We start from the raw sequence: 72,089 nt of genomic DNA on the forward strand, positions 1-72,089 counted from the left end.
TACATTTCAAAAAACACAATAACCAGATGTTACTATAAAATTTTTAATTGACTTATTTGTTTTTAATCACGGAAAAGTTGATACGTAAATCTGAATTTAGTTATTCACAATGTTTACACGTATGTTTTTTACAATTATTGGGAAAAGTGTATTTAGTAATTTAAAGTTCAAATATTCCAATGTTTTATCTTAGTAGTTTGTGTTTTTTCTTATAATTTTTAACGGAATATTACACGCAAAAGAATTTGAAAACTATTTAAACACAAACTATCTATTAACTTCGAAGCAAATACTTAAACTTCTTTAAATATATATTCAAACAGTTGGTTAACTTATTAGATAAAAACACTAAAAATTTTAAAGTTTATTGCTAATTAAAAGTTTAACCTAAAATTGCGCTGAAACTATAAGCTGTTAAAAAGAAACCTTAAAAAAAAAGCAACTGACCGATATAAACTTTTCTTTTAATAACTTTCTTTCTAATTTCTTTTATCAACGAACAAAAACTTTAAATATATCTAGCACGGTTTTAATAGAAACAACTTTATCTTTAAAGTTAACTATGTGTTGAAATACAAATTAAGTTTGACCGCGATTAAAGCTATTAGTAACAATAAAAAATTCTTGCATTTAAACGATTTACATCTTTAACAAAAAACAGACTTGAGCTACAAACATTATTATAAAAAATGTTTTATTAGCCGTTTCGTATTTTACTATGCTGGATACCAGGGACGTCTCGTGGGGTGGAGAATCGAAACAGATGCACAACTAGAAAAAAAAAATATATTTATTTTAGAAAAAAGTGTTTTTTTTTAATTTTTTACAAGTGATTTGTTGTAATTGTAGTAGTTATATCTTACTAAGTTAGTTTAAAAGTATCTGACTAAAAAAGTTTTTAAACGTATAGATTTTCCGCGTTCCTTTACAAAGTAACATGTGTCGCAATTGCTGAATAAGAAGTACATCCTACCAATTGTTGCTTGTTAATCGAACGAAAAAATACAAATATTAAAAACTGTTACAGAATTAAAGTAATCATTACCGGAATTAGATTCAAGCTACAAATATTAATGGTAATTTAAGCTGTTTTTTTATAATTTTTACTGTTTATGCTGTAAAAAGTATTGAATTCGATGTTTTTTAATTCTGTTTTTTTGGCATTAAAAGGAAAACAACTCTTTATTACTATATCTAGTTTTTCTTTTCATTATAAAAACAATGATATCAATGAAAAATTAAAACAACTACAACTCTATTTTACTATTAGATTTTAAATACTAGTTAAAAAAATCAACTTAAAAACTATGATTTCTTTATCAATGCTAAATTTTTAAATAACTAAGATAATAAACTTGTTAATCAATTTAATTTTGATCTTTTGAAAGTTATAAAGCTACACAAAGTTAAACACGAAAGTTTGAATGAAGTAAATCAATGGTTTTGTACGCTCTTTTTATTTAAATTTATTAAAAAATTTTTTGCAAATCATTACTAATGAACAGAATTTTTACAATTAGTTGAAATAATAAGTTTGAATTAAACAGCTTCAAATGTATTTACTATTCTCGTTTAGATAAATTAAATCTTAGTTAAATTTTTCAATTTATACGTACACATATATTATTTAAAGTGGGAGCCGATCATTTCTAACCCGCTATCATTTCTAACCCGATCATTTCTAACCCGATCACTTCTAACCCGAATACTTCCAACCCGATCATTTCTAACCCGGTCACTTCTAACCCGATCACTTCTAACTCGATCACTTCTAACCCGATCATTTCTAACCCGATCATTTCTAACCCGATTATTTCTAACCCGATCACTTCTAACCCGATCATTTCTAACCCGATCGTTTCTAACCCGATCACTTCTAACCCGATCATTTCTAACCCGATCACTTCTTACCCTATCATATCTAACCCGATCATATCTAACCCGATCACTTCTAACCCGATCATTTCAAATAAGATCATTTCTAACCCGATTATTTCTAACCCGATTTAACCCAATCATTTCTAACCCGATCATTTCTAACCTGATCATTTCTAACCTGATCATTTCTAACCCGATCACTTCTAACCCGATCACTTCTAACCCGATCACTTCTAACCCATTCTACTTGTTTCTTTTATTTATTAATTTTAATCTAGATTTCTTCAAAAGCTAACTAGTCGTAATAAAATTATTAAAGATTTTTTTTTAGTTTCTTTAAAACATTATGATTTTAGTATGTTACGTAAAAAACATTGTTAGTATAAACTTTAACTTAAGTTTTAATTAAACATAAGTTTAATTTATTTTTATAACCTTATTTTTTGATATTTCATTCTACACATAATTTCAAACTTATTAATTTTTTTATGTATTTTTGTTCTTTCAATCTACTTTAAGAGACGTTTATCGTTAATCATATAAAATTAACTAATTCGTTAACTTTACGATATCTAGAACTATTCTGTGTAGGATTTTAAAGTAAGCAGTTATAATTATATTTAAGTTGGATCTTATAATAATTCACGTGACTATAATAATTTTAACATACGCAAATTTTTAAAAGTAAACCTTTACGATTGTAATATTCAGATACAAAAACCGTTATATTACGGTCTAAAAACTACACTGTAAGTCTGTTATAAATGTTATAATATTGCTGACTAATGTATTAGCGCTTTATAGTAGGTTATTTTAAAGTTTCATTTTAGAAACTTTTACAAATTGTTATACAACTTGCATAGGCCTACTAACATAACGCAATTCAAACAAACACTAGTAGAAATTAAATAATTTTGTTATATTAAGTGAAAAAGCCTGATTTTTAGGTATAACCTAGATATTAAAACAGTTATGTCGTATAAAAAATTGCAAAAGTATATTACGTCGATTGACCGTCTTGATTTCACTTAATTAGGAATTCCTACTTAGTCATAGAGCAAAAAAAGTCACTAACAATTAAACAGACATGTTTATTTGTATAACTAGTCCGATGTTAATCGAATCTAGCCCAGGTTATCTTCTTTTAAACCTTCACTTATATGTATATAATATACAAAATGTTTTTACGACTAAAGTTAGTACTTTAGTAGACAAAAATTTCATTAAAACTTATTTTATTATGAACAATTGAAATAACGTAAGTATAAACTTAATAAGTACTGAAAAACATTTTGAAATAGAGTAATAAATTATAGATAAACTAAGTATAACTAGGAGCAGAAGTTTATAAAAACTACATCAAATTTTTTGTTTCCTTTAGTCAACTATTTTTCAAACGATTATTACACGCAACATATTTACTTTTTATTCATTACAGTAAAGCCAGCTTAAAGTCTATTTACTTTATTCACGGTGTTTCTTTGCACCACGAAATTTCTTAAAACGATTTTTGCACCTCTAATTTTCTACAAACCTATATTAGAGTTTCACAATACAAACAAATTTTATTATTTTATTATAAATTTTAAAAATATTTAAATTAATCAAGTAACTTATACTCATATTTCATATTTTATTTTCGCTGAATAATTTTAAGTTCTTGTGTTTTTAGAAACCTGTAATACAATAACTTTTAAAAGATATCATTCAATTTTTTAAAGAAGTTTCTATTGTTAATCGTGGAAAACAGTTTTTGCAATTTTAAATTTTGAAAATTATTAAATTTTCATGATTAATATAAATTTGTTTTTCTCTATATACATCATATTTTGAGAAAAAATAACGCAAAATAATAAGTTTTCGATACTTAACTTTTATAGTTAAGTTTATTGTGTAATATATCTTATTTAGTTTTTGAATATATTTTACCATTGGCTAAAAGAAAAAAAAAATTTAAGTTCTAGTAAATGACGGGTTCTAAATATTAAAAAAACGTCTACCTCTACTTTTGACTTTTTAAACAGTATAAACTTTCGTTTTAAAAACTTAGAATTTAATAATGAGAATTTTAAATGAAACCACCATACTAATTACGATTACTAAATTTTGTTAACTGTATTATTTCGAGTTTCATATATACTGATATTAATATTCTTAAAAAGTTGTAAATTATATAAATTAGCCTTAAATTTGAATGCAATTTGCCAATCTGGTCTTCATACTTATAAAATGTATATTAACCATATAGAATCTTTTCAAAGAAAAAGTACAGAGTAGGCTTTAACGGCTGCGAAACTCATTAAATTTCTTACGTTGACGACTATCAAAACTTAATACTTAATCTTTATAATACAGAAGACTTATAATTGTAATAATGCTTTTTAAAACTAATTAACTACAGTTAATTAATAGTCCATTTTTAACTTTGTTTAAATAATTAATTATCAGAAAATAAACCATTGATTTCTAAACCTAACGAGAATAAACCATTATAAACGATTGATATAATATGTAGAGTTTGGGTAACTCCAAAGTTTAATTTTATTAGCAGCGCCTTTCCTTTGTAAATAATATAAGGTTTTTCAGTATTTTCGGTATATATTTTTTCTAATATCCTGTATTCCTAATGTTCTTTGGACTTTAAATTCAGTGGTTAGTCAATGCATTTAATTTTTTTTTTTTACAATTGTCTGTACCTTAATTCCAATTATGTTTATTTTAACTGTATCGATTATGCTTTGGCAAAGCGACAAAAACAATTGATAAAAAAACAATAATATACCAAACGGTTGCACAAATGTACAGAACTTAACTCTAAAAGTCAGGATGTGTATATCCGGTTGATTTTTAAACAAGAATAGATTTTATTCATGAAATTATGTAGTTTGTTTGAATTCTGACATTCTAGTATGTTCTAAAAGAATTTTATATAAGTAACCATGAACCTTCTTTTAATAAAGAAGCGCGCAACTTAGACTATTATACTGATTGCTGCACTAAAATCATTAAAATAATTCACTAAATCGTCTCAATATGTGTTGCTGAAAATTTAAAAGAATGTTTTTTGTTTTGTTGAAAAGAAATCGGAAATTAATTCTGAATTCAAAAATTGTGCAACTGTGTTTAGTTTTATTTAAACTCACTGATCGATGAAAGAATTGATGTTAAACTTGCTTGTTATGGAGTCAAAACCAAATTTGTTAACATTCTCCTTCAAATCATAAATAAGTCAATTAGTATTATACTAAAGTGTTAAATTCTTTTGCTGTTAATCTATAAATATTAGACAAAACTATAGTTTTTGATTTTAAGGTATATAAATTTGCGTCTCTTTGTTAGGTTTCATTCAGTTTAAATGGCTCAGATTTTGATGCCTGGGTCTAGCGTAGGATAACAAACTTTCAATAGCAATGAATATCAAAAATCAAATTTTAACAAAAGCTATTTGAACATTAAGTTTTATTTTAAACAAAACTAACTAAATTTCATAAAAAAACAACTTTGTTGAAATTAATTTGTTTTAAAAGCAAATCCTTATTTTTAAACAATAATAAACAAATATATTAATACAGATCAGGTTAATAATTGTCGGGTTAGATATGACCAGGTTAGAAATGATCGGGTTAAATCGGGTTAGAAATGATCGGGTTAGAAATGATCGGGTTAGAAGTGATCGAGTTAGAAGTGATCGTGTTAGAAATGATCGGGTTAGAAAAGATCGGGTTAGAAATAATCGGGTGAGAAGTGATCTGGTTAGAAGTAATCGAGTTAGAAGTGATCGGGTTAGAAATGATCGGGTTAGAAGTGATCGGGTTAGAAATGATCGGGTTAGAAATGATCGGGTTAGAAGTGATCGAATTAGAAGTGATCGGGTTAGAAGTGATCGGGTAAGAAATGATCGGGTTAGAAGTGATCGGGTTAGAAGTGATCGGGTTAGAAATGATAGCGAGTTAGAAATGATAGTAAACCATTTAAAGTACTCCTGTGTGTTTTTTTGTTATAGTAAAATTAAACAGGTAAAACAAATATTAATTAAGCCGGTACTTATGTTATACTTATAATTGATTTTAAAGTATAGAAAACTTCTTAGTAAAAATAATTTTATTAATAAGATAAAAGGATGTTATTTTTTAGTCAGATTAACTGTTAAATTAAAAACTTTAAGTTATTGGTAGTAAAGACCAAAAAGTTGGATAAGTAGTTTATTTCAAGTACTTAGTAACTGTAAAATGCATTTTGAAAACTGTTAAAAACATACTAAACGAGTTAAAACATAATCTAAAGATCAAAATTTAATTTGATTAAGTAAAACACAAAATACTTCCGTTAGCTACCCAAACTCAATCAGTTTTAAGTTTTTAAAGTTCTAAGTCATCTGGTTTTTTAATTTTGCCTAATTTCAAATTATGTTAGTTTTCAAATATATTTAATATCTCAATTATTTCATTAATTGATCATTTTCAACCTTGATAAGTAAAAAATAAAACAACATTATTAAAAGTAAACAAAAAACACTGTTCAAGCTATTTAGCATTACTTTTAAAGGTTACAAAGTTTTTTTTTTTAATTGTTAGCAAATTTATAAAACAAAAAACGTTACTTTAAATTTAAATACACTGTGCACATGTTAAAAGTTGTTCAGCATCATAAAAATGGAGCTTGTTAACTTTCATATTGACAGTATTTAAATTCAAACTAAAAATATTTTAGATAGTTTATATAAAATAAACTGATAGTTGCATTATTTCAACATAGTATGTAAAACTATTAAAAACTTATAAAAACTTTATTGTACTACGTACGTCAATTTAGGAGGCATAATACATGAAACTTTTTGTTCGAAAAGTAAATACAGTGTATATGAAATTTATTTTATTTTCACACAATTTTTAAATTCAAGCAAATATAACACTACATTTTAGAATATTTGTTACTTTAGTTCAGTATATTATACATGTTATTACAAAACTATCTATAGCAGGGCTCGGCAAACTGCAGCCCCAAAATGTAAATCTGCGGTCCTCGAGCATGTATTTTTTTAATGGAATGAAGCCAGCAAAAAAAAGCTATGGCCTGCGAGAACGTAAATGTGGCCCTCGAGCATGTAAATTTAGCCCGCTAAAAAACTATATTTTAAATAGATTTTTTCAAAAAAAAAAAGCAGTATGTTTATTAGTTTCTAAAGTTTAACATTTGAAAACCATTTATTATCTTCACTGCTTACGCTTAAATATGTGAAAAAAGATAGGTAGTAGTTTTATCAGTTTTTCTTTAAATTTTAGACTTTGCATTTATTTTCAAACAAAACCATCTTGGAGGTTATACAAAAGGTTATGTACTTGGATTGGAGTGTTTCTTAGATTCAGTAAATTAAAAATGCAATAAGTAATTGCTTTTATTATAAACAAATTTATGTGTACAAACACTGTGCAAACATTACAGTGTTGTACTATTAACTCTTTTTAGATTAGGTTTTTGGTTTGACATGTGAATATAAAATGTTTCTTTTCACTATTTTATCATATAATTTTATCACTGTTTTGAAATTTGCAAAGAATCATTTAAAAGAAGTCAAAAACTGTTTTATTAAAACTAAAAAAGTTTGTTTAACTTGTAAACTATTTCGTTTAAACGGCAAAGTTTTTCAATCTTGACTTTTTTTATATTTTTAGCTTTTAAAAACACTGACTTGTTTGATGCAACTGATTGTAACTTTTTTTTTCAAAAAATTTCAACCAAGAAAACTTTAAATAGATTATTAAAGTATTTAAGGGTTTTAAAAGAAAAACTTGCACTATTTAAAATGAAAATGTTTTCATATGTTTTGTTTATGTTTTAGTTAACTTAACAATACAACTTGAACTTTAATTATGTGATGTGCAACGTATTGAATATACAAAGATTATTTTTAATAAGTAAAAAGAAAATAATAACTAAATAAATACAAGTTGATTATATAAAAAGTAAACAAAGTGATACAAATATGCTTATTGAGCTTATTTTGTCAAGATGTTAGTGAGAGTTGCTTGTAAATGACTACGTGAAATGGCTATCTACAAAATTCAAAAGACTGGAAGAAAGAGATAAACTTACAACATTTTATGAAAACGAACAAAAAGATATTGTTTCGGTTATAAATTTAAATAATTTAGGTTGTTGTTTGTTTTAAACAAAGATAATTTTAACGTTCACAGCTAGTATAATTTAGTGATAGATCAACTTAAAAAATATTTATCGTATTAAACAGCCTGAAATTTAAAATACCATCATGTGTTAATCTTTTTTTATAGTTTACTTAATAAATCATTAATTTTTTCCAGTTACTTAATTTAAAAAAATTAATATGTTGACTATAAATATTCATTTAGCTTTTAGATATTAACAAGTTCGACATCCATTAGTAGATAATGACCATTTTCTCTATAGCTCATAGCTAGTTTGAAAATAGTGCTCTCTAGTGCAAGTAAGTGGCTTAAACAAAAAAAAAAAGCAAATAAGCTAAGATAAAAATTAAAAAAAAATTAGTTTATTAAGCACAAAATTCCTCATCAATACATAATTAATGGTTCACTGAGAGTATTACTTGCAAGTGTTAAATTTTTGATTTACAAAATATAAGAACATAAAAGTTTAACAATTTTTTTATTGTATCTGTAACTTATGAATTCTATCTATTTTAAAATAACGAACAAACGCTCAGTATAAGTTATTATAGTATTGAGAATAAACTAAAACCAAAAATAAAATGATGTAAATAAAAAGTTCGACAAAATTAAACGGTTACTAGCTAAACAATATCATAGTCATCAAGGTATGTAAAGGAAATAATTAACTTAATCTTCTGACTTTGTCAATGAATTATCAGGCCTCCTTACTCATTTAATCCTTAAGCTAAATATATATTTAAGGAAAGTATTAGAAATTACTTCTCTTATTTTTACGATGGAGAGTTTCCCGTTTTTTAGAAGCATTATTATTGCAAATGTTCACATTTAGAAGATTATTTAGCTAATGTTCACAAAAAGGTCGTCTTAGAAGTTATAAAAACAGACCTGCTGAACTTAAACAAGCTTAACTTATAGCAGCTACACTTTAAAAATGAAATATAAATTATTTGAAATGACAACTTTACAAGAAGTTTTCATCTGAAATAGATGAGCATAACACTGATGATAACGTTTATTAAAAAATCAACAACAATTTTTTTTAGCTAACTGTTATATTGTTTTATCATAAACGAAAAGCAGGTTTCTTTCTTCATGATCGAAATCCAATCAGACGAAAATGGATTTTGACGTCATATATAGTAGAAAAATGCGGGTGAAAAGTTTGACTTAAACTTAATATTGCGGCTAAGCTACTTTGAACCAGCGACAAATAAAAGTTGTTGAAATGTTTTAGTGTGAATAAGTTCACTACGCTTAATGTTTAATTTAAGTTTTACTTATTGTATTTAGTGATAAGTAATTTTTTTTTATGCAAAATATCTTTGTTTCAAAACCATAAACGTATCATTTAAAAAAAATATAAACGGTTTTTATTAGCAGTTTTTTGTGTTTTTTACAAAATATTCCATAAACATATTTGAAAAATTTTGAACTGATGACTGTTATATATAAAACATTTTGTTTCCTAATTATATAACTGCTATTTTATTTTTAATTATACTTTTTTTTTTCTTGAAAAAAAATTTAAACTATAGACTTTACAAAATGCTTCATTTACAAGTTTCTATCATTCTACTAGATATGTATATTTGTTTAAAGTCATTTTTTATATAAATTCAAAATTAGGTAAAAACTATTTGTTTTAAAGTACTTTGTTATAACGCAACATTATGTTGAAGCGAAAAACATTTTTTTTGTGAAAGCCTTTACAGCTTAGTGGAATACAAGAAGTCACTGTTAAGGTGTTTAAAAAGTTTATGTTTCTTTGAGTTTAATTTTAAAACAATTGGTTTATGTGTGACAAACTATTCGGTTATCTCAACACAAATTTATATGTGTATATGTTTTTCACTTTTTTAATTTTAAGTTAACTTATAAGCACATTTGACATGGAGTTTTTTTTTTCAGTATTTTTTTAAATAACTTATCCGAGCTTGCTTTTGGTAGCTGTTTTACTTTTTCTGATATTTTTAAAATACTTTTAATTAACTCTTTTATTTACTTAAGGCCTGTTTTAGTATGATCTTTTATAAATATATTGTTCTGCTTCTTGTTTTATACTTGCAAATTAAAAGAACTCAATTAACTTTTGTTTTAAAGTTATACTTAAGACTAGCATTTTTATAAAAAATAGCATATTATAAATTCAAACTTCTCAACTATTTGAAAAAATTATCACCTTTAATTTTTTTTTTTTTACTTTGTTACTGCTAACTATTTAATGTAGTCAACTAAAAAGAATAAGCTAGTATTAACTATTAAACAGAATGTTGTTTATGTAAGTTATAAATCCTAACAAACCTTTATATTTGTATTTTTCAATGAAAAAAAATATACTAAAAATTTACATTTACTGTTAACTGTTATATTTAGCGAAAAAAAAAAAATTTCAATTATGTTTAACGCAATTAAATTTTAATTCAAATGTATTATGTATATTCAAAATTAATTTTAATTTTATACCAAGCAATACGTGTTTTTAAAACTTATGTTAAGGGATTGATACTAGTAACATGTGTAATGTGTTTTATCAACACGCCATTTCAAATATTATAAAATATTTTTTTTCTATTTATGCTGAGAATATTATACTTCTTTATAAGAATTGCAAGATACCTAAAAACTAACTACAAGCAATCGATTTTATAATACCTCAGAAGTACTAGCTTGTGTATATCTTACAATAAGGTAGTCACGCTAGAGTAAGCACAATGAATAAATAATAAGAGAACATTCTCGCTTAGAAAAACACATGAAGTAAATTTTGAAATAATACTTTTGCTTAAGAAACTGTTCAAATTGAGTTGATTTTGTACACTATATATAAGATTTCTATCATTAAAAAATAAATATTCTTAAGTGTAAAGTTTTGTTATTTATGTTCATCTTGCAAATGTTTAAAAACAATTGTTAATTGCTTGTAGTTAAACAAGATCAGAACAAAAAGTAAAAAGTTTATTAAAATGGGATAGTTATCTTATACCTCTTATGATGTTAGTAAAATAACTAAAGTTCCATGATTATTTTTTCAATAAACAAAAAGTATAAGCTATTTTAAAGTTCAGGTTTAGTTTTAGTCTGAGAGATAAACTACTGTAACTATACTAACATAGTTAACAAAAATAAAATGCTTGAACATTTATATATTATTATAAAGCTAAGATATAAGCTTTGTAAACATTACATATTATAAATACAAAAAAAAATAACAAATTATTAAAACCTCTTACCCAATAAAGTCATTGATAACTAGCTAAACAATTACTTATAACTTCACACGAATTGCCGTTTTTTTTTTGGCTTGTTCCTACTCAAATTGCTCTCTTGCTCCTTTTAGTGGTTGAGAAGATCAAATAATTTCATGGTTAGTAATTGAAATTTAGGAGAAAGTTTTTAAAATTTTGCATTCTAAAAATCGGCTAAATATTTAAAACTATAAGCGTGTTTATAAAAACAAATTTTTCTGTTTAAACGTATAGACTTCACGTACACAAGGTTTGAATGACAACTTTATACTACCGTAATGTTGTTTTGATTAAATGATCACACCATTAGCTGTATGTAATCTTATTTTATTTATTTTAGATTTTTCGCCAGCCAATGAAAAACAAGTTAAATTAGTTTGTGAAACTTGACTATAACGTTTTCTCTCTTTCTGTTTTCTACGACCTAAATAGCAAGGAAATTTGTTATCTTTTTAATTGTAAGACTAAACGCACGAACTGAAACATTTGTAAATCATAATTAATTCAAAAACTAACGTTTGTTTTAAATTTCATTGCATCTAGAAATGGTTGTCATAGAAATAACACCATGGCACAAGTGATAGCATTTTGATGTATAAAAATTTTTATAGACAAAAAATCTTTAATAATATTTTTTTTTTGTTTATAGTTTTATTTTTATTAAGTTGGATATTTAAAGTTTGTAAAGTGTAAAAAAGACTATCAAATAGAATTTTTTAGGTATATGTATTTTTTAATTGATTAGATAAGAAACTTTTTCCTAGTATACGCACATCAACTTTTCAAAAACTCAAAAACATTGTACACTCTTTTATACCTTATAAAAAACAACTCAAGTTTATACTGAAAGCTTTTAGTTGATGACCAATTTTTAATTTTAACACAAACATATGCACATGCTGTGCCCTTAACTAAAGTATGTCTTGAAATTTGAGTACCATTTGGTGTGTATATTCAGAAAACTTGAAACACTAATAATTGACAGTAATAAAAAATTGTTTTGATGTTGTTTTTTGTTGCGGCGTCGGCAAATACTTGCTTGGGAAATTCAGCTTCATGATTTGTCCACACTTTGTAGTTTTTAGTGTTGACAATTTCAACCTTGCCAAATAACATGTCACCAAGGGACTTTCTTTCCTCTTGATTAGAAGTTTTTTGTTATACTTATATTTATTTTGGGTTTTTAGTGATACTTTAAAGAAGAATTAGAATTACAGGTGATGAAAACTTGCTTGCTTGACCTTCATAAAACATAAATTGTTGTAGAGTAGACTGATTGTTAATCGACTTGTTTTAAATGTTAATTTATAAAACCGTAACATTGTGACGTAAATATTATATGTTTTCTTCATTGATAAGTAACAACTAAATATTTTTTATCAGTAGTTTCTTGATATTCGTGTTAGTAGTTTTAAATTATGATTTGTTATTTTATTTTGTATTTTACTTTACTTTATCTAATTTAGTCTTAATAATTATAATAGTTTATTGAACAAAAAAAAAGACGCTCAAAATATTTGGTCTTAGGACCAGGTGCATAGAGAACCTTTCGGTTATCGAGTCGCACACCAAGGAAACTTTGAAAGTTTGGTGAGGATTTTATGATAACAAATATTATTTAGTTTTATAACAGTTGAAAATTAACATTATGTCTTGTATCTATTATTAAACATTAATCTACAATAGTGCATGTAAGCACTAACCAACAATTGAAATTCAGCGCCATACATAAAATCACAACAACTTCAACTGCATGTATATTACATAAGATGTAAGATGACTAATTATTGCTTTAGAAAAGAGCAGTCTCGTATTAAACTTAAAAAGTTCTTTTACAAATGTTTTAAATTTGCGTTTAATATGAAAGTTAAAATGTAAAATAAAAAACAACAAGGTGGTTATGGGAATGTGTAAAGCTGCAGTAAAAAATTATCAAGAAGATCTATTGGGCCTAGTAAACAACAAATCACGGTTTATCTGTTATTTGAATACAGGTTTCCAATTAAACTTGGAAAAACACGTAAAGTTTTTCTTTAAGGAATCATTAATACCATAAAAACCTGAAAGTTTAAAAAAATTGACTTTTTTAGTTTTTTTTGTTAAAAAAGAAATTGGAAACTTTGTGAACATAATTTACTATTACTACTTTATAATTAAGGTTTAGAGTTTTAAAAGGGTTATTAAAAGAAAACTGTTTTTTAAGTATCAAAAAGTATTTTCACAGTTTTATTACCAATAAATATTCTAGAAGTTATTAGAATTTTTTTTCTTTTATTTGAGCTGTATATAAGCTAAGTATTAAAAGATCCATAATTACAAACAAATGTAATTAGTGGTATTTGATATTAATAGTATTTGGTGATTATTATGAACTTGATTAGTTTATAACTTAATAGTTTTTTTATATAAATCATAAATTAGCAAATAGTTTACAATCAAGGTATTTAATGTTTATGTTTAAATAGTTGACAAAATTTTACTTAGAACTTAACTTCAAATTTTTTGTGGTAAAATCAATTTTGTTATTTTATATAAGACTATAAATGATCTTTATCTATAAGTTTTTATAAATATCTTCAATGTTTTTTGATATTTTATAGTATTTTAAGTAAAAAATTGTCTGTTATATAGTTCATAAACATTGTTGTGTAGTTTAAATTATTTCATCTAAGACTATTTTAAAGAAACGTTTGGTTTTGTTTTAAGTGCTTAATAGAAAAAATTAAACATTTATACACAGTACTTATTTGTACAAATAATGCATAAAAATTCAAATAAAAGGAAAAGTGTTTTGAAGCAAAAAAATGGCAAGTTAAACCTGTTGGGAACAAAAAGCTTCTTTTTCAACAAGTTGTACAAAGGTTTTTTTCAAAATGTGAAGAATCTGAACTACCTGAGTTCTTAAGATTTTGCAGAAAAGACTCTTTACGAAAACTCGATCATAAAATAGAAATTAACAACTTAGATAAACAAGGTTAACAATTTGTTTTTTAAGTATTTTGATCTGTTTCATCTGTTAGCTTGTCTAGAAAGTCTACGCACTTTTTGTGCATAGAATAATGAAACATTAGAAAATAGACAATTGAAATTCTTAAGTACATTTAAAAGTTTTAGTATAAATAATTGCATTTAAAAACTATTAGGTAGATTTGTTTTACCTTCTGTCATTATAATTTAGTAAGTTTGTTTGAATTGACTACTTATATGTAATATATAGTAATATGATATACATATTTCTAGTAAGGATTTGACTTAATTTTAAGAATTGATTGGGTTAATATGATAATGAAATTTGAAATAGTCGTTTTCTTTTCTTAACTATTCTATCATTTATTTAAAGCTCAGCAAATGCAGTAAAAAAAAGTAATGATATATTTTTTTATACTTTTTGGAAAATATTTAATTTACTGTTGTTTTCAACATAATTTTTTATGGCTAGTGTTTTTTTAATTAAGTTGGTAATGTGTTTACAACTTAAATAATATTAAAAGAACACTGACTAGTGTATAAGTTTAAGTATGTCTAAATGTAACAGTTGTTATAATTTAATTCAGATCAGTTGTTATGTAATTTTACGCTTATTTAGAACAGTAATTTTTTTTACTGTAAATTTTCTTGAGGTTATTTTAATATTTTTTGTAAAATTAGTTTAAAACAGTTTTTAAAAATATTCAGCTTAAATTTTTATGCTGAATAAAATTGTTCTTTTCATATTCTTGGATAAGAGTTAGAAGTTTTTTATTGCTTTAATTATCGTGAAAATTATCTTAAAATCATTGTTACAAGTTCTAGTATTTTAAGAATACTTCTGATAAAAACAACAAATATTATGAATCACAAATTTTTATCTTCTTATATTTTTTATAGGTAATGGACAGAGTTCAAAACTTACAATGATATCAGCTCTCAAAACAAGCACAATTTTTCTATGTGAAGACATTAGAAACATACTAAACCTTTCTGATGAAGGAACAATAAACTGTGAAAACGTTTGTACGTATTACCAGCTCGCAAAAACTTTCATCTTGCCGACACTTGCAGATAAAAGTCTAAGGTATATTGAGCGCTGTTTCACAAAGGTTTCCAAAACTAAGAACTTTTTCGAACTAGGTTTTTTGATTGTAAAACACATCCTTTCCAGTTCTGAATTGGATATTACATCGGAATTGCAAATAATGAATGCTGCTGATGCCTGGCTTAAACATGATTATTATGATAGAAGCAAAAATTCAAAAGATCTGCTTTTAAAGGTTCGTTTGCATCTGCTGTCTGAACCCGTTTTGAAAGATCTTTGTTCTAAATATCATGTGGTCACGCGTAAATCCTCTGCTTTTCAAAAAAGTCAAGAATGTGTATCCCTCGTCAAAGACATTTTACAAACTAAGAAAAACTTTAATCAGCACAAACAATTTTCGAGCAGTATGACTAGATATTGCAGTCAAAAAAAGTTTGATATAATGGTTTTTGGAAATAATGTTAGACTTTATTTAGACATACCATACGCACTACGTCATAATATGATTCAGGTTGATGGAGAGAATCTCGAACATATTGATAGTTTTTCCTGGATTTTTGTAACATGCGTATTTGGGCAGTTACTTTAAACTGTGAAATTTATTTGTTAGCAGCCAACACTTGCGGTTCTTCAATGACAGTTCACAAGTATTGTCCTGCGAAAAACCGGTGGTCTAAATTAAGCGTTATTAATAATTTCAACCGTAACTTCATAGAACCGTGTTTGTTTATGGACAAAATCCTAATAACAGGTGGTGGCGATAATACAGCTACATCTTCTTGCAATGCGTTTAACACCATTAACCGTGAAATAAGAAGTATTCAAAGAATGAAGCAGGCAAGAATGATGCATGCTTGTACAGTATTTGAAGGAAAAGTTGTTGCTTCTGGCGGAGGTCCAAATCGTTATGATCTTGATGAGTTCGATACTGTCGAGAAATACGATCATGCGGCTAACACATGGTCAAACATGCCTAAAATGGTTTGTGGCAGAAAGTGTCACAGTATTGTTGCAGTGAAAAACAAGCTGTTTGTTTTTGGGGGTTTGTCAAACACCGCAGAAGTATTTGATAGTTCAAGCAACCAGTTCTCTACTATCAAATCATCAGCATTACCGATTGGTGATTACGATGTACAAGATACGGTTGCAATTGGAAGAAAAATTATCATATTTAGGTTCTGGACAACCAAACTGCTCATCTTAGATTAAGACAAATATAAATGGTCTGAAGAGTTATTTAAATTTACAAAGGAAAGAAAAAAATTAAATTGGTATTTGTGTGTTAAAGTACCTAAACTTTAGTAGTATAATTGAGTGCTGTGCTACTTATATGTAGTATTTCTAATGTTTTTGGTAAGTAAAATTTATTAGTAAAAAAATATTCTTTTGTCTTAGAAAAATTAAACTTTGATTTTTTTCGGTTGTTATATACATTTTTGTTTTATTCTCTAGTAATTACAAGTTAGTGCCTATTTATAAAGAATTAATATTTTATAAATTTTTGGTTACAGTTTCCCATTTGCTTACAGATATACTATAAATTGTTATTAAACAACTAAAAAATAAAAGAATTTATTTTCAAATTTTCTCTTTTATTAAGTTGTATGCGTTTTATTTCCATTTGTTTGCTAAAAATATTAGGTCAAAAATAAATTTCAAGATAAAAAAATTTTTGCTGTGTACTATAGATAAAAACTCAGTTTTATCAGGTATTAATATCAGTTATTTATATTTTTTATTTGTTTTTTAACTATATTAAATGTAGTAATAAATACTACATTTACAACAAGTAACTTGAAGCAAAGTATTTATTTTTATTGAAATTTCTATATAGTTATTTGTCTTAACTAAAAAAAAAAGCTCAATTTACTGAAATGTAAAGAGCTGGTTGTAAATAAAATATTTCCACATCTTTATTTTTTAAAATTTTTAAACACTTAATAGTTTAAGTTATTTTATCTTTTAGTTTGAGCATAGCTCAAATTCGAAGCCTCTGATACACTCTACCAGACTTAATTAATTTACTTTTAAAGTTTTTATTTTTTTAGTAAGTCAACAAAAAAGGTTTGGATTACACCTTAGTGCATTAAGTAATAAGCTTTAGGTACATTGTATATATTGTTTGATTGCAAGAGCTAAAAGTGTAACATATTATAATAATACTTAAAAAGAAAATGCACAATAACTTAAAACAAATATAATTGTTTGTATAAAGTGTATTTATTGAATTGCACAAAATTAAAAAAAAAACTTAACGTCAAAACACGTCATGTTATGATGTTCGAAATATATAGAAATGTTTCTGTTAATTTAGACAAATTTTTGACAAAAATGTATCCAAATGTTTTAACTATTATAGCCAAAAGAATAATTTTAAGTAAACAGCGATCAAAAATGCAGTAATTTATAAAACTAGCACAAAGTTCAGTGGTGATAAAGATGACACGAAAAGTTGGCTTTTAATAAAATGTCATGAAATAAAGTGGAAAAATACCACTTTTCAAATATACAAAAATACCACTCTTTATTCTGTCAAAAAAGTTAATATAAACATTTATTTTAAGTAAAATTTGATGTGTTATATAACTTCGTAGTATTATAATATACTATCTAGTATATTTCTTAAATTCTCACAAACTTTTAAAAAAATTACACCAACAATTTTTTTAGTACAAATCAACAAATATTCAGCTCAGCTCTCCAAGAAATGTATACAATTTTTTTTAATTCATCCGTGGGCAGAGTTTTAATTTAAAATATGAAACAATTTGTAATAAATAACAAGATTGCTCTGTATCTAGTGGTTCTAAAACAATAATTTCAAACAAGTTTTAACATGGGTGGAAAAATTCAGAACCGCTAGTTTAAGAAATATTTTATTACATGGCAAATCTTATTGAGAAAACCACTTCGGAAATTCACAAATGGTAGGTTTATGAGTGAAAATAACACAATTTTTATTTGTAACAGCATTTTTCAAATATAGCTTTTGATGCTTAACGCTTAATACTTTAAAACCGCTAGAACTAAAAAGTCTTCCATCACAGCAACCCTGGTTGTTCAAGTTTCAACTTTCCCGTACGTTCCATCTGGGGGCCTGTAAAGCTTGGGAAAGGTCATCAGCTGCACGGAGGCGAAAGCGAACTTGCGCTGACCCACGTTCTTCTGTGTGTTCTCTATGCGAGTTCCGTTGCTGTGTGCAATATAATGATAAAACGAGGAACGAAATCATAACTTTATATGTCATATTAAAGTTTTAAGTATTTTGAATTGAAGATAAACTATTAAATGAAAATTAAATAAAAGTTAGTCTAAAATCAAAGTAAAATTGAGTGAATAAATACAAAATTTTTTCAAACAAACGGGCAGTTCTTATAATGTAGTACAGTTAAGGGCATAGGGGGGGTCCAACATTTTTTTTACTAAAAATAACATTGGATCTTATATAAAAGCTTTAAGTACAAACTACAAACCAGTTTTTATAGAATTAAAAAATATTATTTAACTTTTGAGATATTGTGCTTTTTATATAAAGTTTCCGATACAAACGTATGGACCACAAGTTTTTCGGGGTCAAGTTTCTTGAAAATTTTAAAAATCACTAAAAATCTATGTTCTCCTTCATTTTTTAAGATAGAGACCTCAAATTTTTAAGAAACGTTCCTTTACAGTTTCAAAGATTTTGAATGTTTGAATTTAAAAAAAAAAATTAAAAATAAAAATTTTAGATAAATAAAACAGAAAAAATAGGTGGTTTTTCTTTATATAAATTTTGTTTATCAAAATTTTAAAAATTCCTACATTCAATCTTTTTAAAATTTAACAATACACTTTCTGTGATAATTTGAAGAAGATTGCTAAAAGAATGAAGGAAGAGATAGATTTTTAGTGAAATGGTCTTTTTGCGCGTTTTTAGTTTGCGCCTTCCATTAGAACCTATTGAGGTCACCGAATTTGACTGCTTATATCTCAAAAATTACTTCAAATTTTTTCAAGCGGTTGAAAATATTTGATAGCTCAGATAAAATTCTCTATAAAATAAGACCAACTTGTAAAAATCAAGGTGGACTCCCCCCATGCCCTTAACTTGATTACTTTGTCATCTGTGTAGAATATATTAGTTTAAACAAAAAACAATGAGCAAAACTTTAAAATTTTAGCAAAACTAGATAAATTTTTAATAATTTACCAAAAAAACATCAAAATATTTGTAAAAACTTTTTTTTATCCTCTATGCACGAGTGCCGTTACATAAATATGTTACGATATAAAATTATATAAAAAGATGCAACAATGAATTTGTTTCTTTATAACAACAAGTTTTTACGCGTACTGTTGCGATTAAATCAAAACGATAAAGAAATTACACAAATTATTTACAACAAGTGTGTGATTGTAAGAAATATTCAACTTGTTTAATTAGAAAAACAACTAAAAAATTATATAACAGTATAAATAACTATACTAGTACTAACTAATTAAAATATTTACAAAAAAAGTAGGTTTATTTTTTATCAGACAAAAATTGCAGAACACTGTTGAAACTTGTAGTTTCTTAAAACAAGACTTAAGTATTTGTCAACTATGTTTTTGGGCGCTGTAAATATTAAAAAAAAAATTAAAAGTATAATAAGTAAAATTAAGGTAACAGTTGGTAGCTGTTATTGTTTTCTGTTCTTTTTTTTTTGTAAAAATCTCCAGTACTATTAAACAGAAGACAACTCACAGATTTTACAAATTAACAAAAAAAACAAATAATTCATACCATTAACAAAGTTTATTTATTGAAATAAAAGATTCTAAATAATCATATAAAACTGGTTCATTAGATAGTTTTTTTTATCATACTAAATTAAAAATGATAAGTTTAAACTTACTAACAATATTTCTAAACTTTCGCATAGCAGTTGATAAACTATTCAGTATTCTAAATATCAAATAACACAAACCTTCGCATAGCAGACAGTAATGATATGAACTTCTTCTCGCAGATATCGTACTGATTGTATATTATGGATGATTGTTCCAACGTGACCGACATTGCTGTTCGGTCTTTAGCGCTCTTGCACGAAGTGACTCGAACACCGTTCAATCTTCGGCATACCTGTGAAGAAAATAAATTAATATTGTAAGTTTATTGTCATACGCTGGATCAAGGCATCAATACCTGAACCGTTTAAATCGAAATACACACGAAATGAGACGATAAAGAAAATAAATAAAAACGTCTATTTTATAAAAGATTTTTAAAATTTATGGATGAACATAAACACCAAATTATTTTTATTAACAAAGAAATTTTATAATAAAGACTATATGTAGCTGAAATTTGTTAAAGTTTTATTTATTAATAGCCTAGTTAACCTATCAACTGATATTCAACACACTGTTTAATCATTGGCATTTGAAGAAAACATCAGAGTGAGTTTGTGTAAAGGGAAGTTGAGAGTTGAAAAATTAACAAAGTGAAAAGTAGAAATGAACATTTTGGAAATTAAAGTTACAAAAGCGAATTGTTAGTAAGTTGGTTTTGTTTTTAATAAAGAAGCAGACATACACACTTGAATTCCACTACTAATAAACCAAATAAATCAAAGTTTTTACAAGAATATTAAGGTTTAAAACTAAGCAAATCTGTGGAATACAATGGAAGTAATATGAGTAACTTATATGTACTGTTTCAATTTATTATTATTAGTACTTATTATATCAATATAATATTACAAGAGTAAATTTAGTAACAGTAAGTTAAGAGTGGAATTTAAGTGAAAACAAAAGTGATACAAGTTTCATATCACTACCATATTTTTATTTCAACAACTGAATTATCAATTTATTGCAAAACTGAATTACAGTATTTCCATGTGTAAAAAATTTAAAAGAATCAAAAGATAGTTTAGAAAAACCTACAAACTTATTGCATATTGGTTAACTTTAAAACGTTTCAGATGAAAATCCGTCTTCAGTAAACTAATAAAAAACTAATAGAACTGAAACACTATTGATGCAGAAGAAAAATCACAAATAAAAATTGACTGTGTTCTCGACTGATTTAAGAGCCTTATATAAATCTTGCAATGTGTAAACAAAACACAAACAAAACTTTTATGGTTCACAGTTTATGTAAAACTTTGAAATATAAACCAACCTCGGAAGCGATGTGAAGTATCTCAACTGGCTTGTTTTTATTTAAATTTATTGCTTGCCTTATATCTTCCAGTAATTCGTTTGTAGACTGTAAATAAACAAGTGAAACTATTTTTAATAGGCTAAGCACGATTTAAAAAAAAATATTTAAACGAATGGAAAGTAAAAAATAAGATGCTCTTTTAGTAAGATTACTTTTATATTATAACTTAAGAACTTAAGCCTACTAACTAGCATAGTGAACACATATACTTAATACAAACAATGGTCTTTAATTGCTTATTAACTTTATGATTTTTTTTTTTACAATAAACTTTAACTTAAAAATTCTTGAACTAATTTAACAGTTTATCAGCTCAAAATTTTAACTTATTTTATCATTAAATACAAAAGAAAACATTAGCAGCAAACACCAAGTAATAAAAAATACTTTTTTTGTTGCTTAATTTTTCTACTTTGTTAACGCTTTATCGCGTAATCAACTTTACATGACGTTTCATCTTTTAATTACCAATTTAACGCTTCTAATCTCTATGTGACGTCACAAACCTTGTTGACGTCGGTGGCCTGGAAGGTGTTTATTTTGGTGGGCTGCACGCTCTGCGCCAGCGTGGACTTGACCCTGGGCAGAATGCTGCTGAGTCCCTGCTTGCTCGGGTTCGTTGCGGGGGAAATCCCCAAACTGACAGTTGATTTCGGCGGGTGGCTGTGGTGTTTGAAACTGTGGCGCGACGTTTGAGAAACCTGCGAGAAAATAAACAATTATATTTATTTTGTCTTATTGTAACTTTTTATGAAAAGTATTTAAAAACTGTGACACGTGTGAGAAATTACACTAGTTTACAGAATTTTACTATTTAGTTTCAATTTTTATCATTCAAAATTTTGTATATTTAAGAAAGTTAAAGGGAAAATATATTAAGTAAACTTTATGGCATGTATAACTAAGTGGTTTAAACGTTAATATTTTTAATTTAGAGATACCGTTGTCTTACTTATGTAGGCTAAATGCGTTATTACGCAAAATGTTATGTAACTAACTTTGACTTTAAGTATAAGTTTAAATTCCAAATGTTAGAGTAATTCAGTACGATGAGAATGATGTACTAATTAATATTTTTCAAAAATTTTGAGCTCATACTAATTGAAACACTTTAAAGTAGCTTTGAAATTTAGTTTTGTAAGATTCCAATAAAAGTAAAACAAACAATCATGTAAAGATTTATAACGGATCTTTGAAATGCTAATGAAACAAAGTTTTTTTTTAATGGAAGTTTTGTCAAAAGCAATTTAAATCAAGTTATCCAACTCAACCAACTTGTTCGTAGTATCTGCTCAACTTTCCCAACGCCTCCTTGTTCAAATACTCCTGCAAAACGGAACCGCCGAACTTTTCCGCCAACGTTTGTTCCTGGTTGATGCCCACGTTGAAAAACATCGGCACCACCTGTGAGCGTTTGTAAAACTAAATAGAGGTAAAAGTGAATGATGGTAAAAAGAGGGTTGTGACTCGTTTTTTCAAATTTTTTCAAGGTTTTCCAAATTTCTTCCAGGTTTTTAAAGGTACACGTTTTTGGGTCTATTTTTAGTTTTAAGTTAAAATTTATATAAGAAACTGTGTAAAATAGTATGACATTGAAAAGATACTGTTAAGATACTTTAAATGTGTTTTTTAATAAAAAAGAAATGATGATGACAAAAACCTTATCTATATGATAGATTTTTTGTGTCAAATCGAAGTATTACTACTGAAAATGTTTCCTGGTTATTTTTGCCTAAATTGTCGAATTCCAGGTTTTTCCAGGTAAAGTGGCAACCCTGTAAAAACATATACGCAAAATTTTTAAAGTTAAAACATTTTTTTTGTATGATGAAAAAGTGTTTACTCTTAATGTAGGATATATCAGTGCAAGTTGAAAGGAAAAAAAAAGTAAATTAAATACGCAAAACTTGTGAGTTTATAAATTAAAAAAAGGCATGTTTCCGTTAAATTTAAATCATTTGTGTTCATACATATCATTATTCTATAATTGATGTATGAAAGTTAAGCCAACTAGTACTGCCTGAAATTTAAATGTATGCTTCTATGAGTTCAAAAAACATTTATCACAAAAATTTAAAAAATTTATTATACTAAAACAATACACTCATTTAACTACAACATCTAGATTAAATTTTAAAAAAATGTGTGAATTCTTTTAAAAAAATATGTTTAAACTTAAAGTTTTTTCAAGAATAATTAAGCAAGCTTATTTAGATGAAGTATGTACAGGCTATTTAATTTGATTGAATTTTTTATTACTTTAAATCCATGTAACTAGTATATAAAAAAACTAAACAACTTCAAAAAAAAAAAAAGATAAAATTACAAATAAAATTGTACTAATTCAAACTTTTCAAGCTCATTTAAATCGCAAGAATAAACTTTTAAAGTAATCTAGTGGTAATCAACTTAAAATAACAAATAAATTTTGTTAAAGCAAACCTTTATAAATCCGCCATTTTTCAAGTTTACTGGCAGTGAATTGAAATGATCTTCATTCAAGTATATTCTGTTTAAATGATCAAGCATTAAAACTCTGCATATTTAAAAAAATGCCTTATTTTAATAAATTCAAGATATGCATTACAATCTGTTTTATTTTTTAAATTTAAGCTTTACTTTATATTATAAACAACTTATGCTTGTTAATGTATATGTTTAAAACTGAAAAAGCTATAATTTTTCTATATGAATAAATAATCATTAACTATTAAAGTTAATCAAGATTAAAAATTAAGCAGAATTGTAAAAATTAAATTTACATACAATGTGGCAATAACTGTTATATTTTTTTTTTTCATTGATATAATACAGATTTGTTAATTTTCAATTGTGTAACTCATATTACAATGAGGTTAAAAATATACAATTTTGGATCTCTTTTAATTTGGATCAGGCTTAATTAACAAAAAATTATAAGTTAAGTAGAAATTAACAACTGATCAAAACTCACATAACAACAGGTGATAATGAATTTCCAGTTATTTCTGGCTTCTGATAAGTTTTCATTGTTTTCTTTTTCAACTGAAATTTTACTCTGTGCAAATCCATTACTCCTATAACGTAATCCTGGGTAAATTAATTTAAAATTGTTATGTTTTATCTAAAAAGTCTAAAAAGTGGTTCTTTGATTTCTAAATTTAACTATAACTGAGTTTATGGTATAAAATAAATTTATAATTCATTATACGACTTAGATAAAAACTTTGATAAGAAAACAAAAAATATAAACAACTTCTACATATTAAGTTATGTGCCTTTTAAGAGTTAAACTTATATTTAAAACTTTCCAACTTAGTGTATAAAAACTATAACTCTTTTTTTTTTGAAGCTTAAAACTGACTAACAAGTATTAAGAAAAAAATTCGTTTAAATAATGAAAATTATTAGTTTTCAGACAGTTTTACAATTCAAGAAAAAAAAAACACCTGTATCATTCCGTTCTCATTGCCGTAAGTGCTCAGCAGTGATTCCACTTGCAAGAGAATGCCGCAGCTTGCAAATTGCAGCATTGCAGACATGTCCTGATTGCAGACGTGCTGCAATATCTTGCAGTTGATTCCGCAGACGCACATTGACAACTGCAAAGATTTAATTTAAATCAAAATTTTTGCTGTAAAAGTCAAGTTAGCTGGGTTTGAAATATTTTATTCACAATGACATTTACTAGCTCATTTTTATTAAACAACTAAGTTTCATTATTTTTTTTTATTAAAAGAGTTGATACTATAATTTAGTTAGTTTTACAGTATAAACCTGTTATAGAGTTTAGTAATTTTTTTTTGGTTGACGGATCATAGTCTTATTTTATTTTGTACGAGAATAATAGAAATAGATGTGTGTAAGTATTTTGAATAAAATAATATATAAAGTTGCAACTAAAAATCATTAACAGTAGTAACTACAAATATTACAACTACAACAATACTAATAGTAACAACAGTACAACTAACTGCTTGTGAGAAGCAAGCTCTCCTCCTGTAGAACGCGTCGGTGTAGTAATTCAGGTATGAGTTGGTGAGAAATTGTGAATGGAACAGCGCCATCTCGCCCTGGTGCGTGAGTTGGTCGGCGCTGTCGTTTATTTGCTGCACCAGTTTCGCGCACACCTCCAGTTTCGTTGACTCTGTAAAGATTTAAAAAATTGATTTAATAAAATATGTTTAATCTGTTCTTTTAAATTAATTCTGGTGTATGACTTAATGACTGATAGGTCTATTCATACACCCCAGTCCTTAGACCAAATTTTTTTGAGAATTTTCTTTTTTTTCCGTTTTTGTTTAATAAACTTACTTTTGTTTCTGTGTTTAAAAAACTTATATATCTTTTAAAACAGTTTTTTCTCTGTTTAGCTTAAACATTGCACACAATAAAGTGCTTATAGAAATAAAAATGCAACTATATATTTATATTTAATTATAAAATAATTATGAAATACCTTCTTAATTTTTTAAAGATCAAAAAAATGTTGCAATTTATTTTAGTGTATATTAATTTTTACATATTTTTTCAATTCATCTCCGTCATGCATCAAAAAGTAAATGTGCAAATTGTTAATAAAATATATTATTCATAAAAAAGATTACAATAAAAACAAACTAAAATTTAAACTTATAAGACACACTTTTATTTAGACAGTTCAAAAAAGTATACACACACTCTACTTTGAAAACATTCAAATTTACCTGAACCGTTGTCTTGAGAATCGATAACTTTAACCAGTGATGCCAATGCAGCTTTTATTTTCAATTTTAAGTCTTCCTGTAAGTAAATAAATTAAATTTTACTTCCGATAAACAACTTAAAATTGATAAAAGATTAAAAGCATAATATGAATTCATATTTCTTTTTCCGGTTCATATATTGATTAAAATGTTCAAAAGATTTAACAGAAAACATAAGTATTAAACTAAATACTCATATTGATATTAGGCAAATTTCAAACACGATTAAATACGAAAGTTATACTTAAAACCTAAAAACAATAACCAAACACTCACATTAATATTAGGAACATCATAGGGATTATTGAGATTTACAGACATTATACCATGTGCTCTCTGTATTCGATCCCCATCAAATATCGACAATAAACTTCCTATCTGTTAATAAAACTGTTAGTTTATTTTAAAATAAAAACTTGGTACTTAAAATTCATTTTTTAAATTTACTAGTTTAAAATAATAAATGTAGCCAAACACACAAAGGGTTAAAAATAAGTTTAATTATTTTCGAAGTCTAATTTTTATAAAACTTTTAAACTGCAAACAACTGAATATATTACAAGTAGTTTCAAACTGCTCTTGGTGTACATTACTTAACCTGAAATAAATCTAAAATCGCTTAATTGTAATTAAAGAAAAATTAAAAACCTTTATTTTATTAACATAACAAACAAATAATCAATTATATATATATATATGAATATATATTGTTTTAATCTTTAAAGTATGTAAATACCGATTTGCTGAGACGGTCCAGTGAAGAAACGTCGATTCGCGAGCTGAAATTTTTGCCAATCTCTTCAGCAACGTGATTGGACAACACTTTGAGATTGCTGCATTTTGATTGGATGCTAGATAACAGTTCGAGCGTTTCTATTCGCTCGTTCACTTCACCGTACTGCAGGCATCGGGCTAATTGGTCGAACTTGATCGGTGACCGCCGCGAACTGAAAAGAAAAAAGTATTTAATGCGCAAAAATAAATTAAAAATTCAATATATATATTTATATTATGATACAAAATTACGCTTTAAACAAACTGCTAATGAGGTCATTCATAATAATTTAATAATAACATAATAATAATTCAAATATTTTGTCCTGAACATGACTTTAAACTGTATCCTGGTGTATGACTCGATAACCGAAAGGTTTTTCTTACACCAGGTCCTTGGACCAAATGATTGAGCGCTTTTTTTCGTTAAATAAACAATAGTCGTTTATTTGCACAAAAATAAAATAAAACTTCTAATTGATACTTCATCTTTCATAAAATTGCTCGAATGTACATATTTATTAATAAAATAAATAAAAAACTTTATTGTCTAGTTGCTTGACTTTTCTAATCTGATTTTGCTACAATAATTTACAGACAAAATTTAATACATATTATATTTGAATTACATTTTCAATTATACAATACACTTAAAATATATTTGAAATATAATCTCACAAACAGTTTACAAACGAAACAAACGTTTTAGTGTCGGGACTGTGATTGTAATGGGAGAGTATGTCGAACAACCCGCCTTGCTTGAAACCGGTGCTGTGAGATGACGTTGCTCCGACCGTTACACACAACAACTCGTTTGTTAGCATTTCTGATGATCTGAAAAGTAATTTATACTCAAATTTTTGGTACAAATTAAAACGTTTTTGTTTTTCACATCATTAATTACATACTAAATTGATACACAACAGTTTGTTTCAATCAAAATCTATCTCAACAATTTGTAACACATCAGAAGATCTGAAACGTGTAATTTAATTTGAAAACATTTTATATATTTTTATACTTAACAAAATAAACAGTTTTTATGAGATTACATATTTTTACTGCAATATCTGTAGAAGGTAATCTGAGAAGATTTAAATGTATCAGTTTTGCAACCAGATATAGAATATTTAATGTGTGATGAAACGACTATTGAAATATATTTACAATTGAAAGACAGTGAGAAGCAATTTTATGACATAAAGTATTTTTTTCAGCTACGGTATATTTGAAATCAATTTTTTAATTTTTGTGCGAATAATTATCTAATTATTCAATGTACAGGAAAACATAAGTGAAAATATAAACAACACTCGACTGTTAGTCAATCTAAAATGAACTAGTGAACTATAATTTGTAAAAGTTTAACTGAAATTAAAAAGGTTAAAAATAAAAGCTAGGCTTTAATATTGTACAAAACCAAAACCTCAAAACAACATGTCATAAAATACAAATTATCTAGCCAACTATGTTAAGTTAATCTTGAAATTTAACAGTGTTTGTAGAAAAAAAATTATAGACAATTACTAACTTGATTTTGGTATAACAAAGCAAATCTGACCCTAATAATTTTCAATAATTCAAACTATTGTAAGAAAAACTGATGAAAAAACATATTAATATCAAATATAACAAATAGGTTAAAATTTCAATCAAAACTAAGTAAACAAACATATATAACAAACAAACTTAAAATAACTAAACAAAAGTTTAAGCAAACAAATTTTAACTAAACATAAAATATTTATTTACTTTGATGCCTTTCACAACTATCAAATTGAATTTCAAGATTAACATAAATAAAATTTAAACAACTTTTATTGTTTTGACTTTCAAGTTTAATTAAAATAAATAAAGGTAAGCGAAGTACACTCTACAATTTTATCAGCTAAATTTTAATAAATGAGTTTATTAAACTAAAAGTTACAAAAATAAACACATCGTAACTATTTTCAAATATATACTACTACACATCTGTACAAATATAACTTTGCAAAGTTATACAATCAGTTTAAATAACCTAACACTTCATTTACAGTCATCTTGAACTACATAAAAATAAAACAAACCTGTCAATTTCATTATTTTCTGGGCATATTTTCATGTATTGTACGTGCAAGTTGGTGGGTATAAACTCGAGATCAGTTGAAGTTTTATCTGCGCTTCGTTTGATACAAGCTGACGACTCTGCGATAGCATATATATAATAATATCATATTATAATATATATAATAATAATTTTAAGTTTGCAATACTTTAAGATTTGTAATACTTCAATAAGTATTCGTCACTACGAAAACTAGAAAATCGCAAATAAAAACGAATAATCTAAAATTTGGCATATTCCTCGGGCAACTTCAATTTGAAATAAACACAAAAAAAGCAGATTGTTTTGATTTTAATTGTTAGTTAAGTTATGTTTTAGTTTAAATATTAAAGCTCAGATATATATTGAGTATGATAAAAATATTCTTTAAATTACAATTTATTTTGAGGTCTCAACTTGCATTAATAAAAGAAAATGAGTAAAATATACATTCAATGTTAAAATTTAATGACGTTTATTTACACTGAACATGGTAAAATAAAGAATATTTACTCTGATAATTCTAATTGGTTTGTGACTTAGTTTTAATAAATGACAATAGATAAAAATAGTTTTTTTTTATTCTTAAATTAACCATTGTTAACTGTTGTATATCTGTATATTTATAAAAAGTTAAGCGTTTTAACTGTTTTTTAATTTTGAATTTTTTAATACGCTTCATAAGTACATTCGTTCAATAATTATACTCATGTTAAAAACTTTCAATAAATTAACATTAAAACATGTTGATAGATAACTAAAGATTTTTTTATAAAATGCATGCACATAAAAAGAGAAAAATTTGCATTGTTATATTAAAAGTTGTTATATTTGAAAGAAAACAGTTTTATAATTGTAAAAGTTTTCTGCTACAAGCAAATAAACCGAATTATCGATCAATCTAATTGCGTTTTGGTAAAGAGTTAAGTGGTTTTTAACTCATTATTGATCAAATTAGTGTCTACCGAAGACAGAAATAACTGTTAGTATTTAGATTTAGTTTCAAGTATATTCTGCCTATAGAAAAAAAACAAAAAATTTTAGACACATATTAGAAAACTTAATAATTAAGTATTCACAACATTTTCTAAAATTAAAATATGTAGACAATTTATTAAGTTTTTATTGAAGTAAGATATAGTTTTGAGGTATAAAATAAATTGGTAGAATCATTCAAAAACTGTTTGTAAATATATTAAAAATATTAATCCTATAATATAACTACCAAAAAACTAAATCCTATTTTAAAATAAAAAACACTTGAATAATTTTAAGTACTTGAAGTTCGTCAATTTTTTTTCTACATGATTATAAAAAGAAAATAAAAACACTTAATTTAATATTAAACTCACTAAAACTACATACTGCACTTTTAAAGAATATATTAACACTTAAAAGCAAGAAACCAGAAACAACTCAATACATTTCATTATTAACTACTTAATAAACATTAAAGGACGCACAAAATATAATCTTAATACTTATTAGTATTAAAAACTTATTAAAACTAAAAAATTACTGTTAAAACTAATATAAAAACTCATAAAAGTAAAAAGGCAGAAAAACGCAAGTTGTCACCAAAAAGAGTTCAACGCGTCTGATTATTCATTAAAAACAAAATAATCAAACATATCAAAAAAAAAAATCAAACTCACTTGAAATGAACTGTATTTTCATTTTGTCCAGCCTGCTCTCATACATGTCGTTGTGCTTGTTGCAAGTTTTGATGATGTCTGCCCTCTGTTTTTCCAGTGCATTTCTCAAGTTGCCCATGTTTTCAAGCATCTTTATCGCGTGCAAGTTTTCACTTTTGCACATTTCTCTGTGAGCAACAAATTAGATTTGTAACTTTTTTGGTATATTAATACATTTTAAATTGATGCTATGCTGGTTAAGATTCAAAGGCATTGGGGGGTCCACCTTGATTTTTACAAGTTGATCTTATTTTATAGAGTTTTATCTGAGCTATCAGACATTTTTAACCGCTTGAAAATATTCAAAGTATTTTTTCAGATATGAGTGATAAAAGTCGGTGACCTCAATAGGTTCCTAATGGAAGGCTCAAACTAAAAGGGTGTAAAAAGACCATTTCACTAAAAATCTATCTCCTCCTTCATTTTTAAGCAATCTTCTTCAAACTTTCACAGAAAGTCTATTATTAAATTTTAAAAAGATTGAATGCAGGAATTTTTTAATTTTGAAAATAATTTTTTCATAAAAAAGACATAAGGGTTCTAAAATTCCTCAAAAATGTTACAAATGTAGTCACATAAACATGTACAAATAATTCTGGTCTAAACAATATAGTGTGATTAAACAGGTTGTCTACAAATTCTATAAGTATAACAAGACAAGTAAACAAAAATTAACAAGTATTGTATTCGAACATCAATACTAATGCATAATAATGTAATTCTAACATATATTCGTAAATATTAACTAAAATAATTATTAGTTGTTTAAATAGTACAAAACAAATAAACGAAAAACTTACAAGTATTGTATTGGAATATCGAAGCTCATGGGTGTTTCAAACATGTATTCGTAAATATTAATTCCTTCACCTTGATTGTTCTTCAAATGATAACATTTCTTGCAAGGTTTGATCAACACTGGAAAAAAAAAATCACATAGTTATTATTTAACAATTTTTTTATTTCAAACAACCTATTTACAAAACTATGATTCGCCCTTTTTGGGCTTGCAGTTGTAATTCAGTTTTTATCAAAATAAAAACGAGGATTTAAACAGTTTTAAAGCTTCTATATATCATATTTGCAACTTTGAGTAGGTATTTTATCATTATTTTAAATTAAACAGTTGGTTTAAATAAAAAGAAGTAAGAAATTAAAATAGTTTCTTACGTGCAATACAAAAAGAAATAAAATATAGTACTTAATTATCTTTTAGATAAAGTACATTATCAACTGAGCAATTACAATTAGTTTCATACTTTAACAAAGGTATGTGCGATAATATTAACTAAAGTACGTAAGATAAATATTAACGAAAGTATTATTCACTAAAATAATCAATTAAAACAAACAAACCACCACTGCAAGGAAAAATATTTTCGCAGCTGTTTTGATTTTCTGCACCATTTTCCATTTCAGGAGACAAATCGATAAGATTCTGAAAAAAAAAAGTCAGATTTAATAAATAAAAGTTACAGCTGTCTGCAATTCACAAGTTCACTGGTAGTTTTTATCGAAGTTTTACCAAACGACTAAATTTTTTAGTATACATGGTTGTTAAAAGTCATTGAAAAAATGTATTTAGCAATGAAATAAATTATAAACTATCAGTTTTGCAATGACAATGAATATCATATTGAGACAACAATTAGTTTTTTATTTTCTAGCAAAGTACTATACGTTTGTTCACAAAAATATATAATTGAAGCAACAGAAAATGTGAATTTTTGAACAAAAAAAAATTTATATATATTCCACACCTTTAACAAGTGCATGAAAACAAAACATACTTGACAAAACTGAAGTTAAAAATCTTTGAATTAATCCATAAGTTATGACACTTAAAATGTATTGCAAACAGAAGACAAAATTATGAATAGCTTAAAATTTTTCAACAACAAATAGTATTAATAGGGTTTTTAAAAACATCTTGTTAAATAACGAAAAAAAAACTGTAGTAGTGAAAAAGTCGATCATTTTAAAACAAAATGAGATAAATTTATTTTGTGTTGTGAAAAAAGTTTAAATTGAAAATTATTAACTTAAAAAAGTTATAAAAAAAGCAATAAACTTTATACAAAGCCTTTAAAAATCAGCTTAAAAAAAAAACTGAATGATTAAGGAAAATATAAATTGGCAATTGAAACTTTATTGATTAAAACTTTCAACTACTTAAAATTTAATTGAAAAATTAAATAAATTCTAAGAATTTTGTTGCACAACTTAAAAAGTAACTTTGAAAAAAAAATCAAATTTTACAATGTAAATTTATCTAGCAATATATACTAATTTATTAAATTTTATTTCAAAAAAAAATCATTCTTAATATATAACAAAAAAAATTGTAATAATAAGATAATTAAGATCAATTCTAAAAAAACTGCTAGCCATTTTTAAGTTTTCTATACAGACAGAGTACGAAATAACACACAACTGAATAAAATATAAACCATATTTAAGTTAAACAAGAGTAAAAGCAATGTGAAAAAAAACAACCTTTTGATTAAATTTGCTTATAATACTAGAGAACAAGACTAATTACATGATTTTATTATGAAATATTTTCTTATAATCTCCGTTACATGACAAACCAAGTTAAAACTAATACAGCTTAATAATATTTTAATCTAATAACTGTTTTGAAGTGAAATACTTTTTTTTTCTGACATAGCTTTTTAGTAAACTGTTTCGAATAAATTTAATTTATTGTCGGTTTAAATATAACACAAACTAAAAAATATAAGATACTTTGCTGAAATTAAGTTTAACAAAATATATTTTTTTCAAACTAAAACAAAATATAAGCAGTACTTTTTACTATTTTTAGCTATCTATAAAACTATTAAGACTTACATTAAACCTATTGATTATAAGTGTTTTCGTTAAATTAAACTCACCTACATAGTTTGACAATACAAAATTAGTAAAATAACTATGAGTCATCCAAAAAAATACAGCATAACTACGTAACTATTATTACAAAGAAATTACAATTTAAATATAAAAGAGCCTAAAAAAAACTTAAATTATAATCAAGTTTTTAAAAACCATGTACCTTTTTCTTAGAAATGCTATAAAAAATAAAGGCAATAAAAATCATCATTTAACTAAGTTATATTGCTATTAATGTTCCTTAAAAAAATATTTTTTTAATTTATTCTAATTATTAAATTAAGGTCAACAATTTTTTTAATTACCTCATCGACTTCATAAGGAAAGGCCATACCAATTACTCTTTTTATTGGCACGATTACTTTTGATTGAAACATTTCAAAAAACAACTAATAAAGTAGTACCTAATAAAATTATTTCACTTTTAAGTAGTCCAGCTCTATCAACTAAATTATTTGTAAAAAAAAAATTCTAAATGTTTTGCTTCCTGAAAAGTATAAGTTTTAAACTAAATGACAAATGGTTTTGTTATACAAAACTATTTTGGTAAACAAATTTTACTAAAGTCTATCACAAGATATTAAAAAATTAACTTATAAATAAACTCAAAACAACAACAAAGTTAGTCATACCACTTTTTCTGCTAACTAAACAATCAACTTCAATAAAATTTTGCAATTGACTTTAAAGAGGAAGTACAATTACTTTTTTCAACATTTGTTGTTTGAAAAAACACATAACTAATTTGTTATGAGTTTGCATTTCATTAGCTTTTATTACTAGATAAAAGCGTCGTTTTTATTTACAGCTAAAAATTTTTTATTTCATTTATTCAACATTATTTTTTGTTTTCTACAGCAAAAACTATAAATTTTTGTTTGTAATGTAACCACTAAAAAAACACAAGTAGACAAAAAAATTGAGTTTATCAGATGCAAAAAATAATAATTTTATATCACTTTATATATTGATTTACAAGTTTTATTGTTAAAAAACTACTTTTCTTATGTTTAATTTTTATATCACAAAACATTTCAAAAACTCAACTAACCGTATAGGTGTCTTGAAGATACTTTGATATTTTTATCACACCGACTTCCACAGCACCAAAGGGAGCTCCGTTTAAACTGAAATTGAAATTTTGAAAATAAATTAAATTGTTTTGCGTAAAGTCTGTTGAAACAGCCAGTTGTTTTGAGTAGAGATAAATTCGTTTGGCACGTAAATATTTTTTTTGTTGAGAGACTGCTAATTAAAAAGTTAAATAAAAAAAATCTAACATAGTTTAAAGTAAGTTTAAAATTACTTCTTCTCAACTTGAGCAAAGCCATTATTTCATTTAAACACATCTAGATTACACACTTTATCACATAAATTAAATTATACAGTTGTTTACTTGAGAAAATAACAAAAAGTATAATTGAACACAATTAAGAACAGATGTTTTTAATTGTTTGAAAACTGTTTTACACAGAAATCGATTGTTTTTTGAGGTTAATGATAAAAAATTGTAATTTGTTGATAACAAACAGTCGTTGTTTTCAAAACGAGTTGTATTTGAATAAGCTTTTTATGCCAAGTTTTAGGAAAAAGACAAAAATTTATTTAAATAATTTGCATGCTTAAGTTAACTGAAGTAAATTTTAATATCATGTTAAGACTTTAAGACATTTATAATGAAAAATACAAAAATCATTATATTATCCACATTTATTTTCCACTCAAACAACCTGTATTATTATTATTGTACTAATATTACTATCCTAGTATTATAAGACACAATAACTAAATACAGAACAACTAACACCATATCGAGTGTGTGCACTGTTGAAGAACTTGAAACAAATCTTTCGACAACGCAAAATGTGGATGCTAAGAAGTCGCTCTGTAAAAAAATATTTTTTGTAAATGTTATTTAAAAATTATGTTACATATTACTTTTTATAGTGTTTTTTAAAGAGTAAAACAACTACGTTATTTTCAAAAATAAACAGTTATACTTTATTGTAAAGAAAATATGAATGTTTTTAAATGTTAACCAATGTGTTATTTAAAATTAACTATTTCCTAAAAAGTTAAAAACTAAATTAAAATATCTGAAAAATTCATAAGTGTTAAAAATATCCAATTTTACACTTAATTTAGAGTTAAAACGGTTAAAGTTTAAGATTTTTAAAGATGTTTTTGAAAATTTTAGAATTTTTTTAGTTTGCAGTAAAAAAATGAACAAACAAAACACTAACACAATCTGATTAAAAAAAGAAACTCTTATGCAAAACTATATAAGATAAAAGTTACAGATTTACCAACTTGATCATCATGTTTAAAAAGAAAATAAAACTAAACAACTGTTTCAGTGAAATATCTCAGCACGATTTGAATTATATATCAAGAGTACTTCAAATTTTATTCATAACAAAATTGACTTAACCAAGGAAACTTTTTTAGTAATCAAAAAAAAAATGATTTTGTGTGATGTTTTACAAAGAGTGATGCACTTAAAATTAATTTTACAGAAGTATAAACATACCACACTTTTGCAACTATTCATTTAGTACCAAGATCATAAAACAGGGTTACTAAATATTTTTGGCAAATTTTCTCAAGGTTTTCAAAATTTCTTTCAGGTATTTAAAATTATAAGTTTTAGGGTATGTTTCAAGTTTAAAATTTAACATAAAGTAAAATACTATGTTAAATAGTATAACAAATTGAAAAGATTTAAGCTTCCTTTTATGCAGTTTTTAAGAAAAAAAATTATCTTTACTATAAATGTTTTGTTTCAAGCGAAATTTTACTACTTTACATGTAAAAATTGTTTAATACTTAAAGTATTTAGTAACTTTTGTTCAAAACTCCAGGTTTTTTCAAAATTTCTTAAATTCCAGGTTTTTTGGCAACCCTGTAACTACTATCACAAACTAAGATGCTTTCATACATATAAATTATTTTTCTGTATACCCTCACACGAACCTGGTTATTTTTCCTCTGCCTCCTAAAGACGACCTGCAACCTGGTGGAAATGTCAACACCGTCGCTCCCATGCAAGCATATCGTTTTCATGAAGCTGCAGTCGCCCCTGCTCTGCACCGTCTCCGTCCTGCTGTGTGCTTTCCATCTGTCATGCGCCCCGTTAGATGTTTGCACTGTCGAATATTTCAGTTAGATTTATTGATATTTGAGGTTCTAAACTGGACAAAAATAGTTCTCAACTTATTTGAAAATAAGGAGACAAATGTACAACATTAAGTTTATTTGTAAAACTCAGTTTCACCCTTCAATTTTTTTCGAAAAATTGATTAAAAAGAATTTTTGGGTTGTGAGAAGGGTCGATAGAATAATGAGAGAAAATTTGGATAAAAAAATTGAGCAAAAAAGCCGTCCGAATTCGCCCGGGATCTTCAGTTACAATTTAAAACTTATTCGAATAGAATATTCTTGTAACTGAAGATCCCTTAAAGGGTGAAACTGAGTTTTAAAAATAAAATTTTGATTAATTAATGTTAGACTTATGATGGTGGATTGAATGTTGATATGGATTTATAATGGTCGGGTTCAGTTTAGAGTTTTAGTGAAGTAAACAAGTTTTTTTTTAGTGATTTTATTTGTTTACTTGTTGTGTTAATTTATTTTCTAGAATAAACTGCGCTCCGTTAGATGTTTATACTGTTGATTGGTTTGAGTTTATTAGATGATTATGTTAAACTTTTATGAGATGTACTTCAAAAAGCTTATGATTTAACATTTTGTTGGTCGTAAATATTTGTCAGTATTTTTAAGGTGTAAAAATTTTGAATTTTGTATGTTATTTACACATTTTAATATTCTTGCTTTACTGTTTGAGTCAATGGTTATTGTATAGTAATAAAAAATTAATATAAAATAATGTTATTAAACTTTTTTTGTAAAAATATTTTTGTAAACATAGCAGACTATCATAATTCAATTTCAGTATTTGAACAATAACTCAAAATAAACCTATAAAAAATTATGTTAGGACTTTTAATTGAGTAAAAAAAATTCAAAGTTAAAATAAAATAAAGATTATTAATATAAACAAAAAGAAACCTTCAATAAAAACATTTGGCTCAATAAATCCTTGATGTGGTTGGAATCTTTTTAAGTTGAAAGATAATTCCAATATTGATGATTCCTGTTTTTTTATTTAAATAATTTTTAATACATTGTAAAACTTGATAAAACGAACTTTTCACTTAAATACTGTAGGTACTAAAACTATAAATGTATAAAAACAAGTGTTTAGTTCTTTATAAGTTTAAAATTATCTGTGTAACGAATTATTTAAACTAAAAAGTTAGAATAATAATTTTTATTATCTGAGTCTTCTACTCATTCTAAATTAATTAAAAGGTTTAGTTCAAAGTTTCCAAAAGTGTTGTTGCCTCATTGGGGTAAATTTTGACTATTAGGGGTATTTAGTATGAAGACAAAGAGTAATTGGAAGTTATCTACAGGGTTGCAACTCGTATTTTCAAATTTTTTCCAGATTTTCAAAATATCTTTCAGGTATTTATAAGTACACATTTTTTGGTCTATTTTTTGTTTAAAGTTAAGTTTAAGGTAAGAAACTGTGTTAAATAGTATAAAACATTGAAAAGATACTGTGAAGCTACTTTAAAAGTTTTTTTAATTTAAAGTTGTGATGATGACAAAAATATTTTATGTATATGATAGACTTTTTGAGTCAATCAAAATTTTACTACTGGACATGTGAAAATTGTTAAATTCCCAGGTTTTTCCAAGTTTTTTTAGAGATTTTTGTTCAAAACTCCAGGTTTTTCCAGTTTTTTTTCAAAATTTTCCTAATTCTAGATATTTCCAGGTTTTTTTTGCCTAAATTGTCAAATTCTATGTTTTTCCAGGATTCCAGGTAAAGTGGCAACCGTGTAACTAGTAAAATAGTGATACCAAAAGAGGGTGACATTTTTTACATTTGCAAAGAAGATGTTTATAAAAATTATTTTTTAAAGCTCTGGTCTAACTGCACAATAAGTATTTAATTTTAGACTGAATTCTTTTTTCAAGACAAAAACCTTTTTATAAATTTATCATTTTACAATATAAAAGTAAACCTTGTTAAACTAAATAAAATTTCAAAATCTATTTGTCTATTTTAAAACAAGTACAACTAGTTTTAATCAACACAATTTTGTACTAACTAACTATTTAAAATGCTTACTTTTTGTAACTGTTAACTCAGTTATTACAAAAAAAAAAAACTCAAAAAAAAATGATAAGGTAAACACTTAGTACACAGTTTTGAGTGCACCTTACAAAAAAACATTGGATTTATTTCGTTATGCTTTCTATTATAATTTCTAAAAGTTAAAAAAAAAATTTGTGCATGCATAAACACATTATAAAATTACTAACCATGTCAATACTGGGTAACAGTTGTGCTGTGTATTTATGCTGTTGACCTGGTATAAAATAAATAAATAATTAAAAAAAACAATTAAAATAAAATTAACTAAACAAGCTTCAAAAACTTTAAAAATCAGTTTATAAGTAGTTAAGTAAGCTTTGAAAACTTAAATTAACCATATTAAAGACTTATATGAGAATTTCAAAAGATTAAAAGAAATGAAAGTTTATAAAAATAATAAAAGTTGTTCTTGTTGTACAATTTGGATTAATGTAATTAAATAATTATAAAACATTTTTTGCATCTTTTTAAGATTAAACTTAGGAACAATGTATACATTTGTTACATATAATCCAACAAACTTAGATTAAGCATACATTTTGTGAATTAAACTAACTTGAACTCATTTTTAATTTCATTAATCCAAATTGTACAACAAGAACAACTTTTTTTATTTTTATAAACTATAATTTAATCTTTTACATTCAAGTAAAAACAAAAATTACTAAAACAAAAAGTAAATTAACTTTTTACTTTATTATAACTAAAACCAAAGTTATCAAGTAATATTTTAAATTTTCAATAGTACACTCATATAAGATAAATGACATACCAAACAACTGTTCCTATACTTATTTAATGTTTAAACAAATATAATTGTTTTAGTTTTAATAAAATCCATATTCATCTTTAACAAAGTCAAGCATTCAACAGTGTTATAAAAAGATTTTTTTTATATAACTTTACTCATCTAAAAACAGGGTTGCCACTCTTTGAGCCAAAAAATCTTCCCTGAGTGACCAAAAATTTCCCTGAGTAACCTTAAATTTCCCTGAGTTTCCCTGAGTATTTTCAAATCTTAAAAAAAAAATTTTCTCTTCTAACACAAATTATTAATACCTCATTCTCATTTTTCTTCTTTAATAATAAAAGGAAGGTTGTATGTGTATGCTTCTGCATTAAATTTATAAAAAAAAACTGTTTTCAAAAACTCAATCTTAAAAGGTTTAAACCAATTATAAATTAAAAACTAAATTTTTGCACAACTTTGTGTAAACTTGTTAGTTAACTTTCTACATAAAAGAATAAAGTTTAATTTGTTTGACATTTTAATTGACAAAATTTAATTATACTATAATAATAATTTCACATGAAGAACTCACTTAAATGCATACATAATAACTTCATTATGACTTGTATGTCTTTCCTAGCATCTGTTCTGAATGCAGTAAATAAAACTTAAAAGCTTAACATTATTGTAAAAAAAACCTGCAAAAAGAAAGTTTAAAGAAATAGCTAAAGAAATATCTCATATCAAAGTACAACTTATATCTAACAACTGATACAAAATAATCTAAATTTAAATTTTTTTTTATGTCTTTTAGATGTTCATACACAATCTATTTTAAATAACTGAAAACATAATTTTGATTTTAAAACAATTTCACATTACCTAATAAAAAAATCTTAATACTGTTTTTTTAAGTATGCAATTTCTAAATCAATAGTTTTAATTTTATTTTCAAGTTTATTTGCGTTGTCCTTAGCAGCTATTCCTCTTGCTAATAATTCTTTCATTGCTTCTAAATCAGACTGTTTGTTGGCATCTGCAGTATATTTGTCATAGTCTTCATTCAAACATTTGAGTTGCTTTGTAAGTTTACTTTTTTGTTCTCCTAACTTGCTCAAAGCATCACCTTTATTTGGAACATTTTTAGCAAAGCGCTGTTTTTTGTTTTAAAGCGCTTGTTATTTGGCTCAAGATACGCCAAATATTGGGCCCTAGAAGATTTTACAAATTTTAACAATTCAGAACTTAGTTCAACTGTGCTTGGTTCTAGACTGTTTGCATATAGATGATCTTTGATCATTCTTTGGGACCTTTTTGTCATCTCTCCCATATTAGTTGATATTACTTCCTTATTTAACTAATAGAACTAATAGTACAACATAGTGTTTTTTAAACTACAAAAGTAACTAAAAATAAAAAGTTTATTAGAACTTTTCAATGAATAGTTAACAACAACTTTCATTTCTATAAACTGTTTGATTTTACTTAAGTAAATATAAATTTAAATCTTAAAAAAACTACAATGTTAATACTAAGAATATTGAAGAACTAGCCGCAAGGCTAAAAAAATTCTAAATAACCACTTAAATAATAAAAATTACTACTTTTTAACAAAATATTGAAACTGGATTAACTAAACAAACCTCATTCTAGATCTGAAAAAAATTTCCCTGAGATTTTCAAAAACTTCCCTGAAATTTAGAGAAAAAATCAAAACTTCCCTGAGTTTCCCTGAGTTAAAAGAAAAATGCCAAAATTCCCTGAGTTTCCCTGAGATTTTCTACAGTTTGAAAATTCCCTGAGATTCCCTGAGTTCCCTGAGCTCCCTGAGTGTGTGGCAACCCTGTAAAAATAAATAAAACTTATATTAATTTTCACAACAAAACAAACTCTTGTTGATGTTAAAACAAATGTTTTAAAACAAAATGTCTCATTAAACAAACGTTTGTATATTTATTTTCTTTGTAAACAAAAGATTGAACAACATTAAAAAATATAAATAGTACTAAATTTTACAAAACAAAACAAACTCTTGCTGATGCTTTAGTTGATCAACAAGCTGTCGGTACTTGTTCTTTATGTAGGTGTACGAAGCTTGCTGCAAACTCACAACCCAGTTGCCCGCATCTTCAACAGAATCGCACCTGAAATAAAAACTGTCCTCCTCGCCTGAGAAACCTGCAGGGAAAATAAAATAATTTGAAAATTACAACTTGTGTACTAAACCTTTTTTCTGTTTTGTTTCCTATGACAGGTTTTAAGTCACTTGAAGAAAAATTAGTAGAATATTGGATAAATTTACATTTTAAAAATTAATTACTAAGTAAACTTTTTAGGGCATAGAAGAGTAATAGGGAGTTAGGGCATAGGGGGAATTAATTTTATTTTTACCAAAAATTACATTGGCTCTTATATGAAAGTTTAAGAAAATACAACCAGCAATTTTTTATAGATTAAAATAATTATTAACTTTTGAGATGTTGTTATTTTTCTAAAAATTTTTTGATACAAACGTATGAATAGCTAATTTTTTAATTTAATTTTCTTGGAAATTTTAAAAATCACTAAAAATCTATCTTTCCTTTTATTTTTTGAGCTGGAGACCTCAAACTTTCAGCAAGTGTGTCTTTATAGTTTAAAAGACTTTGAACACTGTGATTTTAAAAAAAATTAAAATAAAACAAAAGAAATTTAGTTTTTATTTTATAAAATATCAATTATTTTTAACTAAAAAATTCATGCTTTAAAAGTTTTTTAAATTTAATAATCGACTTTCTGTGAAAATATTAAGAATATTGATGAAAAATTTAAGAAGAAGATAGATTTTTAATGAAATAGTCTTTTTTCTCTTTTTTGGTTTGTGCCTTTCATTAGGAACCTATTGAGGTTACCGACTTTGATTGCTTATATCTCAAATATTACTTTGAATTTTTTAAAGCGGTTAAAAATGTCTGATAGCTCAGATAAAACTCTATAAGTTAAGATCAACTTGTAAAAATCAAGGTGGACCCCCCTCTATGCCCTTAGATATCATACTTGATTGATTTCAACTTAGAAGCAAAACAACAAAACATACTAATATAGAAGCTGTTTTCTTCAAGTTTTTCAACAGCGTAATTTCCTTCCAAGATGAAAACCCCACTAACTTCAGAGTTCTGTGGGTAAATTTTAAATGATGAACAGTTCTTGTAAAATTAAATTCATGCATCGTTTATTTTCTTAATATGCACAAAAACTAAGTAACATACATATAACATACAAATATATAAATATATAAAGTATTTATATAAGATGCACTGCACATTGTACAAGGTAGTTTAATAAACATTTTTATGTGGCAAAAAATGTAAAACAAAGACTTATAAAAAACATTTAATGTTTATTGTTTTACGAGTTTTAAACATATATTGTGCTTGATCACCTGACTTAATAAAAAAAAGTTATGGAGAAACCAAAAGCAGGTTTGCAAGTTTTTAAGCCAAAAACTAGCCTGGATTACATCAGGGCAGCCAGAGTTTATGAGAAATTTGATCAAAGTAAGTAGTGTAAGCCAAAAACTCAAAAAAATAATTTGTTCTAATTAAGCAAAATACATAAAAAAGGATTTAGTAAAAATACGACTTTATAGAAACATAAAAAAAGTCAGAAAAACAGAAGTTATTTGAAATAAATTAAACTAGCGTGAGTTAGCCTGAGTGTGCGTGGCAACTATGATTTTTTCAAATGTTTTTATTTTTATAAATGACAATATAAATAAAGGGTTTCCAGGTTTTCTCAAGATTTTTAAAATTTTCTCAAAGTTTTTACATGTACACATTTTTGGGTCTATTTTTAGTTTACAGTTAAATTTAAGGTAAAAAACTGTGTTAAATAGTATAAAAACATTGAAAAAATACTGTAAAAATACTTGAAATGTGTTTTTTAATAGAAAAAGTTTATGATGAATGCAAAAAATGTTATAGTTTTAACTCAAGTTTTTTGGCAACCCTGTAAATATATAATATTGTAACGAATCATATTCAAAGTTAAAAACTTCTTAAAATTGAACATTTAGTAATAATTAAAAACTCTTTGAAAAATTTTAAGAAAAAAGTTTTTAAAATTAACTAAACTATTCAATAAAACAGTTACTACACCATTAAATATTAACAAATAAAAAAAAAATGCTCAAAAACTTTCAGAATACAGTCAACAAGCAAGTTTACAATAATTAAAAGATCCTGAATAGAGCTCAATAACTTAGCCTGATATAATCACCTTTTACAGTCTTATCTGATTAATTTGATATCAAAAACCAAAACATTAGAAATACTTTAACAGAACCTTAAGTAGCTAGCACTCTATACTACAAATTTGAAGCTTTGTTTTCATTTACAAACAATTAAACTACTTTACATACACCAGTTAAATATACAATGATTGTTAAGAAGTTAATACATTAAGTCCACATAAAAAAGGAACATCTTAATCTTTAAACATGTTTGAAATTAAAAAAAAAAAAATTTATCTATGTGAAGTTTTAAAGAAACATATATTCATATAGTGTTTTTAAACTTGTTTTACACATAAAACTTTAAAAAAAAATTTACAGGAAACTTACTTTTTTTAGAAGTATTTCTTTATAAAAAAGCAAAAAAAAAATAATGACAAAAGTAAAATTTTGCTTACCTTCTGTTCAGTTTTCAAGCAAAAAAGTATGTTTCCAATGAGTCGGCACCAGCGGTGTTTCAGAACTGCAAAAAATGTACATTCATAAACAGATAAACAATGAGAAAAGTTGAAAGATTAATTTCTTTTTTGCTATTAATAACTGCTTATCATTCTCATGATCTTAATCAGTTTAACTAACCAATGAAAAAATCTTAAAGCATAAAATTTAAAGAAGTAAAACATGTATAAACTATACAAGTCAGTTTTTGGATTAAGATATTTCTTTATATATGATATGATATGATTTCTTTATATATGACATAAGATAAAGATTCTTGCTTTATGACTTTTATATTTGAGTTAATTTGAGGAGGGCAGGAAAGTTTAAAATATACATATCGATTCAATTTGGATACACATAAAATGAACAATTTTATACATGAAAATGTCATACGATAAAATGTAAATAATCTCTCTTATTTTTAAGCAAACATGTAACTGCATGAGTTTTAACTATTAAACAAAATAACAAAAAACTTTAAATGTTTTTCAGATTTATTTTTGATAACATTAAGCTATCTAAAAAGGGGACAGGTCAAATATGCACAAAGACACTTTTGCACAAAGGGACACTTTTGCACTAAATTGAGTAACAAAACTTATAAAATGAGTTTATTTCAATAAACAGAAGTAAATAAAAGAAAAAATAACTTAAAATACAAACATATATGTTTAAAAATCAAACCTTCCCCCTTACTCCAAAATTTACCGTTGTCTTCTAAAATTTCAAGCAATCCCTCAAACTTGCAGTCTTTTGATTCTGACAAAATTTTCAGCTCAGTTGAATTGAATCGCATTCTTTATCAAAGTCATTTAATATAATATGCAATTTTCTGATGCAAAAGTAAATTGATTTATTGGTGGATTTTTTTTTCAGTTTTGAAAAACGACAAAGCAAATAAAATTAAGCAGAAAAATAAAACTTAATCTGTAAAGATAAAAAAACATTTGTTTTTAAACAATAAAACAATTCTATATAACTACAATTATCAACAAATGTTTAGGACCTATTTAAAAAATTTAAATTTAAAAATCTAATTTTCATCAAACCAAACGTTGTTATATTACATAACATAACTTTTTAATCTTAATGTACATTGTTGGAAATATATGATTATTAAATCATAACTTGTTTAAATCAAATTCAAACTTTAACATTATTCATTTTATAATTAGACTTACTAAAAAGCTCATATACAAAAGTTCTAGCTGTTAAAAAACATAAAACTTTTTGAAGAACTGTTTTTAAGGGAAAGCCAGTTGTATAAAAGCTTTGACACAAACAAAAGATCACAATGCTTTCATTGATGAAACTAATTGTCAGTTTTCTAAAAATTTCAGAATGCACTATATAGTTTATCTGCTTTTATACTTTTCAAGCTACAGACTTAAATTTAAATGTAAATATATGGATTCAATGACGTGGATTTAAAAAAATACTACAATATTTGGGTCCATAAATCTATAAAAAAGACCTAGAGGTATCTAAAAAACTTATTGCCTGAAATTCGAATTCCATACAGTTTTTGAAAAAAAATAATAAAAACACTCTAAATATTTGAAACAGATACAATTTTAACTAAATTGTTTCTCTTCAGCTTTATAGTATGCACCATTTCATGAAACACTTGTTGTGTTATGTTATAAAACCAATCTGACAACTGAGATCAAAACCATTTAATCAAGACCAAAATGTGAAATTTAATACCATATTTATTTATCAAAATGTGAACTAGTTTAAGTTTTATTTCATAAGCAAGGAAGTTATTTAACTAAAAGTACAAGTATGTGTGATTTTTTAGTTAAGATTTATCAATTAGTTTTGTAACTAATCATAAATTGTATAAAAAACTATTTGATGTCCTATATCTCTCTAAAAATGGAATTATGGGCTCATAAAAAGCTTACATAACAAGAGTGATGTATTTATTTTAATTACTTATTATTCAAAAAAGAAAGGTTATGCTTAGCTTTAGGTGAACATACTTTCGTTCAATATACAGGAATTTTTCAGCTTTATTTTAAATGATTTTCAATTTCATTTTGAAATTTATTTGTGTTATTTATTTATATAACTGAATGTAATTTTAGCTGGCACATTAGATGACTCTTTAATTGTATATAACAGTGTCATTTCAACATCGCAGCTTTTAAACTTTTAGTATTCTTTTAGAATAATGGTTAATGTATGTTACATTTTGGTTTGAACTTTGTATAAAAATTAACTTGTTATGTTAGGCTTTTTTAACTCTAATAATAGTGTCATTTCAACTGGGTGTCATTTCAAATTATATTTTACATTATTAGATAAATTGAACAAAGATTTTTATAACAAAATTAGTTAATTTTTATACAAAGTTTACACCAATACGTAACATACATAAACCATAATACTAAAAAAATACAAAAAATTCAAAAGTCACAATTTTGAAATGACACTGACATATACAGTTGAAGAGTCACCTAAGGTGCCAGCTAAAGTTACATTCAGTAATATAAGTACATAATGAGAATAAACTTCAAAACAAAATTGAAAATCATTGAAATAAAGCTGAAAACTCCTGTATATTGAACCAAAGTGTGCTCACCTAAAGTTAAGCATAACAAAAAACTCTCTATAATCTATAAATTCTAACTTTGAATTTAAATAAAATCAATGAGTACATTTTGACACTAATAGAATATTGTACTTAAAAATTATATTTTAAACATCGAATTTTGCAAAACTAAAAAACTATAAATTCACATAAAAATTTATAAGGTTTCTTGCTTTAAATTCTTTTCTTAATTTTGTTTAGTTAAATTTACCTACTATTTAAAGTAGCTATATTAGAACAGATAACCAATAATAGTGTGTCTTAAATAAGCAAATTTTTATTTATTTTACTAGAGAGCACTGTTAGCTGTAACAATATTAAATGTTTGATGAAAGACAATAATTTTAAACTTTTTAATTTAGTTTGACTAATATTAATACTAATATAATTTGAAAACTTGAGTCATTTTTCTTAACTTAAAAATTCCAAGACACTACAATATCTTTGTTCTTTGTTCTAAAAAATATTTTTTACAGAGTTGAATAGCTTAATGAAACAGATAAAATAATTAATAAACTATGTAGTTTTTTGAGTTCTGGTGACCCGAGTCGGGTCTATTGAGTCGATGCTTAAACCAATAGAAAAAAGTTTGCTATTTCTTGGAAAATGAAGTCGTACAAGATCCAAGAATTTTTTCCCAATGTTTGTTTTTACAGAATTGCAGAATCGGGGTTGTCCAGGAAGATTATTTACTTCAACCCCCCACTCTGCAATTCTGTAAAAACAAACATTGGTAAAAAATTCTTGGATCTTGTACGACTTCATTTTCCAAGAAATAACAAACTTCACAAGATCCTTAACAAGAACACCATTAAAAGTTCATATAGTTGCCTTCCAAACCTAAAAAACGTATTAAATACCCATAACAAAAGGATTTTAGACGATTCAAACAAAAAAAGATAAGACTGGCAACTGCAGAGACAAAACCAACTGCCCTTTTAAAGGAGAATGCTTACTAAAAGGTATCAATAAGGCTTCTATTAGGAATAAGGAATATATAGGATCAACAGGGGTATCCTTCAAAAAAAAAGATAGCAACAGCACAAATACAGCGTACTCAAGAAAACCGAAACAACTACTCTATCCAAATTTGCCATTTCAAACAATATCAATTTTGCCGAAATCAAATGGCAAGTACTATACAAAGTTTGTAGCTCAGTCCCGAAGAAAGCTGCCAACTGTTCAATCTGCAATCTGGAAAGAATGGCTATAACCAAAGCAAATAGAATCAAATCATTAAATATCAGAAAAGAATTAACGGCTATGTGTCCCCATTATAAGACTTGTTATTTTTGATTTATTGTTTGCTTGTTGTGTCTTATTTTTGCTATTTTTACCATCTTATATGTTAAACTTAGTCTTTAATTTTTAGACTTTTGTAAATTTTATGATAATTTACTAATTAAGCATAATAAGTTTTTATAAAGTTATTAATTAATTTCACTCAAAAATATCTATAAATTACTTAATTACTAATTTATGTCTAATTAGCGCTGATTAGCCTAATTAGTGCCAATTAATTTAATTATTTTTTCTACATATATCAGTGTGCTTCATTTTTATTGCTACCTAACTCTGAAGATCCTTTTTCAGGTGAAACCGGGTTAGTAAGGTTGCAATTTTGTCAATAAATTATAAATTATCTCGATGAATAAATTATTTGTTTTTTTTTTTGTTATTTTCAAAGTCTGTGAATAGTCTTCGGTTTGTAGTACTGAAGTTTTTACAAAGAAAATAGAACAGAAAACAATAACAACTACCAACTGTAGCCTTAAATATACTTATTTTATAACAATATAAGTTTAAAAACTTAATATTTACAGCGCACAAGAACATAGTTGACAAATACTTAAATATTGTTTTAAGAAACTACAAATTTTAACAGTTTTCTGCAATTTTTGTCTGATAAAAAATTAACCTACTTTTTTTGTAAATATTTTATTTGGATAGTACTATAGCTATTTACACTGTTATATTATTTTTAAAACTATTTTTCAAATAAAAAAGTTGAAACTTTCATACAATCACTTACTTGTTGTAAATATTTTATGTATTTTTTTATCAATTTGATTTAATCGCAGCGCGTAAAAACTTATTGTTATAAAGAAAAAAATCCTTGTTGCGTCTTTTTATGTAACTTTATATTGTATAATATTTATGTAACGGCACTCGTACATAAAGGATAATAAATATAAAATAGTTTTCATAAATATTTTGATGTTTTTAATGTAAATTATTAAAACTTTATCTAATTTTTCCTTGAAATTTTCAAGTTTTGCTCATTGTTTTTCGTGTTATAAGTTAATATATTCTACACAGTTGACAAAGTAATTTAATTTACTATACTACATTATAAGAACTGCCTGTTTGCTTGAAATACTTTTATAGTTATTCACTCAATTTTACTTTGAATTTTAGACTAATTTTTATTTAATTTTCATTTAATAATTTAGCTTCAATTCAAAACAAGCTAACTTAAAACTATATGAAAACATCTAGTTAAGTTAATATTTTATTCCTCGTTTTATGATTGTATTGCACACAGCAACGGAACTCGCATAGAGAACACACAGAAGAACGTGGGTCAGCGCAAGTTTGCTTTCGCCTCCGTCCAGCTCATGACCTTCCCCAAACTTTACAGGCCCCCAGATGGAACTTACGGCAAAGTTGAAACTTGAACAAGCAGGGTTGCTGTGTTGGGAGACTTTTTAGTTCTAGCGGTTCAACCGTTATTAAACGTTTAGCATCAAACGCTGTATTTAGAAAATGTTGTTAGAAATAAAAATTGTGTTATTTTCACTTATAAACCTACCATTTGTGAATTTCCGAAGTGGTTTTCTCAATAAGATTTGCCATGTGTGGAAGCTTTTTTGATCTGGTGGTTCTGAATTTTTACACCCATATTAAAACTTGTTTGAAATTATTATTTTAGAAACACTAGATACAGAGCAATCTTGTTATTTATTATAAAATGTTTCATATCTTAAATTAATACTCCACCCACAGATAAATTAAAAAAATTGTGTACTTTTCTTGGAGAATTAAGTTGAATATTTGTTGTTTTTTACTAAAAAATTGTTAGTGTAATTGTTATAAAAGTTTGTGGGATTTTAAAAAATATATTAGATAGTATATTATAATACTACGAAGTTATATAAAACATCAGGTTTTACTTAAAATATATATTTATATTTACTTTTTAGACAGTATAAAGGTATATTTTGTATAATTTTTCCACTTTTTTTCATGACATTTTACAAAATGCCTCGTGTCATCTCTAATCACCACTGAACTTTGTGCTAATTTAATAAATTTATTTTCTGCATTTTTGATCGCTGTTTACTTAAAAATATTCTTTTGGTTTTAATGCTTATAACATTTGGATATTTTTTTGTCAAAAAAAAAAATTGTCTAAATTAAAAGAAGCATTTCTATATATTTCGAACATAATAAACATGACGTTTTAAGGCCTTAATTTTTTTTTAATTTCGTGCAATTCAATAAAACATTTTATACAAACTATTATTTTTTAAAGTATTGTGCAACTTTGTTTTAAAATTTTTTGTAATATGATACACTTTTAGCTCTTATAATCAAACAATATATACAATGTACCTTAAAGCTTATTACTTTTCGCATATAGGTGTAATCTGAATCTCTTGACTTACTACAAAGTAAAAAACTAAAAAAGTAAATTAATTAAGTCTGGTAGAGTGTATCAGAGGTGTCGGGTGGGTTGGAGCATTTGAGCAATGTTGCAAATAAAAAATAAAATACAGTAACCTCTCGCTTATTTACGCACATTGTGTCCACAGAAAAAATGCGTAAAGATACGAGAGACCGTAAACATGCGAGATGTACAAAATATACTTACTATAATAGCTTTTTTTTGACATTGCATTTAGTAAAAGTAGACTTTACCACTGTTAACAATTCGTTTACTTTATTTATAAATATGAAAATAAAATAAAAAACTATACATATATATTGTTGTAAAAGGGTTTAAAATTATTCAAAATAATACCACTTGTAAAAACTTTTACTATTTTTTATAATAAGAAGATTTTATCTTTATTTAGATTTGAATTATTTGATACTTAACATTTATATTCTATTCTACTTAGCATATTCATTTATAATTAAGCATTTGTTTACAGTTAAGAGATGGTGTGGTGTCTGTATTAAAATTTGTGTTGCTTTGTTCATATATAGGGCAAGAGTGCTGTGTTATTTAGTTGTGTTTTGAACTTTTATTATTTCATTATACTTTCATTATTTAACACAGTCATATTTCTTTCAAAAATTTAATTTAATCACTTATTGTTAATATAATTTCTGATATACTGAGGTATAACAAATGTTTATCAATTAGTCAAGGAACATTAGTTTACAAAGTCTAAAAATTTAGAGAGGTCAGTTAGCATTTAAAAATGTCTTTTAAAATAAAAATATACAACAAACCGAATTTGTGCAATATTAAAAAAACTAAAATTTTATTTTTTGAATTTTTTAGAATTCTAAAATGCGTAACTAAACGAGATTGCGTAACGTCACGAGTGTGTAAAGATGCGAGAGGTTACTGTACTTGGATAAAACTAAAACATGTTGTTTTTATAAAATTTTATATGGAAACAAAAAAAAAATTAGAAACTCAAGGGAAATACACATAGTAAATTAAAATAATTTAGTCAACATATTATGTGTAGAATATTGTAAAAAACCTAACGTGTTCATTTTAAACGTTACATGGATATCTTATTTACAAAATTATTTTTATTATAAGACAAAGGTATTCTAAGAAAAGAAATAATTGAAACATAAATGGTTGAGTTGTATACAAAAAACTTTATTTAAACGAGAGAATTTCGCTGCATCAATTACTTAAATTTGTTTATAGTTAACAAAGATATTATACTTGTTAAAACTGTACAAACTTTTATTTAGAGCTTATAAATTTCAACTTTTTTTTAACAATATTGGAACTAAAAAACCATTAACTAGCAGATACTTATAAAATGAGCAGAAATCATACAGATTCACAGCAAGAGAAATCAGCCAATTTCAAAGGCAAACTCGGACCTCGTCTCCATTCATCTCTTTCAATGTCGTACACCTCAACTTCATCTGTAGGAGTGTCAGTATCTAAACTATATCCCCCCATCACATATAAACTTGAATTTACAACGCAGCATCCAAAACTAAAACGTGGATTATCCATTGAAGCAACGAAACTAAATTGATTGGTTTCGCTTGAGTAAACTTCAACTGACGAATAAATACGCTCTTTTTTACCGCCACCAACAACAAAGAGTTTTTCGTCGTAAGCAACAGTGCTATGTCCAAATCGTTCATTTAGAAGCCTCAAACTGCTTTTTTTCCATATGTTTTGTGTAATATCGAATGTTTCTATAGTGTCCAGCGATGTATCTGTGTCGTTAAAACCGCCAATAGCCCAAATTTTTCCTTGAAAATAAGTCAAAGTAAATTCGCATCTTTTAGTGTTCATACTAGCAACTTCAGTCCATTCACAAGTTTCGAAACTGTATAGTTCACATTTGTCTTTAAAACAGTTATGATATCCTCCTCCAATAAAAACACATTCTGCGATAGAACACATTCCAAAGCTTATCCGTTTATTGTGCATGAAAGGAAATGTTTTTGTAGTTAATTCTTCGCTGAGAGATACAATCTCATTTTCAGCTGAATGAACATAGTCTGATCCACTATATCCGCCTATCAAAAACATTTGATCTCCTTTAATTATGGACTGATGAAGACATCTACATGTATCCAAAGTTTTAAATTGATCCCATTTACCCATGCTTGTGTCCATTTTTAAAACACAGTTTTCGTAAGTTTTTTTGTCTGATTTTCCCCCGCTGACATACATATAGCTTTTAACTTCTTTGTTTTCAGCACCTAGAAAATTAAAAACAAATACAAAAAAGCTAAGCAAGCCTTTAAAAGTATAACTATAATAAAAACAAAAGATCGACAATAAAATCAGAGCAAGAGCTTTGACTTTGATTTACCGTAGATACTGCAAATTAGTTAAAAACAAGACTATTAGGCGAAAGCTTTTGGTAATGAAAACAAAATCCGTGTCTACTAAGAGCTTTGGTTTTATGATTAAAGCTTTAAAATGCAATAAATTAAAAAACATTATTATCAGTATTACGAAGTCGAAAAAACTTTTAGAACAAAAAAAATTTTAATAATTTACCTTTAGTTGAATAGCTGTTTGTACTCTGAACATCGTTAACGTAATCATTTTGCTTTTCTCTTTCATTTCTTGATAGCCTTTTAATATTATTTTTTATCCGTTTTGTAGCTTTTAAATCAGCCAACAGATCGTTATTTTCTGACTTCAACTTTTCGTAATCTTTTTTCAAGCACTCCGCTTTGTTTTGAGCCTGTCTGAGCGAATTTACCAAAATTTCAAGGTATTTAGTTATTTTTTTGTTGTTTTCTTGCAACGTCTTGTTTTCAACTTCAAGTTCGACAGACTTCATCAATATTAAATCACTCATTTTTTCATCGATTACGTGTAGTTCTTTCATATTGTTTTCAATTTTATTTAGAAGCCCTTCATGTAGTAAACTTGTAATTAAACATACGCTCATGTTGTAATCTAAAGCTTTCTTAGTTCCACTAAGAACTTCATTTACCTTTTCATTATCAATCCCTTCAAAAAATTCTGATTTTAAAGCTAAAATAAAACTAAATACCATAACAAAATAAATTTAAGAATTTTATATTAAGATTTATTTATACTTGACACAATTCAAATTCATTTTTTTATAAAGTTTTAAAACAAAAACTACTAATCTACTGGACACGCTACTAGGATTAATAAAGAATTTGATTTTTAAAACTAATAAATACTGTTTCCAGATGTTGTTTAATTAAATTGCAATTGGTTAAGATAGTTAAGATATTTTAAAGTAACTTAGGCTAATTTTCGGTTAAATGAGTATTCAAAGTCTAACATTTTAATTAAATTACTGTAAAAATATATATTTTAATAATCAGTAATATAATATATGTAAAACATAAACAAAGATATATTAATGATACATTCAGGGTTATGCGAATAAGTTTACTTTTAAATTTTTTATTAATTAAAGCTTTTACAACAATAAGAAAATGTAAACAAAGTTGTCAATTTTATTAGTAAAAGTGTTTAAAACTGTAGATTTTAAGTGCTTTACAGTTCTTTTTGATCTTATGTGTTATCAGTGGTTATTTTGCATTGAATTTAATGATAATATCGTTTTATATTGACTTAAAAACTTTAATACTTTCAAATTTATTCATCTAGGATTTATTATAAATTAAAGATCTGTCTGGATCCTGACTCTATTTAAAACTATAAGTTCAGCATAAACAATCAAATTATTTAAACAATAGCAAATAAACAAACCTTTACTAATTATTGCTTCAATATTGTTGATAGCATCTTCACAAGTAGTTACATCAATTTCATTTTTTTTAACCTCTGACTTTTCCTCTTCAATAGTTTCTTCTTTTTCATTAAACAATATCCTAATCTCAGCAATCAACCCGTCTTTTGTTAATTCTAGCTTACTGATTTTTTCATGCAAGTTTTTAATTTTTTTCTGGAAACCTCTCAATAACACTTTATACAAGCTGTAGCCTTTACGGTTGGTTTTGTAAGTTTCCTTTAGACGGGTATTTTCTTTATCTAACTTCTTAATGATTTTAACCATGGCCGTCCTTTTGTCTGCTTCATACTCAACAACTTTATCAAAGAAGCTCAAAGTATCATTTGAACAGTCACTGTAGTCAAGTTCTTTAATCACATCAAAGTGAACTTTAATTGTTTCTTCTTCCTGTAGTTTTTCCCTACAAATTGGACATGTTTTACTTACACTTTTTATTGCGTTTGATATGCAGTCCCTGTGGAAAGTATGACCACAAGGTGTAACGTGAACTTCTGTGTCTACTTTGAGTAATCTATCAAGGCATATACTGCATTCGTTCTCCATTATTACTTTTATTTTTAATGTAATAAAACTTTAAAATATGTTTAAAATGATAAATAGATACTTTTAAGTTTACTCTTTAAGTTTTAATAATAATAAAATGAAAGAAACGTATGAAAATTTTGACAATTTTATTAAAAAAACATAAAACAAATTGATTTTGTTAAATATTATAACAAAACTTCCAATATCATATATTTTGTCAAAACCTTAAATCTAGTTTGCTTCATAGTTTAAAGCTGTACTTTTCTTTGAAATAAGGTAAAAAATGCCTAGTCTTATAAACGTATTTTAGACTTTGTTTATGTCCCCTAGGAGTTTAATGTTAAAATGCATTGCAAGATGGTTGTAAGACTAGTATGCATAGAATGTATTTCATTTAGCAAAGAATTTTTCAGCAATTTTTATTTTCTTATTTTACTATAAAAAGGTAATCAGAACAAATATTAAAAATGTAGTTAGCTAGTGATATATACTATAGTGATAGCTATAGTGGCTCATAATACATGCTTAAAAAGTAAAACGTAAGTGAGACTAACAGTACACTTAAACAAAAATCTAAATATTAATGTAATTTCTCTATTATTCAAGTTATGTTATAAACTAGAAATGTGTAAAAACAACTTTTGAAATTATATTACCTTTAAGTTAATTGGCCCTTACAAAATATTTAAAAGTATTTTTTTAAGACTAGTACAAAAGTACTCTGTTATCTAAAAATATTTAGGATGTACCATCCCATTTAAAAACCAAGTCTTGAGACTCGCCTCTACTTTTAGTGAACTAAATGAATAAAAACTTAAAAGTAAAAATAAAAACAGGGCAGAAAAATAATATAACATGATAAAAAATGTAAAACCTTGTTAAATACAGCTGATTATGTTAAACAAATTTTATACATATAAATTAGTTATAAACAAATAATTAAGTATAGTGATACAACTTGAAAATAAAATTAATCATTATTGAAACATAACTAAACATCAAGATAGAGAATAGTTTACATCTTTAATTAATTGCTAATAGTGTGGTTTTTTATAGAAACCTTCTTTTATGAATTTTCACAGATCTTATTTTCATTTAGGCTTTGAATTACTAAACATTTATTAAATTTTTATTGTTATAACATTTAAAGAAAGTTATTTTTACAAACAGTGCTGTACACGTTAGGTGCAAGTAAGTTTAATATTTTTTTTATATCTAGAATTAATTTTTTTATAATTTTTATATTTCATAAGCTATTTATAACGCAATTTTAATGAATCTCGTTTGTAATTTAATGAAAATTTCAAGTATATTTTGTGTACTCGATTATGGAGCATATCATAATTCGTTAAACTTGAGGTCTAAATTAAACTTTATGTTTATCATGATTAGTATACTTTTAACAACAAAATACGGTTAATGCAATTTTAATGAATCTCGTTTGTAATTTAATGAAAATTTCAAGTATATTTTGTGTACTCGATTATGGAGCATATCATAATTCGTTAAACTTGAGGTCTAAATTAAACTTTATGTTTATTATGATTAGTATACTTTTATCAAAAAAATACGGTTAATGCAATTTTAATGAATCTCGTTTGTAATTTAATTAAAATTTCAAGTATATTTTGTGTACTCGATTATGGAGCATATCATAATTCGTTAAACTTGAGGTCTAAATTAAACTTTATGTTTATTATGATTAGTATACTTTTATCAACAAAATGCGGTTAATGCAATTTTAATGAATCTCGTTTGTAATATTGTAATGTTTTTTTAATAAAAATATACTATTCATCACAAATATAAAGTTTAATTTAGACCTCAAGTTAAACGAACTATGAGTTACCCCATAATCGAGTATTACAAAATATACATGAAATTTAAATTAAATTACAAACGAGATTCATTCAAACTGCTTAAAGCACGTTTTTTAATAAAAATTAACTATTCATTACAAATATAAAGTTTAATTTAGACCTCAAGTTAAACGAACTATGAGTTACCTCATAATCGAGTATCACAAAATATACTTGAAATTTAAATTAAATTACAAACGAGATTCATTCAAACTGCTTAAAGCACGTTTTTTAATAAAAATATACTATTCATCACAAATATAAAGTTTCATTTAGACCTTAAGTTAAACGAACTATGAGTTACCCCATAATCGAGTATCACAAAATATACATGAAATTTAAATTAAATTACAAAAGAGATTCATTCAAACTGATTAAAGCACGTTTTTTAATAAAAATATACTATTTATTACAAATATAAAGTTTTATAAAGACCTTAAGTTAAACGAACTATGAGTTACCCCATAATCGAGTATCACAAAATATACATGAAATTTAAATTAAATTACAAACGAGATTCATTCAAACTGCTTAAAGCACGTTTTTTAATAAAAATATACTATTCATTACAAATATAAAGTTTCATTTAGACCTTAAGTTAAACGAACTATGAGTTACCCCATAATCGAGTATCACAAAATATACTTGAAATTTAAATTAAATTACAAACGAAATTCATTCAAACTGCTTAAAGCACGTTTTTTTAATAAAAATATACTATTCATTACAAATATAAAGTTTCATTTAGACCTCAAGTTAAACAAACAATGAGTTACCCCATAATCGAGTATCACAAAATATACTTGAAATTTAAATAAAATTACAAACGAAATTCATTCAAACTGCTTAAAGCACGTTTTTTAATAAAAATATACTATTCATTACAAATATAAAGTTTCATTTAGACCTTAAGTTAATCGAACTATGAGTTACCCCATAATCGAGTATCACAAACTATACTTGAAATTTAAATTAAATTACAAACGAGATTCATTCAAACTGCTTAAAGCACGTTTTTTTTTAATAAAAGTATACTATTCATTATAAATATAAAGTTTAATTTAGACCTCAAGTTAAACGAACTATGAGTTACCACATAATCAAGTATCACAAACTATACTTGAAATTTAAATTTAATTACAACAAAAAAGTAAGTTGAAGTGTTAATTATAGAATTATACCAGAATGTCTACTACAAAATTGTATCATTTGTAGTACGCAAAACACAGGATACATACTATAAAACATAAAACTTTAATTTGAATTTAAATATTGTAATATTTAATATTGAGTCGAAAATAAACACCAAAATTAAATAGTTAAAAAAAGACCTTTCGTTACCATGATAATGCATACAATTTGTAGAACTTTATGTGGACTAAAACTAGAAACAATCACATAAACCAGCGCAACAATATGGTAATTAATGATTAAGTATTATTAAGACTTGATTGTAATTTAAAATTAAAATTCTTTTATACTCAGCAGTAATTTATTTAAGAGCATATATTATTCATATATGTTTGTATCTGTTAGTTTAATTAAGACACACCTTATCCAACACTTTTTATGTACATAGAATTAGTCTTATTTGAAACAAATTTAATAATTGATAATCCTAAAGACGATATCCATGTACAACTAAAGTGTAAGTAAAAATTACTAAGTTTTTTCTGTATGAGACTCAGGGTCATGACGTAATAATTGTAAATAGGTAAAAATAAAAAATATCACAAAATTACCTGAAAAATTGTGGACAAAAACGGTATTTTGTAAGTGTCTTATTTAAAAGATGTCCAAACTTTATTTATACAATTTAAGACGTAAATACTTACTTATGTAACTGAAAAATTTTAACTTAGTTTCTGTCTAAGTGGCATAAACCTTTTACATTCAGTGTTCCTTATATACTACTTAGATAAAGTATATGGTTCTGTTCCATTAAGAATGCAATGTACCAATATTGGTAAAGCATTTTGCACAACCATTGTTTTTTTTCTTTCAAGCCTAACGACGCTTAAATCTCAGTAAGTAATCTACTAGTGTAATTCAAACAAATGATATACATTGGGATTAATTATTGGGAACTGTAAATTGGGATTAATTAAATGAAAAAACAGTTAAGAGTCTAAAGTACACATAAATACTAAACTAAGAATTTGTTTGCTGTTATGAGACTTGGTAACTTGAATTGATATAACTTTTTGAAATGCAGTAGAATGATACTGATAAAGTAAATTACAACGTAAAACTGTTGAGTAATTTGAATTACTTAAAGGTATACACTATTAAACATTTCACTATAAATCGAACATATCTGTTAATAACACTAAAACTCAGTCTTTACTTAACTTTGAGCTATAAGTAGAACTAACTTACTTAAAAACATACAATACAAACAAAACAATGTTTAAATAATAACATAAATGAGATAGAAGACTTTTATAGGTAAACTAACTAGTATGTGCAAAATACAATAGAATGATACTGTTAAATCAAATTACAGTAAGTGAAGTGTTATATATAGAATAATAAATTGTTCATAAATAAATAATACATGTTAAAATCCAGTTTATAATGCTTGTTGATTTGTGTAGAACTTATTTATAAAACAACACATCAAACTAGTATTTAAGAGAACCCTTAATTACAATAAATATATGAGTAGACATTTATTAGGACACTAAAATTTAGCTATATAAAGGACAAACTATATTAACACGTATCAAAATACTAATGAAATTGTTAGTCAAAGTAATTTGTTTTATAAACTTTTAAAGAACTAATTACATCAATATACTTTATAAGAAAGTAATTTTTGTCTAAAGACCATACCAACTGTAGTCATTGAAATTTATGCAAATTTTTATGCTATAAAATTGAATGATAATGAACAAGTATAACTTTTTTTCGGAAGATTTTTCTATTTATTTTAAACTTGCCAATAATTAAAAATAAACATTTCCATCGTTTCTGGCGGAAAGTTTCATGCGAAAAAACACCAAAAAAATTATCAAAACGATAAAAATTAAGATTTATTTCACGATACTTTCTTATGGCAATTTTGAGCCGGAAAATTAATTTTATCACGTGGTTTCTCTTCTCTCGCTTTGAAAATTTTAAGCTTGTTTTAAACTTTTGGCTATAACTTTTTTAAACTTTGTTTTATTTTAGAATAGATTTTACTATCGTTTTCAGCACAAAATTCTGCTTAAAAAACACCAAACACTTTATAAAAATGATGAAAAATAGACAAAATGAAAGCTTTGAATTTGAACTATTTAGTTTTTGAACACGTTTCAAACTTGTATGCTTTTGTATGATATGAGTTAGAAATTGAAACACATAGCAGGCACTAGTATCTTCATAACAAATATCACTGCTATATTTCTTATTTCCGCTTTAAACCTTCATTTTAGTTCAAAGATTTACATTTTTAACCATTAACTAACTGCTTAAACAAAAAGAATTCTACAAGAGTCTAAAATTAAGTCGTGTTGCTAATACTATTACATTAAGCTTGTGATTAATTAGTGAAGTTTTTTCTCAATAACTTTTTGTAGAAACTTATTGATTTGTGTACTTATTATTAAAACAATACTTCACTCTAGTATACTTAGTTGCAATAAGTACGTGAATAAACATTTATGCAGACATTAATGCCCAGCTTAACTTCACAACTCACTATTATCAATTTGGTCGTTATTTTGTACAATAACTTATTTTTACATGACTTAAGTTTAGCATTATTTCTTAATTTAACAGTTTAATACACATAAAACAATTAAGTTTCGACATAAACACAAAAACAGTTCATCAAGTTTATAAATAAGTGTACATACTTCTTAATACTTGACAATTTTTTTTCAAGTGTGCACTGACAAACTTATCTATAAGACTTGACTGTGTATAGTCAAATAACTTGCTAATGTAAACTTTTAATACTTTTGAGTAGTATTGTTCACTTAGATAATCTGTTCAAAACTGTAATAAATTCAAGTTATTCAAAAGTAGTTAGACACTTGTTTAGTTTTGAGTGGGTCTTTTAATAAACTCTTAATATTGTAACACAATGAACTGTTGAAAACTTAGAAAGATGAACTATCATCAATTCATAATACTGTGTTGTTTAAACTATATACAAAAACCTGCACATTTTACTTATCATCTAACTTACATAAAAACTAAGCTAAAATCTATCATAATCCTTAAAATTTTATCATTCTTCAAAAGTTAATATGTGTGAACTTGTTGCTGTATATAGTTTTTAACTAAAGTTATTTCCTTATATCATGGTTATTTCAGTATTGTTTTTCTAGTTTAACAAAAGTATAATTATATCTTTTTATACACAAAAACTATTTTATGTTTGTCATTTAAAAAAACAATGATAAAACTAACAATTTAATCTAATGTTATCTTACTTAATATTTAAGCTAACAGCTATTATTTGCATTGATAGTTATTTAAATCTAGTTTATAAAGCTTGTTGATTTGTGTAGTAATTGTTTATAAAAAAACACTTCAAACTAGTAGTAAAGAGAACCGTAAGTTGCAATAAATATGTGAGTAAACATTTTTTAGGACACTAAAGTTTAACTTTACAAACTATATTAACACGTATCAAAATACTAATGAAACTATGAGTCAAAGTAAAAATTATTTTATAAACTGTTAAACAACTAATTACATTAATATACTTTATAAAAATGTAGTTTTTGTCTAAAGACAAAACCAACTGTAGTCATTGAAATTTATGCAAAATTTTATGCTATAAAATTGAATGATAATGAACAACTAAAACTTATTTTTAGAATTTATTTTCTTTTCTTTTTAAACTTGCCAATACTTAAAAATAAACATTTCCATGGTTTCAGGCGGAAAAATTCATGCGAAAAAACACCAAAAAAATTATCAAAACGATAAAAAATAAGGTTTTTAACATTTAATATTCACAATACTTTCTTATGGCGAATTTAAGCAGAAATTTTGTTTTATCACGTGGTCTCTCTTCATTTATTTTTAAAACTTTAACCTAGTTTTGAACTTCTAACTTGTTTTTTTAAACCTTGTTTTTTTTTGCAAAACTAAATTTTATTTTCATGTCGAGCACGAAATTCTACTTCAAAAAACATTTTCTTCTTTACATCTTTTAAAGGTGGTTGAAGTTTTGTTTGAGTACTTTTTTATTGTGCAGCATTTTCAAATGCAAGTATACATTTGAGTAAAAGTATATGTTAGATTGAGCTGATTTAGTATCCATTTTTACTTTAACATTGGATATTGCACAGATAATAAAGGCTAGACCAACTGCTTTTTTTTCGTTGTTTACATAAGATTTATCATTTTTTAAGCTTAAAATAATATGCAATTAAATAACTATGTTTATATTTAGTAAGCAACTAGGTAGAATTAAAGTTTTTTAAAGCAAGTATAACGTTTTGAATGAAATTGTTTTACGTTTGATTAACTTTTTATTAACTTTTATTTACTTTTTTGTTAACTTTTTATTAACTCACAACTTTTTTCCAATAGTCATTTCAGACTTTTTGGACTATATTTCGAACAAATTCTAAAACATAAGCAACTTAACAGTTTGTTTTTTTTTCTGACGTGTTAAATAATAACTTTTACTAACTTCCCTTTTAAAACCTTTAATTTTATTTGAATTTTTAGTGAGATTTTTTAGTTATTTCAACTTAATCTTTGTCAGATTCTTTCTAAATTGGAGGTTTCGTTTTTTTAACTTCAGTCGAATTGTTGTTAGTTGTTGGAAACGTTTTGATCGTGGTAGTTATTCGGAAGACTAAATGATTTATACATAGCTAATACGTTTATAAAACTTTTATATCTGTCCTTGATATCATTTGGTCTTCGTTACGGGTTTTTGTATTTGGTTTTGTTAGTTATGTTTATCTTGTACCAAGTGCTGGTATGAAAAGTATACGTTTTTATCTGTAAGCGTATTTTTTTGAGTTTTTATTAAGTACTATTAAGTTTAAAATCTTAATTTGTTTTGGTTTAGCCCCTTTGTTGTTTCAAATACCTTTCAAACTTGTATCTGTTTGCATGTTGTGAGTTAGAAACAATTAGCAAATACTAGTATTCAAACTATGTTCATAACAAATAGAATTTGTATAAACAAATAGATATTAAATAGAACCTTTTGTAATAAGTGTGTGAAAAAATGTTTATCCACACACTAAGGTTTAGCTTAAGTTTCCAAACTATATTAAAATATATCAAAACACCAATGAAACTGTTAGGCAAAGTAAAAAATCTTTGATAAATTTTTAATGAACTACTTACATTCGAGGTCAACGAACAAATATATTTATTGAAATATACAAACACTTTTACTTTATTTATTCAACAAACAAAACTCAAACAAGTTGATTATTTTAACACAATACTTCAACTAGTTTTTAATTTATTTATAATTTTTAGGTTTGTTTTTGTAAACTTCCATTAGTTTAAATATTCAACTCCATAAAAATTTCGAGACAATTGCATTTATATTAACAACAGCGAGTTTAACTAATAGATAGAACCAAGCTTTATCTGGAAACTAGACTGAACTGTAAACATGAAAGTTTATGCAAATTTTCAAGCATCAAAATTCAATAAAAATGAACATTTAACTATTTTTTTAACTTGCCTATACTCAAAAACTAATGTCTCGATCTTTTCGGCCACAAAATTTTGTGCAAAAAAAGAACCAAAAACTTTATGTGAAGGATAAAAAACCAGAATTGTTAGAACAAGTGCGTTAACATTTTTCATGAATAAAACAATACTATTTAGCTTTTAGTCTTATAATTTTCAGATTGTGATTAGTTCAACTTGCACAATACTTTATTTGCTTAGATCAATAAGTCCAATACAATCTAAAGTCTTTACTTTCTAATAAACCCATATAATTCAATTAATAATATACAATTCAATGTTAACAAGTATTATAAATTGTTATGTCTAACTGTGATTAAACTAGAGTAATGCCATAAATAACTTTTAATTGACCTTTATAAGCAAAAAACCTAAGATATGATTGAATACTTAACTGGTAATTTATTTACGAGACACACTTAGTTTTGAATATTATGTAGTAACATAATTAGTTGAGTTACAATACAATGATATTGATAAACATAATTAAAAAGTAAGCTGAATTGTTATTTATAGAATAATACCAGAATTGTCTACTACAAAATTGTATCATTTGTAGTACGCAAAACACAGGATACATACTATAAAACATAAAACTTTACTTTCAATTCAAATGTTGTAATATTTAATAATGAGTCGAAAACAAACACCAAAATTAAATAGACAAAAAAAGACCTTTCGTTTTTATGACAATGCATACAATTTGTAGAACTTTGTGTGGACAACTTAAGACGTTTATTATTGAAAAATTTACTTGATTTACTTGATAAAACAGTTTAATCTTTTAAATTTATAGTTAAATACACATGTTGTTTGTGATATGAAACTAGAAACAATCACATAAACCAGCGCAACAATATGATAATTAAATATTAAGATTTGATTGTAATTTAAAAATTAAATTCCTTTATACGCAACAGTAAAATATTTAAGATCTAGTTGCCATATATGTTTGTATCTGTTAGTTTAATTAAGATACACCTTATCCAATACTTATTATGTACATACAATTAGTCTTACTTGAAACAAATTTAATAATTTATGATCCAAAAGATATGTCCATATACAACTAATGTGTAAGTAAAAATTACTAATTACTAAGTTTATACTGTATGAGACTACAGGGTAATGACGTAATAATTGTAAATATGCAAAAATAAAAAATATTACAAAATTACCTGAAAAATTGTGGACATAAACGGTATTTTGAAAGTGTCTAATTTAAAAGATGTCCAGACATTAGTTATACAATTTAAGACGTAAATACTTACTTATGTAAATTGAAAATTTTAGCTTAGTTTAACCATTGTTTTTCATTTTGAAGCCTAACGACGCTTAAATCTCAGTAAGTAATCTACTAGTGTAACTCAAACAAATGATGCAGGAACTGATTCATAGAGTATCCGGCACTTAAGTAGTGTAAATTGGGATTAGTTAAGTTATTATTTTCCAATAAGGGGTAAAACATGAAAAAAGCTGGTCTAAAGTATAATTAAACACTAAACTAAGAATTTATTTGCTGTTTATGAGACTTGGTAACTTGAATTAATATAACTTTTCGAATTGAAATAGAATGATACTGATAAAGTAAACTACAACATAAAACTGTTGTGTTACTTTTTAGTATTCGAATTACTTATAGGTATATACTATTAAAAATTTCACTTTTAAATTAAACATATCTGTTAATAACACTAAAACTCAGTTCAGTCTTTACTTTGAGCTATAAATAGAGTTAAATTACTTAAGGACACACAGTACAAACAAAACAAATAAGCTAAGGCTTGTTTAAATAACAACATTAATTAGATAGAAGACTTTTATAGGTAAACTAACTGGTATGTACAACTAGTAAATTTATGAGACAAATTACAATAGATTAATGTTAACAAATCAAATTACAATAAGTGAAGTGTTATATATAGAATAATAAATTGATTGTCTACTCCAAAACTATACCATTTGGAGTACTACATCAATGTTATATACTATAAAACATGTAACTTTACTGTAATTCAGATGTTTTTAATATCAATCATACATATGGATACTCACAAGTGTATAAGAGAAAAATAACATACTAAAAGAACTTGCGTAACTACTCGTACATCAAACAAAAAACTAATTAGGTGCCGACCAGCATAAGGACGCGGCCTAAAGGACGGCTTTCGTTATTTGTGCAAAAGTCCCTGGAGCAAGAGTTCTCGAAGAGAACTCGCAGCGGAAGGGACTTTTGCACAAATAACGAAAGCTGTCCGCTACCACTTTAACTCAAAACCCAACTACTTCTTAGAGCTCAGTACCACACTTTTATCTGGTTTGGCTGTCAGGCTTACTAACTGGGCTCCAAGCGTAATTAGGTTTTTAAGAAAAAATGGTTGGGAGTAAAAGTGAAAAATTTTTCGCCGGCTCCGCCGGCGAAATGCCTTCAAAATAATTTTTTTTATCAATCTCAAAAATTTTCACGCCCATTTTCGATTTAGGGAATTCCCCCTAATGTGAAAATTTGTGTGGGGGGCCTTAGTAATTTAGTGCGTACCTTATGCGTGTGCGTATTTCTTAGATCGCGTACCTTACAGACATTAAAAATCACTTTAACGCATTGTAACCATACTACCTGATGTCAAATCATTTTCGTTCATTTTTAAAATCCTTAACTACTTGCATCTTAAATAGTTCTAAGGTCCGGCTGCAGTTCTAACGTCGCTTCTGATTGGCTAATATATTACTTGTTTACTTAGGTTAGGGAAAGGTTTTATATTAAAATTTTGGTTAGGTGGTTAAGGGTGTACATGCTTTTAATATTCTGCTGAATTATCACTTTACGCGTTTGCATAATGTTATGAATGAAAACACATACAAAACCTTACAACTGCAGCCGACCCAATTAAAATATACACATTTTAGCTTAACTTACCTTATTCAATTTCTATACTTGCAACTAACATACTTAAATATAAACTACCACTGTCAGAAACTCTTCTTAAGTAGCTATTAAACAACAACATAGAATTGCTATACAATATAGTTATAAAAATATTTAACAGAAAATTCTATTTCTTTCTAACAGTTTTTGACAGTGTTTTTTGTTTAGAAAAAAATGGTTAGCACACTTGCATATTACTTATTAATTGTTTAAATAGTCTTTCTTTAGAATTTTTGTGGTTACGTTATCTAATAGTATATCATAAGTATTTATTTTGTATGGAATTTCATGTTTGTTGAGATTAAACTAGAAAGACACTTTATTTAATGCTACACATAGCATCAAGTTGAAGAAAAAATAAATGCTTGTGATATACTATTTTTTAGTGTCACTGTTTAAATTCCAAACAAAGACTATTTTGAAGTACTCTAAAAAATTAAGTTTAACATATCTGTACAACATAGTCTTTTTATCAAGATCATACATAGTCAGATAACAGTCTGGTTTTTGTCAGCTAGTTACAGTTTTCTTATCATAACTCTATCAATTATAATGGTTTTCAAAGTATTAATACACTTAAACTTTGAATTTTATTATTACTGTTAACTATAATCACTACAAGTGACTGAAACAAACCATACTCTTATCTAACTTAGTTATATAAACATATAAAAACACTAAACATCAGGCAGTTGATCAAGCTGCCTGAATGTTTTTTGTGCTCCTATGTGTTCACATGTAAAAAAATAAGTGACTTATCACAAACAATTTACACTATAGCTTTAACAGCTTAGTGGATAAAAACATAGTAATAAAACATTTACTTAAACAACTAATAACAATGTGTCTTTAAAAGTGTGCAAAGATTTAAAATTAACTACTTAATTTTCAAGCTTGTAACATTCACTAAACAAAATAACGGCTTGATTTTTACCTCTAAAACGATAATTGAACGTTTACATTGTAATTTCTTTGTAAAGATTTATAACAAATAAGTTTTGACATATAGAAAAGCTAATGAAGTTTAATAGTAACAGCTGTTATTTACTTTTGCACACTTTAGAAACTCTATAAGATATTTTATAGTGTAAAATTTTCATTGTATTTAATTCTTAGTTGTATGACATGCATTTATAAGTGCCAGGGCTGCCACTCTTTAATTTAAAAAAACTGTACTCTTTTAAACCAAATTTCATCTAAACTTGGATAAAATTAGAAACTAAGCAGCATAAGGTGTTAATGTGTTATGTACTTATACTTAATACCTATTGATTTTGAGCACTAATTTATACTAATGATATTCTTTATTTTAAAAAATAATGACAATATTTAATGAAACAACTAATTTTCAAGTATTTAATAACACCTGAGCACTACTATAAATTAAATGTTGGCAACCTTGAAAAATAATCTTATATGAAGTTAACTATCTTATTATTAAATATTTTGTATAACATATAAAGCACTTACCTCACTAAGAGCAGTAAACCAACAACAGACCTGATATCTAAATTTCCACAAGAAGGTTAGTGGCTAGAAGGATTGATATAGATGATTGCTGTGAAATTGAAATAGAGATGCCCAATTTGTTTGTGCTTAATATAAAACTTTTCAGTGCAACTATGATTGAATAGAAAGACATGATTACTAATATAATGTAGCACACTGTTAATTTGAGACTCTTTTTCAACATAAAGATAAAGACTTTTCTCTGAAATCATGAATAAAAGATAATGAATCACATGGTTAGAGTAGAAGACTGTTAATTCAAGATACTTAAAAAACATACAGACATTGTTGATTTGTTTTATGTACATTTTCTTGAAGCATAGACAGTTTAAGTTTCAACTGTTAAAGACAATGCTGATTTTTTTTCAAACCAAGTAATTGATTTTGTGTATCTGCTTTTAGTACCTTTTATTACTTAAAAAAAGACATGTAAAAAGGTAAACTCTAAAATAGTTTATGAAAGTAAAGTTTAAGTAAAAAATGACAAGAGCTGCTACCTGTAAGAAAACATTTTACAAATGAATGCTATTTCATTAAAAATTTCTGCAAACAGAAATTTTAATAATTACGTAACAAATAAAAACTAGGTGCAAAAAATTCGCTTGGTGACATTCACGAGGTCTCTCTTCTCTCGCTTTGAACGTTTTAAGCTAATTTTAAACTTTTCCCTGTATTTTTTTCAAACCTTGTTTTTTTCAAAAATAAATTTTACCATCATGTCGAGCACCGAATTCTGCTTCAAAAAACACCAAACACTTTACAAAAAGGATGAAAAATAAGCAAAATAGAACTTAAAAACTTCAAAGCTTTGAATTTAAACTGTTTGCTTTTTAAAACTTGTATCTTTTTGCATGAAAGGATTTAGAAACAATTAGCAGATACTAGTAATCGAACTATGTTCATAACGAAAATCTCTGCTATAATTTAAAACCTTTTCTTTAGTTTAAATATGCTTTTCTATTCATTGACTGCTTAAACACAACACAACTTACGTGAGTAAATATAAGCGATTAAAACAAAGGTGTGGTTTTAATTCAGTAAACTTGTGACTGATTAGTAAATTTTTCCTTATTAACATTTTATAGAAACTTGTTGGTTTGTGTACTTTTTTAAAAAGTAATACTTCACTCTAGCATTAAAGGTACCCTCAGTTGTAAAGGCATGTGAATAAAAGTTTTTAATCTTTTAATTTTGTCGTTTTTGTTTGTACAGCAGTTTATTTTTACATGACTTAAATTTAGCTCTAGTTCTTAATTTAAAAGTTTAATGTAAGTTATATCATACAATAAAAACATTTCATCAAGTTTATAGTTTAACTACTTAACACTTGACAGAAAAAGAGCTTTTATTTGATATGTACACTAAAAAACTTATCTATATGATTTGACTGTTTTTCTATTTATAGTCAAATAACTTGATAATGTAAATTTTTAGTACTTGTGAATACTATTGTTCACTATAAACTCAAGTTATTTGAATAAATACTTGTGAGCTGCAGAACAGTTGAATTAATTTAGCTCCAACAAAATCTTTTAATGAACTCTTAAATTTGTAACACAAGTGACCATAGTATTGTGTTTTTGAAATTACATGCTGTTCCTGATGGAAAAACCAACACATTTTACTTATCAGTTTTAAACTTATGTTTGAATTCAAAGTTTTGAACAAACAATTAAACGTTTAAAAATAAAACAAACATTAAATGTAAAACTGTGTAACTTGTTAACAATAATAAATGTATAACATAAGAGCATACGAACGAAGAAATTTATCAAAATACAAAAACTCTTTTACTTTATTTATTCAACAAACTTAACTCAGTTAAGTTTATTATTTTAGCACAACAATTGAACACAAATGTTTATTGATAATATTTTATTTAGGTTTGTTTTTGTAAACATTTATTAACTTAAATATTCAACTCAATAAGCATTTTTAGTCAAACATATTTAAAATAAGAACAGCAAGTTTAACTAACTGATATAAACAAGCTGAAGTAGTGTTTATCTGAAAACTAGACAGAACTGAAAATATGATAATTTATTTTTTTAGTTCCAATATTGGAACTAAAAAACTATTAACTAGCAGATACTTATAAAGTGAGCAGAAATCATACAGATTCACAGCAAGAGAAATCAGCCAATTTCAATGGCAAACTCGGACCTCGTCTCCATTCATCTCTTTCAATGTCGTACATCTCAACTTCATCTGTAGGAGTGTCAGTATCTAAACTGTATCCCCCCATCACATACAAACTTGAATTTACAACGCAGCATCCAAAACTAAAACGTGGATTGTTCATTGAAGCAACGAAACTAAATTGATTGGTTTCGCTTGAGTAAACTTCAACCGACGAATAAATACGCTCTTTTTTACCGCCACCAACAACAAAGAGTTTTTTGTCGTAAGCAACAGTGCTATGTCCAAATCGTTCAGTTAGAAGCCTCAAACTGCTTTTTTTCCATATGTTTTGTGTAATATCGAATGTTTCTATAGTGTCAAGCGATGTATCTGTGTCATTAAAACCGCCAATAGCCCAAATTTTTCCTTGAAAATAAGTCAAAGTAAATTCGCATCTTTTAGTGTTCATACTAGCAACTTCAGTCCATTCACAAGTTTCGAAACTGTATAGTTCACATTTGTCTTTAAAACAGTTATGATATCCTCCTCCAATAAAAACACATTCTGCGATAGAACACATTCCAAAGCTTATCCGTTTATTGTGCATGAAAGGAAATGTTTTTGTAGGTAATTCTTCGCTGAGAGATACAATCTCATTTTCAGCTGAATGAACATAGTCTGATCCACTATATCCGCCTATCAAAAACATTTGATCTCCTTTAATTATGGACTGATGAAGACATCTACATGTATCCAAAGTTTTAAATTGATCCCATTTACCCATGCTTGTGTCCATTTTTAAAACACAGTTTTCGTAAGATTTTTTGTCTGATTTTCCTCCGCTGACATACATATAGCTTTTAACTTCTTTGTTTTCAGCACCTAGAAAATTAAAAACAAATACAAAAAAGCTAAGCAAGCCTTTAAAAGTATAACTATAATAAAAACAAAAGATCGACAATAAAATCAGAGCAAGAGCTTTGACTTTGATTTACCGTAAAATACTGCAAATTAGTTAAAACAAGACTATTAGGCGAAAGCTTTTGGTAATGAAAACGAAATCCGTGTCTACTAAGAGCTTTGGTTTTATGATTAAAGCTTTAAAATGCAATAAATTAAAAAACATTATTATCAGTATTACGAAGTCGAAAAAACTTTTAGAACAAAAACAATTTTAATAATTTACCTTTAGTTAAATAGCTGTTTGTACTCTGAACATCGTTAACGTAATCATTTTGCTTTTCTCTTTCATTTCTTGATAGCCTTTTAATATTATTTTTTATCCGTTTTGTAGCTTTTAAATCAGCCAACAGATCGTTATTTTCTGACTTCAACTTTTCGTAATCTTTTTTCAAGCACTCCGCTTTGTTTTGAGCCTGTCTGAGCGAATTTACCAAAATTTCAAGGTATTTAGTTATTTTTTTGTTGTTTTCTTGCAACGCCTTGTTTTCAACTTCAAGTTCGACAGATTTTATCAGTATTAAATCACTCATTTTTTCATCGATTACGTGTAGTTCTTTCATATTGTTTTCAATTTTATTTAGAAGTCCTTCATGTAGTAAATTTGTATTCAAACATATGCTCATGTTGTAATCTAAAGCTTTCTTAGTTCCACTAAGAACTTCATTCACTTTTTCATTATCAATCCCTTCAAAAAATTCTGATTTTAAAGCTAAAATAAAATCAAATACCATAACAAAATAAATTTAAGAATTTTATATTGAGAATAATTTCTACTTGACACAATTCAAAATTCATTTCTTTTATAAAGTTTTAAAACAAAAACTACTGATCTACTGGACACGCTACTAGGTTTAAAACAGAATTTGATTTTTAAACTTAATAAATACTGTTTCCAAATGCTGTTTAATTAAATTGCAATTGGTTAAGATACTTAAGATATTTAAAAGTAACTTACGCTAAATTTCGGTAAAATGAGTATTCAAAGTCTAGAATTTTAGTTAAGTTACTGTAAAAATATTTTTTAATAATCAGTAATATAATATATATAAGACATAAACAAAGATATATTAATGATACATTCAGGGTTATGCGAATAAACTTTTTATCAATTAAAGCTTTTACAAC

At 25.7% G+C, this 72,089-nt stretch overlaps 2 protein-coding genes across 2 annotated transcripts; both read right to left on the minus strand.

The window, feature by feature from the left end:
- Positions 1-17,543: 17,543 nt before the first annotated feature.
- Positions 17,544-41,739, minus strand: LOC145831416 (inositol polyphosphate-4-phosphatase type I A-like). Its single transcript, XM_082938671.1, has 23 exons — positions 41,653-41,739; positions 39,060-39,106; positions 37,734-37,818; positions 36,639-36,811; positions 35,471-35,550; positions 34,717-34,792; positions 32,130-32,211; positions 31,574-31,691; positions 30,735-30,901; positions 29,063-29,180; positions 27,696-27,827; positions 26,956-27,166; positions 26,496-26,597; positions 26,181-26,256; positions 25,449-25,621; positions 24,924-25,076; positions 24,449-24,564; positions 23,938-24,004; positions 22,771-22,899; positions 22,002-22,196; positions 21,454-21,540; positions 20,255-20,409; positions 17,544-18,498 (listed from the first exon to the last, which is right to left on the minus strand). Exons 2-23 carry the CDS (start codon positions 39,060-39,062, stop codon positions 18,366-18,368), a joined length of 2,631 nt encoding a protein of 876 aa, XP_082794797.1. The 5' UTR covers positions 39,063-39,106; positions 41,653-41,739; the 3' UTR covers positions 17,544-18,365.
- LOC145832571 (pleckstrin homology domain-containing family J member 1-like) lies at positions 41,628-45,129 on the minus strand. Its single transcript, XM_082939885.1, has 4 exons — positions 45,018-45,129; positions 44,291-44,355; positions 42,699-42,777; positions 41,628-41,800 (listed from the first exon to the last, which is right to left on the minus strand). The coding sequence occupies exons 1-4, from the start codon at positions 45,127-45,129 to the stop codon at positions 41,628-41,630; spliced, it is 429 nt and encodes a 142-aa protein (XP_082796011.1).
- Between the last annotated feature and the right edge of the window lie 26,960 nt (positions 45,130-72,089).

The sequence above is a fragment of the Thalia democratica genome, chromosome 3 (assembly GCF_965202585.1).
Source record: "Thalia democratica chromosome 3, ktThaDemo2.hap1.1, whole genome shotgun sequence".
In the NCBI taxonomy this organism is placed as follows: Eukaryota; Metazoa; Chordata; class Thaliacea; order Salpida; family Salpidae; genus Thalia; species Thalia democratica.

Coding starts and splice junctions, on each gene's coding strand:
- LOC145831416 (XM_082938671.1), bottom strand. Junction 24,005..24,448: donor TCATTATCACCTGTTGTTAT/GTGAGTTTTGAT, acceptor TCATTTAAACAG/AATATACTTGAATGAAGATC. Junction 18,499..20,254: donor TTACTGTCTGCTATGCGAAG/GTTTGTGTTATT, acceptor TATTGCACACAG/CAACGGAACTCGCATAGAGA.
- LOC145832571 (XM_082939885.1), bottom strand. CDS start 45,129: ATGCGATTCAATTCAACTGAGCTGAAAATTTTGTCAGAATCAAAAGAC. Junction 44,356..45,017: donor ATTTTGGAGTAAGGGGGAAG/GTTTGATTTTTA, acceptor CATTTTTTGCAG/TTCTGAAACACCGCTGGTGC. Junction 42,778..44,290: donor GCTTGAAAACTGAACAGAAG/GTAAGCAAAATT, acceptor ATTTACCCACAG/AACTCTGAAGTTAGTGGGGT.